Raw genomic sequence first — 72,089 nt, 5'->3', positions numbered from 1 at the left:
CACCGATAAGACTCTCTCATTTATCATTTTCTCTCTTTGCGATGAGAACAAGGTATTACCCATGATGTAGGAAGATCATACTTTCACCACACACTTGATTTGGCATCCTCAAAGATTGGTCGAAATATCTTTCTTTGGACCGTAATGTAGGACTTTGGACAAGGTTGGAAAGAAAGGGTGGCATGAAGGCTCAAAATAATTTAAGATGAAAGGGTTCAAAATTACAACTTTTGGAATCAGATCTTTTGGCCAAAATTAAAATTTCTGCTCCAGTTTCTTGGATTTTGAGGAATTTTTTTTTCTTCTTTTTTTTTGGATTTTTCTTCTTCTTCTTCTTTTTAGATTTTTGCTTTGATGGGACCGAACCTCAGAGTAAGGCTGACTACGTATCCTTAAAAGGAATCAGGTCGAATGTAGTTCCAACATAAAGTTGTTTTTTTTCTTTTTTTTCCCTTTTTTTTCCTTTTCCTTTTTTTCTTTTTTTTTCTTCTTTTTTTTCTGTTCTTTTTCTTCATTTTCTCTTTTCTTTACTTTTTATTCCTTTTCTCTTTCTCTTTCTTTTCTTATTCCTAACTTTACTTTTGATTCCAAAAGAGGGGTATGAAATAAAACAAATTAAGGCTCAAACGAGGTAGCAAAAGATAAAAGTGTTTGGGTAGCAAATTAAAATGTCTTCGTCATACCAAACTTTAAAAATGTCAGGTACAGGCATGCAATTGAAGGTAAGCAAAGAAATCATACATAGTATCTAGTGATGGCATCAACACAAACAGAAAGTGCTGACGGGCAATACCTTTGTCCCGATGAATGATCCTTGCCAATTAGAAGCAAACTTGACTCAACCTTATCTTGATGTGGAAGAATGCATTTCAACACTGACTGATCTACCTCAAACTGCTTGAGAGACATTTCCTTGTTGTATGCTCTTATCAACCTCTTGATTTCCCAGACTAACTGCCTTAGTTTTACTCCATTCAAGCTTCAGGTTATCTCAGAATGCGTGAATCTTTACTTGTTTTCTCAAATACATCCTTTTATCATATTCAAAACTGTGTCATTGCTTTGTGAGATTAAACTAACTTTCAAGACCAGGCTGAGAATTATGGTTGCATGTCATGTCACTAGAGTCAGCATGAAAAGAACGATAAAAGGAAAAGTGACCTATAACAAAAACTGACTAGAACTAACAGGAAACAGGAGTGAGGAGACTGCATTAGACAGACGGTGAAAAGGGTTTGAACAAAACAAGCAGAATACACATGGGTTACAACCCTGGAACAATCCTAGATAACACTAGACGAGTTACTACCATTAAAAGAACTTGGCAAAATAAGAAGCAGAAGAGTTTGAGCCACAAGACAATGTCCGGACTACAACCCTGAAATGACCCGAAAAACAGAAATGAAAACAAAACAAAACCACCAAAACTCCTCACTGGTTGGCCAAAAAAGGAGCATCTTTCCAATTACCAAACTCGACATCTTAGCCACTAGATTGCACATCAAAATTGTTGGGGCCTTCACCGATTTCAATATCATTAACGTCAGTCAGCAAGTTACCAAGAGGATTCTCATACTCCATGTCACCACATATCCCCCCCACAAAGTGTGCATCATCATGTGCATGTAAAGGATTCTGCGCGATATTCTGGGTGTCACTGTCCTGGACCACAATTATCCCTTCTTGAATCATTCTTTCTATCTCCCTTTTCAAAGCACGACAATCTTCAATGACATGTCCTTGGACATTAGAGTGGTACATGCACCGTACATTAGGATCAAAACCTTTTGCATATGGGTCCGGAGTATAGCCGAGGAGCGGCTCAATCAGGCCAGGCTGCTTTAGCTTTTCAAACAAGCTTGTGTAGGATTCTTCAATTGGCGTGAAACTATTTCTTTGCCTTTGTTACCCTCTATACCCCTGTTTCCTAGGGTTGTTGGGTGCTCAAAAATGTTGTGAAGGCGAAAGAGTATTATGCGGTGCTGGTGCTCGCCATAAGAAGTGACCTAGTGGTTGAACAAATGACTGGACGTTGTTCGGAGGATAATACTGAGGTGGATTATGTGGAGTTTGAGGATAGGTTTGGGGTCGGGGTTGAGGCTGAGTATATTGGTGAGGAGGACCCGTTGGGCCATGTCGCGATCCTGAGACAACCATGGCAACATCATTATGTTTCTTCTGATCCAGCAAGCTTCCTGTGTCGTTCTAAATTGCATGTGTTGTGGCTTTTAAGGCAGAATAGCTCATGATCTTGCTTGACTTTAGTCCCTCTTCCACAATTTCTCCCATCTTTACCACATCATTTAAAGGCTTACCGATGGCTGAGATCAAATGGCCGAGGTAAGTAGGCTCTAGGGCTTGAAGAAAGTATTCAAAAATCTTATCTTCTTCCATCGGAGGATTGACCCGTGTAGCTTGCTCCCTCTATCGGAACCCATATTCTCTAAAACTTTCACTAGGCTTCTTTTCTACCTTGGTTAGGGAATGGCGATCCGGGACAATGTCTATGTTGTACTGAAAATGCCGAGCAAAGGCCTGAGCCAAATGATCCCATATGTACCACCTACTGGCGTCATAGTGGGTGTACCATTCTAGAACAGCCCTACTCAGACTCTGGCTGAAGTATGCCATCAGTAATTCATCTTTTCCCCCGGTGCCTCTCATTTTACTCCAGTAACCTCTCAAATGAGCTACAGGATCCCCATGTTCGTCATCCAAGTCAAACTTGGGCATCTTGAACCCGACAGGCAGTTGAACATCAGGGAACAAACACATATCCTTATAAGCCACACTCACCTGGCTTCCTAACCCCTGCATATTTCTCCTCTTGCTCCACGTTCTTGGGTGGTTTCTCAGTTTCAACATGAGGCTCAAGGTGGGGAGTGTAGGGGTAAGGATCTGGGACTTTGAAGGTGGGTTACGGGGCATAGTATTGGGTATTTGGAGCTGGGAACGCGGTTGTTTTGGCTGGTGGAGCATGGAAAGTTTGGGATGAAGTGTCAGGGTAATTGTGGTAAGGGGTAATTCCCGGTGCATATTGAGGAGAAAGGTCAACGGTAGTGGGCATTTGGGTTTGGGACAGCGGTGGAATGGATGCATGGTTTTCTGTATAATTGGTAGGGAATGAAGGTGGAGGATGTCCCTTAATCTAGGCCTAATACATTTCTGCCATATGATTTTTCAACCTTCGGACCTCCTCTTTCAGTTTCGATTCCGACTCGACAATATCCCTCGGTGGGTCTACAACTCCTATGTCCACGTCTTTGCTAGCCATGTCTACCTTGCTCTTTGACCTTATTTTGTACAGATGACTCGTCAAAATGCCACAAACTAACCACCCTCTGTTATGATAATAATGAAAGTAACAAAGGGGAGCAAAACAAAGCCAACATGTTAGCATTTGGGCATTTATCAGATATAAATATCACATTGTATGCAATGCCCCTAGCAACAATTAATGGTTCTAGAATGGCTTCGAGTGTCACAAGGTCATTTGGCATCATCCCAATTTTGTTTATTTCAATTTTCTCTTTTTTTTTTCTAGTACTTCTTGGCTCGCTCATTTTCCTTCCTCTTTTTCTTTTTAATTGTCACTCTTTTCTTTCCTCTCATTTCTCACATCCCACAACTTTTTTCTCTTTTTTTTCTTTTTTTTTTAAATTTTAAAATAATGATTTGATCGAATCCTATGTAGGTTGCCTACGTTTCATGTTCCACATAAATCAGATCAAGCATAATTCTAGAAAAGTAGTGGACAAAATAAACTAAAAAAATATTTTTTTTTGGATTTTTCATTTATAACTATTTTTTTTTGTTTTCGAATACAAATGGGAAGTGCGATGACAAAAGACTTGACAAACTCTTACACCACCTAAAAGAATTAAAACTACTAGAGAGACAAGAAAGTAAAAGAAAATATGAAAACGAACTCAGAATATAAATAAGACCAAACCTGAATGAGAAAAATAAGACCAAATAGAGTTAGCGACTCAAAACACTATGTGATGCCACAACACCTCTTACGGGACACATGCAAGACACGATTGAGCTATTTGTGAAAATTAACCTATGTGGCCAAGAGTGGCTAGAACTGTAAACTCAACAAGATTGACCTCATAGACATGGAAAATAACTCACTAAGGCTTATATGGATTCAAACTCCCAATATCATGGCCCAAAATTAATTTGCGAAAATGGCCTATTTTGCAAAAATGACCGATAAGGCCAGAAGTGGCTAAAGATGCAAACTCAAAAGGACGGACTTTAAGGTAGTGGTATACTTAGTTGCGAACTCAGGATTCTGAGATATGGGTCAATGAACCACTTTTGCGGAAATGACCCCATTTTGCAAGAGTGACCGATGTGGCCAAAAGTGGCGAGACATGCAAATTCAATAGGAATGGACCTTAAAACTGAAAGGACACCTTATTGTAGACAAAAGACTCTAAGATATGAGATAACAAAATACTTTGAGAGAATATCCCTATTCTGCAAAAAACGGTCGATGTGGCTAAATGTGGCTAAACATACAAGATTTGGCTAAGACCCCGCGAAGCCAAAAACCTAAGACTTACTAGGCAGACCGGACCCTAGGTGGGCTGCCTACGTATCTCGTCCCGAAAGACGAGAATCAGGTATGCGTAGTTCGGGAAGATTGGATACAAGATACAATTTAAAAAGAACACTGATTTAAAGAAAATATATTTTTTGTCTTTTTTTTTGAAAAATGATGAAATATGTAAAATCTTTTTTGGATTTTCTTTTTCTCTTTTTTTTTTTTAATTTTTTGGAAAATGACGGGAAAGTGCAAAATCTTTTTGATTTTTTTTTTTCGTTTTCATTCATTTTTTTCTATCTTTTTCTTGAAAAAGTTGTGAAAGAAAATCATAACTGGGCCCTACTTACTTCATTTTTATACTTCACCCTCTTTTCTTTTTCATTTGCCCTCAACTATCATTGGTCCGTCAAATGACCCTTTTACCCTTAAAGAATGCAACTTGTAGCACACAAGGATGATTGAATATGTTTTTGGGCCATGGGCCCGTTTTGACATAATTTGGATAGGCCTCCTAAAAAGGGACACAGTACTTGGGACCGACCTCTACTAGGTCTAAATGACATGATGCAAATAAGAATAGCCTAAAGCTGACCTAAGCTTGGGGTTCACTAACAAGGCAATTCGGGGCGGCACGTGGTCGATGACGGCTGCTCTAGCTGTCCGCCCACTCCACGCTCCCACGCCATCCCCCTAAAGACAAGGATGACTCACAAAAAGGCCATGTACGCTCAAACGTACTCCGGAAGACTTATTGCAGAAAGAAGACCCATGGTTATACAAATGATGACAATTATAAAGTGGTAAACACATAAGGAAAAGCGATAAACAAATAACTAACAAAACAGGGAATAAGACAAACAAACCAAACAAACAAAGCAAATAAAAAAAAACACCTCAACCGAATATCCTAAAAGCCAACGAGATCAAGTATCAGCTCAAACCTGCAATTCCCCAGCAGAGTCGCCAGAGCTGTCACACCCTTTTTTTACAACCTCACTAACCCTCTTAAAATAAATAAAAAGATTATTAAAGCTAAAAGGGTTTTCCAATTATAAAGTGACCCAAATTTGTGTTCAAAAGGACTTTTTAGAGTCGCCACCTGACATTGGTTACGGTGTGCCTGGTCACCGTTTTTTAAAAATAATTTTTCCTTTTAAAATACTTTAGACTCCAAAACTAAGCCTGCACCAGAGATTCGGATAAGGGAGTTCATTTGACTCGGGGAGAAGGTGTTAGGCACTCCCCAAGTTCCGTAACTAGTACGGTTGCGCACTTGATCAAATCGGCTTTTAAAATATTCAAATTGAGGTAAAACTAAACACAGAAAAGAAAAATAAACACACAAGAGGCTCGAGGTTGTTCCCATCTAATTAAAAAAAATAAAAATAAAATAAGAATAAAAGTACTACGAGTTCGCTTTCGGCCTCCAATTACAGAATACTACGGGGCATTCCCAAGAATAAAATATATACAAATCCTTCGGGGCATTTTCCGGATAAATTAAATTAAGGGAACGACCTCTTGCCTCAAATAAAAGAGAAAAAGAAAACCTAAAGTTTGCCTACCCGAGTATGGTCGACCTAAATATGATGCTAGCGATCCAGATTAAATAAATAATAAAAAAAAACTATCCCATGGACATTCATTCTTAAATCCAACTTTCTTTAATCCGAGCCTAACTCCGATGGCATAATACTTGTTTCACAATCTGAGCCACCAATCAATCATTAACTAGTTAATTTAACTTTTCGTTACAAAAATGTTAACCTTGAAGCCTTACAGTATCTCTTAATAAAGAATTGCAACGGTAATTATAAATTCATCTTAGCCATTACACATTTAAACACATATTAAACTTAAACAACAAGAACAAAAGAGAGCAAACCAATACCAGACGTTATTAAAACAGAGCAATAAGAAATGTATCAAATACTAAGCATGATATAGAGCAAAATCACACAATAAACATTCAGGAAGCAAAGTAAGAATCAGACCTTTATTCAAGCTTTCCTATTAAAAATTTCCTCCGAGCAGTACACACAAGAGATGCCAACAGCAAAACAGAACTACAACTACTGAAATCGGATCGAATAAATCGCAATAGAAACTCGAACAAGACCCAGCGGAACCTCCTCGACCCCTCCGTTCCCTCTATTTCTTGTCCTTCTCTTAATTTTCTCTTTGGATTTTTGTTCGTTCCCTGTCTTTTGTCGTCCGTTCACTCACTCTATTTTCTGTTTTTTAGTTTGTGTGTGTGTCTATTTTGTATTTTCTAGAGAATGAAGATTTATGTAGAAAGGGAAAGGTATTAGGTTCATGGAGATGTAGTTAGAGGGAAAGACGACAGTGTGGTGGTTAATGAAATTTAAGAAATTAGAGGTCCAAAAATGGGGTGCGGCTGTCCCGTTTTTCTTATCTCTGATGCGGCTGGCCTTCTCTTTTTGGTCTCTTAAGAGATTAGGGTCCTCTAGGTTAGTTAAGTGTGTGTGCTACTGGTTTTTGTTAGAGATTAGGTGAGTAGATGAGAATTCTTGGGTGATGAGAAAATGGTATTGTCGATGCTGGAGAAGAAAGAAGAAGGTTACGTTTTTTTCCTAATTTTTCCCCAGTTCCTATGTCTCCCCCTGACTTACTGTGTTTTTGTGTATCCCTTCTATCTCTATGCAAAATACTCCCCCTCTTTTCGTGTGAATGATGGATATATATCTTTATTTCTATCTGAAGTGCTTGGGCAAGAAGAAAGAAAAATGTGTGAAGAAAGTGTGTGGTCCCCTCCTTGATAATTATCTGCAGGTGTAAAGTATATGGATGACTAGAAATATTCTTTGTGCCAACTGCCAAAATGTGGGTGTAAGTGGAGTGAGGTCAAAACAAAAGAGTGCATGTGGATTAAAAATAAAATCAAAATCATAATAAAAGAAAATAAGTGCAAAGTGTGTAGAACGTGATTGTAGGAATATAAGGAAAAACAAATGCACAGTGAATAATTTGTGGGCAAAGCTTATCTGAATGTGCAATGTAATATGAATTGATGAGGTTGAAGGAAGTGGTCCCAAGTTGAGTGGCCACATGAAAGAGATAAGGATTTTTGTCTTTTCTTTTACCTTTTTTTTTTCAATTGTTCAATTAAAAAAAGTACAAAGATATTTTAGCTAAACAAATCTGTCCGTGCACTTTTCGAAAATGATGGAAATATAGTCTAGTGCCGCGAAGGCGATAATGTCTTACGATCTTACGATCTTCGCGGAGACAGATACGGAAACCCTCCGCAGATGGGTGGAAAATATAAGCTGGACCTTTATATCCTAAAGCTACTCATTAGGGAATACCGACCAAATTAGTCTGTCTCCCGCTTTCTTTCATAACAGAGTCGTTATTTCCGGCTGTGCACTCAGGTGATTCATGCCATGTCGGATGAGCAAGATATGCGGAAGATGGGGGGGCTTGCCTCCTCGTTCCCTTTTACTTATGCCATGATGCTCATGAGCAGCTTATCTCTAATTGGATTTCCTTTTCTAACTGGATTTTATTCCAAAGTTGTGATCTTAGAGCTCGCTTACACTAAGTATACCATCAGTGGGAACTTTGCTTTCTGGTTGGGAAGTGACTCTGTCCTTTTCACTTCTTATTACTCCTTTCGTTCACTTTTTCTAACATTTCTAGTACCAACTAATTCATTTGGGCGAGACATCTTACGATATTATGATGCGCCCATTCCTATGGCCATTCCTTTAATACTTCTGGCTCTGAGGAGTCTCTTTGTAGGATACTTGGCCAAAGTGTGACCTGGCAAATACTACAACTAACTATAATTGTCGAAAATTATTTTACGAAACAAAACTTTCTTAGATTGGATAAAACCAAGGAGATGATATTCTTTTTCTTTTTTTCTTTTGGGAAAGAAATGGTCAAGAAATAAGAAATAAGAAAAAAATGCTAAATTTCCATGAAATAATTAAGAAAACACATGTGACTATTTTTGTAATTTTTAATTTTATTAAAAGTAAGATAAACTAAAATAACTAGACAAAATATCAGTTAGTTAAAATAAATAAAAATAAATAAACAAAAATATTTTTGTAGTTTTTGTTTTCAAGAGAAAATAAAGCAAAAGTACAAAAAATAGGCAAAGTAACAATATTATAACTAAAAGAAATATTTAGCATTAAAAGGTGTAGAAGTCCCAGGGAGGATAAAAAATTACATGTCTGCTTTATAACTTTAATAACACGCCTATATACAACTTGTGCATTCTATTAAAATATACTATTCCTTTTTAATACGGAAAAATTTGTTCTAATTTCAACAGTAACTTTGAAAAGAGAGTAGGTAGGAGTAATATGTTAGACTTGGTCAAATTATAGTAAGCGTGTAACGGTAGTTAATGAGTATGTTGGATTCGGTCAAATCGTATATACTGAACGGGTAAAAAACTTTCACACTTATGAAAGATAAAACCGAAATTCATGGTAGACCTCGAATTCTATCCATTTTTGGTAGACCCAAAAGTCATAATTAATATAGTGATGAGCATGAAGTTGAAGAAAAGAATTTCAAACATTAAAGAAATTCCTGTCAGATATTCATATTATTTGTGCCATTGAATATACACAATGGGCAAATGCATTAGCTTCACAGCATCAAGAGATCGTTTTTACAGATATTTTTTCTCCTTCTCTGGGCTTCGTTCTGTAACAACAGATCTAGAAGATGGCACCACTATGCATTGTTGGATACCTAAAGTTCATGAACCAACAAAACCTAACCTCTTTCTTGTGCATGGATTTGGTGCCAATGCAATGTGGCAATATAGTGATCTCCTAAGACATTTTACTCCCCATTTCAATGTCTACCTTCCTGATCTCGTCTTTTTTGGTGCCTCGGCCACGACACGGCCGGAGAGGACAGAGAGTTTTCAGGTAAGCGTGGCAAATGGATGGGTTAGGTCAAATTAATTAACAAGCCATGATTAGTGATAGAATAAGAAATTTTCCTAAGGATGTTCAAGATATAATATTTATGTATAAAAAATAATATTTCATCTGCATATACAATACGAGTTTTTGTGCAAGGTGTTCAATTAACCACCTTTCGCTGGCTGTTGCTTCGCCAACTTTTGTCATGTTCCAACCGGCTCAAAGTTTGCTTGGGTCAAATAAGACGATTAAATCAACCCGCCCAACATGATCCAACCTTTCCTCCTTTTTATTTTGTTTATTTTAAATGAAAGTTAACATATTTTTCTTAAATTATCAGCATAAGCTTTTTAAAATTAACATATATAATTCCCGATCTCTAAATTTGGTTTGCATTTTCACCGGTCGAGTTACACCATTATTTTGACCCGTCTTGTCATTTATGGTTCAACTTAGCTTGTTGGATCAAGTCAACCAACAAGTCATGACCCAACCCATTTAATTACTAAAAAAAGGTTGTATTTTCTTTCAGGCAAGATGCGTGAAGAAGTTGATGGAGGTGCATGGTGTGCATAGAACAAGCCTAGTGGGGATAAGCTATGGAGGGTTTGTTGGTTATAGCGTTGCAGCTCAATATCCAGAGGCAGTGGAGAGATTGGTGTTGTGTTGTGCTGGCGTATGCTTAGAGGAAAAGGATATGAAAGATGGCTTGTTTCAGGTGTCTGATTTGGAAGAAGCTGCTAGCATTTTATTGCCACAGACACCTGAGAAGCTAAGGGAATTGATGCGTTTCTCCTTCTTCAAACCTGTCAAAGTCATGCCCTCCTACTTCCTTTCTGATTTTATTGATGTAAGTCTTTCTCTATTTATACAATTATATTACCCATGTTTCTCTATTTAAATCATATTTATCTACTTAATTTCCACAGGTGATGTGCACCGATTATGTGAATGAGAAAAGAGAACTCATCCAAAATATACTTAAAGATAGGCGACTTTCCGACCTTCCTAAGATTTCCCAGGTTTGTATTTTCCTAAATTTTTATTTATTTATAATTCTCTTGTTTCATATTACTATCATAATTTTTAATATCACTGTGTTTTTTCTTCTTATTCCCAACACAGTCCACATTAATTATTTGGGGAGAACAGGACAGGATATTCCCTTTAGAACTGGGTTACAGACTGCAGAGGTAACAACAATTTCAAAATATTCTAACTTTTGAAAACTTCGTCTTCTGATGATCAAATACAAAATGATAGGCATATTGAAGGGAATGCTGACTTAGTAGTTATCAGAAATGCGGGACATGCAGTCAACTTGGAGAAACCAAAGGAGTTTGCTAAACACTTGAAGGCATTTCTTGTAGATAATCGCTAACCATATAATTCGGACAACAATTCTACGGCTTGTGGCGGATTCAGAATTAAGACGCTGTGGACTTTGTATTATAAAATGTACATTTAACTCTACATTTGTACTTGTTTCTCGCACATATATGTATAATTCAACCCTTGAAATATTGGGTTCCGCGAACCCATTGTTGAATCCGCCATTATCTGGTTGAATAATCATCAGAAGTTTTAAAAGGAGAAATAGAAAAGAAAAAGACCGATGTAACAGTAAAACTTGGGATTGATGTACATTATAGAATTGAACTGTACATTTGTGCCATACAATTCTCTTAACATTGTAGTTTCACCTGGTGTCAGCCAGAACTCCAATCATTGTTTTTTTTTTCCTTTTAATTTTAAGTTTAACTTTGATCACATTCTATTGATTGTCTTTTTCTAGAAGCAGGCATGAAGCTTGCAAATTACCAAAACAAGAGAAGGCCGATCCGTTCTATGAAGTGCTTCAGAACATAGAAACCTAGAAAAGAAAGAGACAAGGAACAAATTAAACAGTGATGTCACCTGATAACCTCATTTTGAACCTCTAAAAATCCTGTAACAGCACCCCACCAATGTATAAAACTACCAAAACTTGATACTCTATCAGTAACATGGAAGCGGTTCATTTTGATTGGCATTCTGTTCCTGAATTTACAAGAGCTATATTCAATATAACTCAGTCTGAATTGAGGTAAACTACTACTAATATATATTATCTTATCTGCATCAACCAAAACTACTAGCTCCAAATTCAAACTGATCTAGCCGATTCGATGGAGGTGATTAGAGATCCTGCAGCAGTGGATAAATTCTTCCAACCAACCAATTTCACCCCAAAGTCACGTGTTAACATTTGTATCCTGCTCATATCCCCTTCTAATTTGCTTAGCTCCAGTACTAGCCTTCGAGCAATCAGGCTATATAAATATAAAAGTTTCTCTCCTTGCAATGCAACTCGTACTAAGCAATTAGACTCCAGGTCAGTTGATATGGGATCATACAACACAGAGAAACTACCAAATTTAAGGTCTGGAGTCTCGAAGAACTTATCTACAACAATAATGTTTTCTTGACTGAAATTATTTGATTTCTCAGCTGGAGATATTGACTTTCTATCCGCAACTCTCAGTATGTGAGCAGCCTCTCTCATTCCACTGAGAAAAGCCCCGTGCATTGTTGCAGGATACTGTTTATTAGTTGCTTCACCTGCAAAGAAAAGCCGGTCGCCAACACTCTCAGAGAGGATATCATAATCATCCCCTGAGGCTCCAATTGCAACATAGGAATAAGAACCACAACAGAACTGATCCTGTCCCCAACGCGTACAAACTGCTTGAAGTGGATCGGGAACAGCAATTCCTTTCGGACTGAATATTCCCTTCAGAATTTCAAGAACCCTCCCAACAGATTCAAGAGGAGACATCTTTTCAAATTTTACTGCTGCTTCTCCAGCTACAAGAGCAATAAGAAGGGGTCCACCTGAAACCGAAGAATAACTATAGAACAGAAAAAACTCCCCCCTCATATTCGGGTCCTCATTCAAGTGTCCAAAAGTATCAATCTCTCCACCCCAAAAGTCGTAGGGAAACAGAATTGCAACCTTATTCAACAATCCAAATCCTAATCTCTCAATCGCATTTTTCTTGCGCTGAGGAAGGTCGGGTACAAACTCAATGTTGCCCCTCTTCAGCACTCCCAATGGAACCGTGCAGAGAACCATATCCCCACGATATTCCTGCCCACCAGCATACACTAAAACCCCATCAGTACCATATCTTACACTTTCCACTGTCCTATCGTAAAAAATAGGAATGTCCTCTGCCAGAGCCCGAATTAACCTCTCATTTCCTCCAGGGATGAAACAATGATCACCCCCCATTTCATAAGGATCATCCTGGTCCCAAAACGCCATCGACAGATTGGACATCAACGAAGCATTAGCATACTCCAAATTGGCCAAATGCCAATCCAGAAGCATTTGCTCTTGGGGATCCTCAGCCACTCTATACACATGCCTAAACGTCTCCAACGCAGTACCTAACGAAACATCCACGCTCTTAACCTCATCCAACATTGCCTGCCTAAGTTTACACACCCTATCTAACAACTTATTAAACGAAGCTTCAACTTTAGAATCAATATCCGAATTCACAGTTCTACCATTAGGCAAATACAAAGGGCAAATATCTCTCACCTTATGAAGCGGAATGCCTAGCTGCCTCGCCAGAACACCCAACGGATTACCATTTATTCCAGTTAACACACTCCCACCTAAATCAGCAGCAGCAACAACCCCATTTTGTCCCCCACTCATCTTCTTACTCCTCACTCTGCCACCAGGTCTACCCCTTCCTTCAAGAACCACAACTTTAAACCCCAACGAAATCAACTGCCTCGCAGCAACTAAACCCGATAACCCTGCCCCAATAACGATTACATTCCCTTTCGGCACCCCTTCTGGTGTCTTAAATTTCAGTTCTTTTATAGCTGGAGCTACACCATAATTGATATACCCATGTTGTAGTAAAAAAGTGTAAGCAGAATGCACGAGATTTTTGTGTTCAGCTCGTATGGACTCCAAAGCATGATCTTTTGTGAGCCAAACAGTAACATTGGACCGCCAACGTGCGAGAATGTGGTTACGTACGACGATGTAATTAGATTGTTCAACACCCCCAATTTCGGAAACTACATTAGCTTCAATTTCTTCCTCTGTAAGGGAATCAACAGGGAACCCAACGGAGATAGCAATTAGGGCTTCAAGGTCGACTTCTTTAGCGAGATCGGAAATCCTTCGCCGGCGATTTTGATTCTTATTAAGGTCGTCACCGGTGGCTAATTCCGTCTCGGAGTATGAATATGCAGTGGAGGGTTTAGGGTTAGGGCGGAGAACACGGAGGCCGGAGACGGCGGCCGCAGAAACTGAGGTGGGAATCATGTCCGTGAAGAAACGTTTTCTACGGCGTCGTTTTTTGACTTGGGGTGGAGTGTTTCCGGTGGGCGGTGGTGGTAATTCGGAGGGGGGTATTTCCTGTTCGGAAGGTTCTGGAAGGTCGTCAGGTTGATAGTCTGAAACTGCAGGTTCGGGTGTCGTTTGAGGAGGGGAAGAATTGTCATTGTCATTTTGGGGGTTGTCTTGCCGGAGAATGTCGCCGGAGTTGATGTGGGGGGGTGTTTCCGGCGGATGTCCGGCGGAAGTTTCCATTGGGGAATAGAGAAAGCTGAGCTAAGCGTCGATGCAATGTGTTATTGCCTATTGGGAACCAAAATTGCACGCCAATGCGACCCAGTGCTAAAGGGTTACGAAAGGCTGGAACGTAACGTGAGTTAAAGTTTGGGGTGTTTATGGGTAAAACGAAAGCAAATTAACCCAAAAATGGATCAAACTGGCTTAAAAGTTAAAACGGAAATGGGTTACAGTTGCCCTTAACCTACTGAAAATGGCTCAAAATTTATCCTCCTTTCACCTATTGGACCATTAACGTCTTTAACGTTAATTTTGGGTAATTTTGGGGAATTTGCATCTATACTCGTTTTTTGGGTCACGTTTTAACTTATACTCGCTTTGCAAGAAAATTTGCAAGTGTACCCACTTTTCGCATAAAATTCAAGTATACGGGCCTGAAGTAGCAAAGACAATCACGCAAATTTCAACATTCTAGTAGACATGCCTAGAGTTGTTTGTAATTGCTAAACTTAAGCATTTTACTAGCTGAAGTTTTGTTCCCTATTTGCTGAACTTCATCATGTTTTAGCTTAAGTTTTTGCCTGAAGTAGCAAAGGCAATCACGCAAACTTCAGCATTCTAATAGACGAGCCTGAAGTAGCAAAAATTGCTGGACCAAGTGTTGGGTGAAGTTTTTGTTTGTAATTGCTGAACTTAAGCATTCTACTAGCTAAAGTTCTGTTCTCTATTTGCTGAACTTCAACATGTTTTAACTGAAGTTTTGTTCTATATTTGCGGAACTTCAGCATGTTTTAGCTGAAGCTTTGTTATGTTTGTGATGAACTTCAGGGCTAGAATTTGTTTTGTATTGAAAATTGAATTTCTCATCTTTCTACTGATACAGTTCATAAAAATCCTTCTGATCTTTCTAGTTGGTTACAAAGCATGTTATTTGAGCTCAGCAATACTTCAGTTCCCTCTAATTTCGACATGATTGGTAGTATTGGAGAAACAGATTTATGTGTATCCCCAGATGGTGGTGCATCTTCTAGTAGTATTACTATCAATGAGCAAAACGGAATTATTTCCGATGACGATTTGAGATGCAACAACAAGGCTAGTTGTACTTGTAGATTCACAAGAAACTGGTGTTCGCCTTGTGCACACATTAATAGCGTGTGCTGAAGCAATAAATCTTCAATCAATAATACTTACATAGAGTCTCATGTGTTTGAGAGAGAGAAGAAGAAGAAGAAGAAGAAGAAGAAGAAGAAGAAGAAGAGGAAAAGAAAGGAGGAAGAAAAGAGCACAACGGGTAGCAGGAAGAAGAAGGCGTCTGAAGTTGTAAAAATTAGGGTATATGTTAAATAATTTTAAAAATATGGGTATAGGTTAAATGGGAACGACCAAATAGGGCGCCCCATGCAATCTTTACTTAATTTTCAGGAAAAAATATAGAGTAATTTTTCTCAAATACCCATTAAACTTAAAATAATTATCCTTTTTCATCCATTTGAAAATTATTTATAACATCTACCTACCCAATTAAACTAATTACCCCTACCTATTCACCCAACCTAACTTTTTTTTACCCATTTGGCTTAGCTTAACTTGATTTGGCTTGGCTTTGTTTGGCTTTATTTGGCTTAGCTTGGCTTGACTTCACTTGATTTGATTTGGCTTGAATTGACTTGGTTTATAGTAGCTTAGTTTAACTTTATTTGTTGGTATTAAAAAATGGTAGGGGAAAATAAAGTGGGTAGGGGCTGGTAAATACTTTTCACCCTATGGGTATTTGCTAAAAAAACCCAACCCAATATAAGTAACCCGACACATTTAAACTAACCCGAAATTCAAACCCTCTCGAGAAATAATTCATGTTTCCCACACACAAATCATTTTCTCTCTTTGAAAAAATAACACTCGTAAGGTGATGGAGACTTTTCATGGCATTCAATGGGTTCAAGGGTCTCATTCTTTGCTAACGAGGTTCTATGTCCCCACAAACTTCCACCTTTTTCCTTTATCATCTTCGATCTTGAATCACCAGAATTTTTTCGTAGACCACCATTTTTCTGCATTCATTTCTTCACCCAAATAGTGTGGGGGTATTCGACCAACTTGGATTAAGAACACATATATTAATCTGTTAAGATCGAAATAATTAGGTGTCATGCGGAAGCTAACAAAGCAAACCTTGAATGACGATAGATTAGATAACAAAAAAAATATACCAAAAGATATACAAAAATTTAACGTAGTTCGGTCAATTGACCTATGTCCACAAGCGGAGATGAGCAATCCACTATATAAAAGAGAGTACAAAATATCGAGAGAACAATCTCACAAAGAGGCACACTGATATTCGACTTAAAGTATGTATATTTATATGCATATTGCCTCATATTTTACTCATGTTTCGTAAATTTCGGATGTGTAATGTAATAATTTATGCTAATTTGTGGTATTTTTATGGGCAGGAGTCATCCGGGGGCAATGTGGGACGAAGGTGTACGATTTGAAGCAACAATAGAATAAAGTGAAAAATTTAGACAGTGTAGGGCCCATGGTAGCATGGGGCGCTACCTATGGCGCAGTTTCCAGAAGTGCCAAAATTCCTAGCGCCCCACGCTACCATTGGCGCTGAGGGACGGTAAGTTGTCCTACTTCACCTGGGATAATGTTATTTCGACCCAAAACGCCTCTAACTCGTATAAAAGCAAGTCTAAATCTATTTTGGAGGGGGGACGACACTTTGAGATGACGCACGGAATACTCGGGAGCAAGGATTTTCAGTTTTTCTTCATCTTCTCTTCCTTTAACTTTATAGTTTATTAGTTCTAGAGTTATGGAGTGCTATATGAAAGTTGTAGTTTGAAGCTTGAATTGTTCTTGTTATTTTATCATATTGGTTTATATATTCAATCTTGCGCTTAATTATTTGATTGCTTGATCATCAATTGATTCCTATCTACGAATCTAGGATTGAACTCGGGAGAGGAAATTCTAGATTGTATATAAGATTGAGTAGAGCGAAATTTTGAACCTAAATTATCCGGAATGGATTTGCGGTTAAGATATAGATATACTTAATTGCCTTGCTTGTTTATTATACAGGAATTATTAATGCGTTCTTGTTAATCCTAATTCCATAGGAATATAGGTGTTAGGTTAGCTTGGATAGGCGAGTATTTGTCACGACCCAAAATCCACTAGTCGTGATGGCACCTAACCCAACCTTCTAGGTAAGCCAACTAATAATTATCCAATTTCAATAATGCTAATATGTCAATTAAACAAAGTAAATTATCGGGATTTATTACATTTCCCAAGGATTGGTAGTACAAATCATGAGCTTCTAAGAATATAGTTTATAAAGTTGTAATGAAGAAAATACATCTTCTGTTTGAAAAGTACATAAATAGAATTTTATAATCTAAGGCTACCGTGAACAAGAGGCAACTACAGCAGGAACGCAGGTACGCCTTCAAATCTAACAACCATCGAACACAGCAACATCAATATCTGGTATCTGCACGCAATGTGCAGGAAGTGCAGTATGGTACAACCGACCCCATGTACTTAAAAAGTAACAAATCTAACCTCAGATTGAAAGTAGTGACGAGCTGGAACATAGGTCGGGTCCAACACCAATAACCAACAGTAGTTTATACAACGTAGAGCATATAAACAAAGAAATAATCTCAAAGATAAAAATGTTCACCTTTTACACAATTTTCCGAAAATAGTTCCGCTTTTCATGGATATCATGAAAACCAAATCCTTTATTGAAATTACCGAAATTTTTTGAGATAGTTTGAAAACTGTAATTTTCTTGAAAAATCCTTTCCACAATAAAAAATATTGCATTTCCTTTCCAAATAACAAGTGTGAAATACCACTTTATGCTCACATATCAATGTGTGAGAAAAAAAGTCATGAATGATGTGATACCGTACAACATGAGGAAATGCATCTATATGCATGTATGACAATGCCATGTATTTCAGAGATGAATCATGTACTCACACTCTTAGAGTACTCAACCTCACTGTATCACACTTTTCACTCATCATACTCAACCACTCAGTACTGTATATGGCCCATACGACCCAAAGAAATTCATCCCGGAACATATACAACACTGACTATAAGTCACTCAGTACTAAGGAAAAAAGGCAATCCAACCCTGTGGAAAAATACATCTCCAGGTATCAAGTACTTCGGACAAATCCATGTCTAGGGAAATTCATCCCCCAATAATATATAAATGCTCAACCACTCGGTACTATATATGGCCCATGCGGCACAAGGAAATCCATCCCGGAACATACACAACACTGACTATAAGTCACCCAGTACCGAGGAAAAAGGGCAATCCAACCCTGTGGAGAAATCCATCTCCAGATATCAAATACTTCGGACAAATTCATGTCTAGGGAAATCCATCCCTTAATAATATCATCCGTGCTTACTGGGGGTATGTAGATGTCACAACCCCGGTTCACCCTCCATGAACCAACGTGACAACACCTAGTCTCTACGACTAGGTAGGCCTAACAATGCGAAAAATAAATAAAATTTGCGGAAGAAATAATTAAAAACCGAAATAGTAAAATAAAACAGTGTTTAAAATGCCGCTCGGCATACACAATAACAACTCTCGAAAATAATATCTTTTCCCAAAACCCAGAATCTCATGATCACAAGATTTTAAATGTCTACAAGCATTTAACTCCAGAATATTTAACAAAGAAACGAAAGTAGAGAAGGGCTAATACAAAAAGGGAGAGTAGAAAGAGACTCTTCGGTTTACAGACGCAACAGATATACCTCGGAGTCTCTACAAGCGCCTCGTCTCAAGCGTGATAAGTCTAAGTGGAAGTACCTGGATTTGCACATGAAAAACATGCGCAGAAAGGGCATGAGTACACCACATCGGTACTCAGTAAGTGCCAAGCCTAACCTCGGTCGGGTAGTGACGAGGAAGGTCAGGGTCCTACTAAGATTAAATGAAACATAAGATATAATAGAATAAGATAAAACAGTACAGTTGAAAGCTAACAGTAAGAATTAATACAGGATAATAAAGATAACAACAATTGAAACAAGGAGAAAAAAACAATCACAAGGAATACCACTCTTCACAAAGATAATAACCAGGGATCTCTCAGTATCCCGAGGATCTCTTAGTATCCTCAATATATGCCAGGGATCTATTGGTATCCCTAGGATCTCTTGGTATCCTCAATATATGTTAGGGATCTCTTGGTATCCCGATGATCTCTTGGCATCCTCAATATACGTGCTGGGGATCTCTCGGTATCCCGCATTTCCGTTCAAATCCAAAATATGTACAAGGGATATCCCGGGATGCCGTCCCGTAGTCCCAAAGTAAAACACATAGAAATAACACAAGAATACTCAATTAAACTCAATTTCATACCAAGGTAAAACAAGTAATTCTAACCCAGCATGCTTCACATAATACAAATAAGGCAGTTTAAGCAAATAAAGCAATTAAGTCAATTAGACATGCTTCTCTAAGCTAACAGCAGGTTTAAATTTCAAGTAGTATAAGCATGAAAGAAAGAAAAAAATACAATTAAAGCTACTTTAGTGAAAACAAGATTTTCAACAATTAGCACAAGTACGCACTCGTCACCTCACGTACAAGACATTTCATTTATCACAATACCAATCCTAAGGGGAATGTCCCCCACACAAGGTTAGGCAGGACACTTACCTCGAACCGGCTCAAAATCAACCCGAAATCACATTCTTTCCACGAGTACTCGACTCCAAATGGCCCAAATCTTTTCAATTCAATTGCATAATGTAAATAACACTTCAAGTAACTGATTCTACAAACAAATTCTAAGCTAATACGCGAAATTAGGTAAAATGAACAAAATACCCCTTGGGCCCACGTCTCGGAATCGGGTAAGATTTACATTTGCAGAATCCTCATACCCTCACGAGTCTATATATATCAAGAACACTGAAATCGGAGTTCAGTTGACCCCTAAAATACCCATTTTAAGGTCTCTAAATCTCAAGCCCTAATTACCCATTTTGCATTGATTATTTCCTAATTGTTTACCACTAATTAGACCTTTAATCACATATAAACGAGTTATGAAGTCAAGAATATTACCTCCAAGTGATTCTCCTTTGGTTTCCTCAAAAATCTCCCTCAAAAGCTTCAATCCCGTTCAAAAATAGTGAAAAAATAAAAAGGGTTGCGGATTGGCTATTTAAATACTGCCCAGTTATTCCTTCTTCGTGAACACATAGGACCCTCTCGTTCGCAAAGTACAACTTCGCTTGGGTCCAGCTTCCTCTATCGCGAACGCGATTCCCAGGTCGCGAATGCGATACAACATCTCCTCCAGCTTCGTGAACACGGGAGAACCTTCACGAATGCGAATCATTAAAGTTTCCCCAGCCCCAGCTCCTCTTCGCGAATGCGATACCCTACTCGTGAACGCGAAGAAGGAAACCAGAACTGGGTTGCTGCAATTTTTCTGCAATTCTAACAAGTTCCAAAATGACCCGTTGAGCATCCGAAACACACCCGAGGCCCCTAGGACCTCAACCAAACATGCCAACTATTAGCGGAAACGTAAAAGAAAGAACACAAGATTTAACGTGGTTCATATCAAAATAATCCTACGTCCACCAGAGAACAATCGCCTTTTTAATATTAACAAAGGAAGGGGAGAGTTCCCAATTACACTTGAGAGAATTTCTCTCTTAACTCTCTACTTACTACAATGTGTTGTATTATTTTTGGGATGGTTTCTACAAATGAAGGAGTGCATCTATTTATAGAGGTAAAGACCTCCTCTTGATGTCATTGGTGACATCAAACTACCTCCTCTTGATGTCATGGGTGACATCAAAGGAGGAAGCTTCCTCCTAGCATCCACACCAACTCTTTCCACCAACTCTTCCAATTGGCATGCCATTGTTGACTAAACATAAACCAACACCTTCAATCTCCACCTTGGTTTGCGTTTCGAGCGTGCGTGTGAACAACTCTGGCCAAAACTTCTAAGCTTACTGGGCAACCCCGTTGTAAGAAACAAGAAGAATCAAACCATTGTTGAACATACCACCTCCACCTAACAACTGTTCTCTTCGGAGTTGCATCAGTTGATGCACACCCCCGCCAAGTCCTTGCAGTGTGCAAACTTAGCGAGTGGGACTATCTTGGTCAACATATCTGCAGCATTATCGTCTGTGATAACCTTCACGACCTTGATAGTTCCCTCTTCAACAACATCTCGAATAAAATGAAATCTGACATCAATGTGTTTAGTGCGCTCATGAAATCTCTGATTTTTCATTAGATGAATAGCACTCTGACTATCACATCTAAGAGTTGATTCCAGCTGAACCAAACTCAATTCCGCTACTAAACTTTTCAACCAGATAGCTTCCTTTACCGCCTCCGCTGCTGCCATGTATTCTGCTTCTGTCGTAGACAAAGCGACAATCGACTGCAGAGTCGACTTCTAACTAACGGCACTGCCAACGAGGGTAAAGATGTATCCAGTTGTGGACCTTCTTCTGTCAAGATCTCCTGCATAGTCAGAATCTACATAACCGAGAATTGAAATACCTCCACCACTTTTTCGAAAGGTCAGACCAACACCAGAAGCTCCTTTGAGATATCTCAATATCCACTTGACAGCTTCCCAATGCCTCTTTCCTGGGCTGGACATGTATCTACTTACCACACTTACAGATTGAGCAATATCTGGACGTGTGCATACCATAGCATACATAATGCTACCAACTGCACTGGCATAAGGAATCTTTGACATATGCTCCACCTCATCCTCGGACTGAGGCATTTGTAACTCTGAAAGTTTAAAATGAGGAGCTAATGGTGTACTTACAGGCTTGCACGTATGCATATTGAATCTCTTGAGAACCCTTTCAATATACCTCTTCTGAGAAAGATGTACAACACCGTCTTCTCTTGAAATCTCCATACCAAGGATTTTCTTTGCAGCTCCTAAATCCTTCATGTCAAATTCCTTACTCAACAGTTTCTTCAAAGCATTTATCTCTGTAATGTTGTTAGCAGCAATAAGCATATCATCAACATACAACAGTAAATAAATCATTGAGTTACCAGACATCTTCTTGTGATACACACAGCTATCAAATGCACTCCTTGAGAATTCATGTGTAGTCATGAATGCATCAAACCTCTTGTACCACTGTCTAGGGGATTGCTTCAAACCATACAAAGACTTCTTTAGTTGGCATACGTGATCTTCTTTTCCCTCAGCTAGGAAACCTTCAGGCTGATCCATATAGATTGTCTCTTCTAGATCACCGTGTAAGAAAGCAGTTTTGACATCAAGCTGTTGAAGCTCCAAGTCAAATTGGGCAACCAATGCTAGTAGCACGCGAATTGAGCTATGCTTCACGACTGGAGAGAAAATCTCATTGTAGTCAATTCCCTCCTTCTGACTGAATCCTTTTGCAACCAATCTCGCCTTGAACCTAGCATCTTCCACTTCAGGAATTCCCTCTTTCTTTTGGTAAACCCACTTGCATCCAATTGTCCTCTTCCCTTTTTTTCTTTTCACTAAGACCCATGTCTGATTCTTGTGAAGAGACTCCATCTCTTCAGTCATGGCTAACCGCCATTGTACATCATCCTTGCAAGAAGTTGCTTCAATATATGAGGAGGGCTCCAGATCCTTAATCTCTTCTTGTGCAACTACGAACACATATGCAATCAACTTTGCTTGATCTATAAGGCGTTCCGGTTCTTGTGTCTGCCTCTTCTCCCTCCCCTTTACAATTGTGTATGGTTCATTGACAGCAAGTTCTTCAAGGTCTACATCTTCTGACTCATCTTTAACCTGAGTCTCTTGATCCTTTTCCTTGGCAAGCTCCACCGGAAGCTCCACCTGCTCGTCGTTCTTGTTTCCTGAAAACTCCACGGAAACTTTACGGGGATCAAGTATAGAGGATTCATCAAAGGTGACATCTCTACTAACTATAAATTTGAGTAAAGACAAACACCAAAGTTTGTACCCTTTTACTCCATCCACATACCCTACGAATATGGCCTTCTTAGCCCTTGGTTCAAGCTTTCCTTCATTAACGTGATAATAAGCTGGACACCCAAATACTCGTAAGTATGAATAGTTAGAGGGTTCACCTGACCATACCTCATTCGGAGTCTTAAAGTCAATTGCCGATGCTGGAGATCGATTGACAATATGAGCAGCAGTGTGAACTGCTTCAGCCCAAAATACTTTGGACATTTTGGCTTGTAGGAGCATACAACGAGCCTTTTCAAGAAGAGTTCTGTTCATTCTCTCGGCAACTCCATTCTGCTGTGGGGTATGCCTGACAGTCCTATGTCTTGAGATCCCATGAACCTTGCAGAATTCATTAAACTCTTCATTGCAAAACTCCAAGCCATTGTCTGTGCGAAGATACTTGATTTTCCGCTCCATTTGATTTTCAACCAAAATCTTCCACTCTTTAAATGCTTCAAAAGCATCACTTTTTGCCTTCAAAAAATGCACCCAAACCTTTCGTGAGAAATCATCAATAAAAGTGAGAAGATACCTCTTTTTGCCCTTCGATGGAAGTTTAGAGGGACCCCATAAATCTGAATGGATGTAGTCTAGCACTCCTCTTGTCTTGTGTTTGCCAGTGCTGAAGCTGACCTTCTTCTGCTTCCCTAGAACGCAGTGCTCACAGAAGTCAAGCGTGCTGATCTTCTCACCTTCCAAAAGTTTACGATTGCTCAACATCTCCAGTCCACGTGCGCTCATATGACCCAGTCTCATGTGCCATAGTCTTGCCTTGTCATCATTAGATAACTGCACTGTAGATGCATTTGCAGAGCCAACAATGGTGCTTCCGGCCAATGTGTAAAGGCCGTTCTCCAGCTTGCCTTTCAGCATGACTAAAGAACCTTTAGTCACCTTTATAGTTCCTGCTTCGCTCATGTACCTGTAGCCTTGTTCATCCAGAGTACTCAGGGAGATCAAATTCTTCTTCAGATCAGGAACATGACGGACTTGTGTAATAGTCCTCACGACTCCATCATGGCAGCGAACCCGAACTGAGCCAATGCCAACTATTGCACAAGTTGCATTATTGCCCATTACTACGGTTCCTCCACTTTTCTCATAGCTGCTAAACCAGTCTTTTCGGAACGTCATATGCAGAGTGCAAGCAGAGTCTAACACCCATTTGTTTCCATAACTACTATTATTATTACACGATGTTGTTAGTACATAATCATTATCAAAATCATGTACCTGTTCAACTGTGGATGCACTCGCCTTTTCCTTGGACTTTGACATTGGGCAGTCTCGTTCAAAGTGACCCTTCTTGCCACAACCCCAACACTCTGTATTCTTCTTGTTCACACGAGACTTTGATCTGTGCTTTGATTTGCTCTTTCCCTATTGGCTAGTCCAGCCTCTCACAAAGAGCCCACTTGCCTGGTCATCTCTATCTCCTTCAATGTGCCTCCGCACATCACTAGAGTTAAGTGTCTGCCGCACTTGCTCAAGCTTGATAGGCTCCTTGCTATACATCATTGAATTCTCAATATCACGATATCCTGAAGTCAATGAAAATAGCAAAGCACATGCAAGCGTCTCCTCCTCCTTTTTAATTCCTGCAATCTGTAAGTCCATGACAAGTTTATTGAACGCATCTAAATGATCTTGTAACGAAGTACCTGACCCCATCTTAAATGTGTGAAGACGCCGTTGTAACAACATCCTTGTTGTCACTGATCGGTCTTGGTATAGCCCTTCTAGCTTTTCCCATAACTGTTTGGCCGTCTCTTCGGTACCCGTACTCACTTCACAAAGCACGTTAGGTGCAAGGGATAGTTGGATTGCACTCAATGCATCCCCTTCAATCTTCTCCTTGTCGGGAGCTGATATATCCTTAGGATACTTTCCGTCAATAGCATGGATTGAACCTTCCCTCCGCAGTAACGCCATCATCTGGATCTTCCAGATATTGAAGTTGTTGCGTCCACTGAATCTATCAATTTCAAACTTCATGGAACTCATCTTTGCTTGTTCTTCCTCCTTGGATCGTTAAAGAATCATGTTGCTCTGATACCAATTGTTAGCGGAAACGTAAAAGAAAGAACACAAGATTTAACGTGGTTCAGATCAAAATAATCCTACGTCCACCAGAGAACAGTTGCCTTTTTAATATTAACAAAGGAAGGGGAGAGTTCCCAATTACACTTGAGAGAATTTCTCTCTTAACTCTCTACTCACTACAATGTGTTGTATTATTTTTGGGATGGTTTCTACAAATGAAGGAGTGCATCTATTTATAGAGGTAAAGACCTCCTCTTGATGTCATTGGTGACATCAAACTACCTCCTCTTGATGTCATGGGTGACATCAAAGGAGGAAGCTTCCTCCTAGCATCCACACCAACTCTTTCCACCAACTCTTCCAATTGGCATGCCATTGTTGACTAAACATAAACCAACACCTTCACCAACCAATCCTAAAACATCATTCAAACTTGTTCCAATCTTCGGAATACTCAAAACACAAATTTAGCATCGGATTCAAGCCTAAGAACTTCAAAAACTCTCAAATTATGCTTTCGATCAAAAAGTCTATCAAACCTCGTCCGAAAGACCTAAAATTTTGCACTCACGTCACATTCAACACTACGGAGCTACTCCAACTTCAAAAATTCCATTCCGATCCTCGGATCAAAATCTCACTATCGAACCAGAAACTTCAAAAATTCAACTTTCGGCATTTCAAGCCTAAATTAGCTATGGGCCTCCAAAACACAATCCGAACACGCTCCTAAACCCAAAATCACCCAACGGAGCTAGCGGAACCATCGGAATTCCATTCCAAGGCCGTCTTAACACTATTCCGACTACAACCCAAATTCTATAACCTAAACTCTCATTTAGGGACTAAGTGTCCCAAAACTCTCTGAAACTCCAAATAAACCCTCCCGGCAACTCACAGTAGCAAAAATAAACATGGGAAAAGCAGTTAATAGGGGTTCGGGGCATAAATTCTTAGAACGACCGGCCGGGTCGTTACATCCTCCCACACTTAAACATTCGTTCGTCCTCGAACGAGCATAGAGACATACCTAAAGTAGTGAAAAGATGAGGGTAACAGCTGCACATATCCTGCTCAATCTCCTAGGTCACTTCCTCGATTGGCTGACCCCGCCATTAAACCTTTACTAATGCAATGTTCTTTGACCTCAACTTTCGAACTTGCCTGTCCAATATCGCCACTAGCTCCTCAACATAAGATAGATCCTTGTCCAACTGGACTGAACTGAAATCCAACACGTGCGACAGATCACCGTGATACCTCTGGAGCATCGAAATATGAAATATCGGATGAACTCCTGCCAAGATGGGAGGTAAGGCGAGCTCATAAGCAACTTCCTCAACACGCCTAAATATCTCAAAATGACCAATAAACCTCGACTCAACTTCACTTTCTTCCCGAATCTCATAACACCCTTCATAGATGATACCCGAAGCAGGACCCGCTCTCCAACCATATAGGAAACATCACGAACTTTCCGGTCCGCGTAACTCTCCTGTCTGGATTGGGCTGTACAAAGTCTATCCTGAATCACCTTAACCTTCTCCAAAGCATCCTCAACCAAGTTTGTGCCCAATAATCTAGCCTCACCCAGCTAAAATCATCCCACCGGGGATCTACACAGCCTACCATATAAAGCCTCATACAATGCCATCTGAATGCTGGACTGATAGTTGTTGTTGTAGGCAAACTCCTCCAATGGCAAGAACTGATCCCAAGACCCTCCAAGCTCAATCACACATGCACAGAGCATATCCTCAAGAATCTGAATAGTGCGCTCGGACTATCTGTCCGTCTGAGGGTGAAATATTGTACTCAACTCCACCTGTGTACCCAACTAATGCTGAACGACCCTCCAGAACCGTGATGTGAACTGAGTACCTCTATCCAAAATGATGGAAACTGGAATACCATGCAGATGAACAATCTCCTGGATATAAATCTCTGCCAACCGCTATGAAGAATAAGCAGTACACACAGGAATGAAATGCGCGAACTTGGTCAGCCGATCCACAATCACCCAAATGGCATCGAACTTCCTCAAAGTCCGTGGGAGCCCAACTACAAAGTCCATGGTGATCCGCTCCCACTTCCACTCCGGAATCTCTATCTGCTAAAGCAACCCACCCGGTCTCTGGTGCTCATACTTCACCTGCTCACAATTGAGGCACCAAGCTACAAATCCAACTATATCTTTCTTCATCCGCCTCCACCAATAGTGCTGTCTCAAATCCTGATACATCTTCGCGGCACCTAGATGAATAGAATATCGCAAACTATGGGCCTCCTCTAGAATCAACTCCCAAAGCCCATCAATATTGGGTACACAAATCCGACCCTGCATCCTCAATACCCCGTCATTACCAATAGTCACATCTCTGGCATCACCATGTTGAACCTTGTCCTTGAGGACAAGCAAATGAGGCTCATCATAATGATGCTCCCTGTTTCGATCAAATAAAGAAGACCGAGAAACCACGCAAGCTAGAACCCGACTGGGCTCCGAAAGATCCAATCTCACAAACTGGCTAGCTAAGGCCTGAACATCCTCTCATACTCTCACACTAGTTCATCAATACTCTAATACTCTCAAAAGCTCTCTATTCTCTTCTGTTACTTGCAATTCTCACTAATCTAGCCGGCTGTAAGCCAAGGCTGGCTATTTGCACCATCTCTGCTCTATACTCTGTATTCTCTCCTTAAATGGTATGTCCTGATTCGATTCAAATTCTAAAACTATGTGTTTCTTTGTTGGTTCAGTTCATTAGTTGTGACTTACAATCCTGTTTATTGTTTTATTATCATGTTGCCCAATATGTAACCAGTATGCCTAGACTACACTGCCTAACTACTGTCTCACTTAGCATATTGAAGTCTGTTATGTTAGAGGTTATGACTAGCTTATTTGCCCACAAGGATCTGTTTATTGTTTAGCATATCCAATCCTGTTTTGAGATAACTGCATGAATCCTATTTGTTCACTAGTATGTCCAAGCTACATTATTTGTTTACTATCTCACCCAGCATGTCTAAATTCTGCTTGTTCTATATGTGATTAGTATTTCTAAACTTTGAATGATTCATGAAGTGCTTGTCTAGTTTGTTCATCTGAGTCTTACCTACTCTACTTTACTAATGAGATCCTATTAAGATATCTAGCCCTTCAAAGTACTCTAGTTGTGTGTATTGGTCATGTCTAAGACCTATGTGTTCTCAACATGTCTTTGTTGTAATCTTTGTAACTAACTTGTCAATTCCACAACTTCTTGAGAAATTTGTGTATCTGTTTGATTATACACTAGGTTGTATTCTATGTGTCCCCCAACCCCCCTCTCTCCATATATGGAACCTGTTTGCCCCAAAATGCTTCTGAAATTATTTGTTCTGTGACTTGCATTTCTGATTTCAAAAAATATTTTTCATACTTTTCTCAAACTGTTTACCACCCTAACTAGTACTGGTTTCAGAAAATCTTTTCACTCCTAATGCGCTCTTTCTATTGTTTACCAAAACTCTTTCAAATCATGTCAATCACTCTCACTTATTCTTAGGCTATTATGTTCTGCCCCTCTGGTATGTGTACTACTTACAGGTCCTTGAGATCTCTCTGAACTCTGGAATATCAGGGCTGTCACTTCCACACTACACATAATCAGTCTTTGTTTGAGGAAAGTCTGGGTGTGAGCACTGCTCGGGATCCTTGAGATCCTTAGGGAACTCTGACACACCTGGACTTGAGATCCTTAGGGAACTCTGACACACCTGGACACAAAATTGGGCTATGGAATCTTGGGCATTTGAGACTAGTGAAGGCTTTACACCAGGATTTTCTTTGGGCCTATTTCAGGCTCCCTATAGCTTAATGTATATTTATATTTATGTAATATATTCAATCCTTGGTCTGTAATAATTATTGTAAACAAATATTAGGATGACTAGTGAAAAGGGAGAGTAGTTGTATACTGTGGAAAAAATTGCGTAGATAGTGTGCCTATAGGGTGCATTTCGATTCAAAAGTATTTTGTTAGATGACATGCCTATTGGGTTCATTTGGTTCAAATGTGTTTGTTAGATAATATGCCTATAGGAGTTGCTTTGGTTCAAATAAATTCTGCTTGCTTTTACATAATTAAAAGTCATGCCTATAGGGTCTAAAATCAGCTTAATTGTAGAAATCATGCTTATAGGATCTAAAATCAGTTTTAGTTAGATCTAAAATCAGTTTAATTAGAAATCATGCATGTAGGTTCTGAATCAGTTTAATTAACTAACCCACTCATCTCTCCAATGTTGTGTTAATTAACATCACTAGAAAGCACGCCTATAAGATCCAAATTGCCCATTTAAAAATTGTTTACTGTTTTACTGCATCAATGATTAGATACCATGCTCATAGGAAATCACTATTACACGCATAGGCAAGGCGATTAAAAATCCTGCAAACTATAAAACTACGCTCTATTATTTGTGACTGCTCATATTCAACAGGTTTAAAATCAGTAGGCAAACTGAATATGTCTTTGACACTTTGGTCCTAACTCAATACTGCATATTCTCTGCTCACCTAGATATCATGTTCTAGAGTTTCTCTTAAATGTCTGAAAACTGTTGTTTGAGACGTGCACTTACTTATTCTGTTTGTAGGGGTAAAACATGAGCCTTTAATTGTTATCTCTTTAAGTTGAGTCCTAATTGTTTTTGTTGTCGCCTAGATTTTTCTCCTTTAAGTACCTTAGGATGGTCTAGAACTACCTAAATTAGAGGTCCTAAATACCTCCAGGTCCACAAGGAAGGGACGGGTAGTGCACACATATGATATCTTAAGGTTGCTAGAATGCTTTAGGCTATGACTAAGGGGAGGAAATTGGATAGTAAAGGATATGATGATTGCGCGCTAATGTCACGTGTAACCCCTCATTGATGAGTGATTACCGGGCATTGCATGGGTATGATCATGTAGTCTAACCAACCTAGGACTCCTCTTTCCCAATTCCTATGTGTTTAAATTTATGAACTTTCTTATATATATATGTATATATAAGCAAGTTGTTCAAACCTTCCCCTTGCTTCCATTACGTGAATCATACATGTGTGTTAGAATGTGAAAATATGCCTTAATTTGCGAATATGTGTTGAAATTATTTACTTGTAAAATGACTAATTCACATAGTTTAAGTTCGGCCGGGACCCACCGTTGTGGACCGCGAGGGGTGCCTAACACCTTCCCCTCAAGATTATTTCGAACCCTTACCCTAATCTCTGGTAATGCAAACTAGCTATATGAGTTAACCACTCTAGGTTCCCTAACGCACCTTAATCCGTTAAGTGGCGACTCTTCAAATACCTAATTCCCAAAAGGAAATGAATTGTTCCCCCATGAATGTCGAAACCCGGACTTCCCCATCAAAAAAGGGAAAAAGGGATGCGACATTGCATGCATGTGATTTCTTTGTGAGAGTGAGAGATTTTCTTTGATGGATGTGAGTCCTTAAATTATATTTGATCATGAGATTCAAATGTGTGAATTCAACTTACTCTCTTGTTCTTGTTATGAGGGAACACGATTTCACGAAGAATAGGTATCGTTATTAGACTGCTCTGTGATGTTGGGTGTTCAAGCCATGAGTGCATTGTAATATTGAGTCGGTTTTTTAGGCTAGGATTGTTATAAGCACGTTGTCTTTGTTGTAAATATTTTTGAAGAATGACATAAGTAAAGGGAAGTGTAAGTGATTGCATATGCTACAGTTTAATTGTTGCTCAACCATGGTCATTGGTAAAGTTTATGTTGTAAAAAAAATTGAATTGCTCCTCCATGGTTGATGTGTACATTGTTAGGGTGTAGTTTATAGTTCCATTGCTCGAGGGAGAGCAAAAGTCTAAGTGTGGGGTGTTGATATTCAGTTTAAAATATGTATATTTATATGCATATTACCTTGCATTTTACTCATGTTTTGTAGATTTTGGATGTGTAATGTAATAATTTATGCTAATTCGTGATAATTTTATGGGTAGGAATCATCAGGAGGCAATGTGGGACGAATGTGCACGGTTTGAAGCAAAAAGGGAACAAAGTGAAAAATTTGGACAGTGTATCACCCAGGGTAGCATGGGGCGCTACCTGTGGCGCAGTTTCCAGAAGTGCCAAAATTCCCAGTGCCAGGGCTAGCGTCCCACGCTACCCTGGGCACTGGGTGACGGGAAGTTGTCCTACTTCGCCGAGACAAGGTAATTTTAACCCAAGACGCTCCCAACTCGTATAAAATCAAGTTTAAACCTATTTTGGAGGGGGGCACCACTTTGAGAGGAAAATACACGCACGGAACATTCAGGAGCAAGGATTCTCAGTTTTTCTTTATCTTCTCTTCCTTTAACTTTATAGTTTATTAGTTCTAGAGTCGTGGGGTGCTACATGAATGTTGTAGTTTGAAGCTTGAATTATTCTTATTATTTTATCATATTGGTTTATTTATTCAATCTTGTGCTTAATTAATTGATTGCTTGATCACCAATTTAAATACTATCTGCGTATCTAGGATTGAACTCGGGAGAGGGAATTCTAGATTGCATATAAGATTGAGTAGAGCGATATCTTGAACCTGAACTACGAAAAACAGATTTGCGGTTAGGATTGGGATATACCTAATCGCCTTACTTGGTTATTATACGGGAATTATTAATGCGTTCTTGTTAATCCTAATTCTATAGGAATATAGGCGTTAGGTTAGCTTGAATAGGCAAGTAGTCCTTCGGGAGAATACTACGAGTAATATTAACCATGTTAATCAATAAACAAGATAAATTAATTAGACAATTTAAGTGAAAAACTCAACGGGATTGTTAGCTAACCCTTGGCTCTAGAATATCAGCTCCCATTGAATTTGTGTCTAATTTCGACAACTTGTTTCCTTTAATCTCTTAGTTTGTTACTCTAGATTAGTTTTAGTTAAATATTCATACTTTAGAAAATTGCTTGAATAGATTAATTGTTTGGGTTTAATTTAGTTCATAGTTAATCACAAGTCTCCGTGTGTATGATATCTGGACTTACAATCATATATTACTTGTAGACCACATATACTTACGTGTGCATTTGGGAGCAACACATGTGTGACGGTGTACAAAATAACGACAGAACAACCTCACAAAGAGGCACACACAAGTGACAGCATAACACTTGTCTCATAAATTCTCCCCATAAATAAGACTCTCGAACCCCTTATGGATACATTGTAAATACTAGTTGTAGCTCATTACACTCCTTTTCTCATGCTTCTATTAACATCTTCCTTTCCTTACTGTCGTCTTAATTCCTTACTTGCACAACAACATATTGTAGCTGCCAAAAAAAAAAATTGCAGTAGGGTATCTTTCACTAAAAAATGAAACCAAAAATTTGCACCAAGTCTAGAGGTGATGGCTGGGTGAAGAAGTCCCAGCGACTCCACTTGAAAGTTCCCTAAAGGTTCGGTCCGAAGACAACACAGGAGAAGTGGAGGCTCAGGATATCTTTTTTGTGATAATAAAAAATGGGCTCCTTATACAAATAGCCGATAAGATTTATTGTTTTCTTTTTTTAATTGGTATATATTTACTGTTTATTTTTTCTAATTAGTATAAATATATAGATTATATATGAATGAACATACTATACATGAATTATACATTCCAAATCCTTTACTAAAGCGACACGTCACAATAATCATCTACACTTTCAATGTTTCTTATATTATTAGGGAACATCGATAAAGGTTCCTAAAGTAGGTGAAAATAGGAGTTCATTACTTAGATGGTCACTCAATTATCCGTAATTATCTACTAAAGTCATTTTTCTTTCGTTTGAAACGGCAAAGTCACTTATCTATGCCTATAACACTCAGAAAGTCACTCAACTACATTTCTCAAACTTTTGATCGCCAAATACTTATTTTACCCTCTAAATTATCACTTTTTATCTTCTTTTTATTTTCTTTTAGCTTTTTAAATATTATAATTTTTTATCCTTTTAATTTATATTATGGAGTTACCTTAGAATAAATAAACTTTTATTTATAAATTTAAAAAATAAAAATACTATTTAAGCTAATGCTGGAATAATAAAATATTGAGCATAGTAGAAAATTAATTAAAACAATTTATTCGTTATAATAATTTTGATATTAACAACAAAAACTCAAAAATTTATTTACACAATTGAGAATAAAATAAAATAAAAATTTTAAAAAATATATTCCATGCACGTACTATAGAAAATAATTATTTAAAATAAAGATATTTTTATAATATACATTATGTATTTTTGAAAATTATGCTCAATTATGTTATTATTTCGAAATTATATATGCTAGAAAAATATTTTTTTATTTTATTTTATTTGTAAATAAAATTTATTTGTTTTATAGATAAGTCTATAATGTTGATTAAAAAAAAAGAAAAAATCATAATACTAAAAGAAGTAAAAAAAAGAAGAAGAAAATAAAAGTCAATAATTTAGAGGGTAAAATAGGTATTTGACAATCAAAAGTTTGAGAAATTTGGTTGAGTGACTTTCTAAGTGCTACATGCATAGTTAAGTGACTTTTTTGTTACAAACGAAAGTTCGATGACTTTACAAGATAATTTCGAATAGTTGAGTGACCATTTAAGTAATGGACTCGTCGTGAAAATGGTTGATCTAAATATTTCATCTGGTACTCTGCCATAGACTAAGACAATACAAGACACGACGAGGGAAAAAAAGGTGTGCCTTTTCTGAGTAACATGAGAGGTGATCAATTGGTTAAAATGCAAGTGGAGATTCTGAAATGTTGAGTAGTAAAAAGAGAGAACTGATTGATGAACGGGCCAATTTAAACAAGGCTAAGCAGTAGGAGACGCGCGGAATCCTATTTTATTGGCATTCCCTCCCGATCACCAGGGTTCGTACGTCTTTGTTAATTTTGTGTTACGTTCTATACCTACTCTGAGCAAATTGCTGGGAAGAAAGGATGGTGATCCAATATTTATACTAGATTTTGAGCATCTATTTTTCTGTTCTCATCTTCTAGTTCACAGATATTTCCTGCATCTGAAATGTAAATGGATATTCTTTTTTGACAACTTCCCTTTTCATGCTCTTGATTTTTCCTCCCTCTTTTATACCTGATATATAAGCTATTAGCAAAATGGAAAAATAAAATTGTCATTACTTCTATTGTGTTTTCTTTCCTTCTTTGCGTCTGATTTGAAACCAAAAAGCACCTCGATCATTGACGCTGGATAAACTAGTTGATCATGTTGTGAAAACCAACGGGAAGCAATATCAACAGCACACAAGAAAGATCTGATCTTGACGTTGTTAAGATCTTCCAAAATGATTAATGGGGTGAGAGAGGCTCGAACTCTCGACCTCAGAATTACTCAGAAGCTATGAGACCTACGCGCTAGCCAACTGCGCCACCACCCCAGTTGATATAAAGTCTTCAAGAAAAGAATCATATCAGCTGAAACATTCAGTTCTTCACGCTTTTAACAACAAACAAAGAGATGGCGTTCTTTATATTCCTGGATATTATGTAACAATGGTTGATCCCACACAACGTTTAAAGAAGTAAAGGAAGATTGTTAACGTAAGCTAAATTTATGGAAGTACCAAAAATCCCTTGTTACAAATAAAAGTGATGAGAGTTCCACACGTCTCCTCATAGTTAAAAGGGTGAGCTTTTATATTCGACTGATTCCGAAATCCGAATAAGTTATGCATTAAAGGTAAATTTAAGAAATTGATGCAATTAAAAGTATGCATTTGTAAATTATTTAAGTTTACTAAACTGCTAATATAATTAGGAATACGCGCATTAAAAAAATCCAGTTGGTCGATAATTTCTTCTTATTTTCAGGTTAGACAATTGTGATGTCGCTTACTCAATGACAAATTTTATTATTTGCCATCATAATATCAAACGCATTCAACCTCCATCAAATAGGCCTCCCTTCGCCAGATTGGTTGCAACCCAAAACCCTATAGACCAGAAAATGAGCTCCAAAAAACACAATAATGGTCCAAAACTTCCAGAGAAAAGATATGTACAAGGATTTCTCTCTCCCAAACCCCCACCCCCACCCCCCCGGTAGAATGCAAACAATATAGGAGACTTGAAACATGCATATTTTTCTTGAATTCTAAGGACGCAACATCAACAGGATTCATGATCACAATATTTGCCACAAAGCCCAGTTGAAAATGGATTTCAGGATAAATAAGATTCTGAAAGGCAATTTGCCATACAGGGGATAAGAAGCTACTGCTTTTAATGAAATATCCCACCATCCAGAGATATGTATATGTCTGTCTCAGAGGAAATGCTGTCTCAGAAGTAGGGGCTGTAACGCATTGGCGCCCTAGCCCTTGGAACCTTTCTGCAGCATAAATAATAAAATAATGTCACAAATTTAATAAATATTGGGAGTGTTCAGCAAACACAAGTTATTGTAAAAGTATAAAACGATTACTGTTACCCGTATCCATAAGGAGGGAAAAAATACGGAGCAGCCATAAATGGTGTCCGGCCTCGAAATCCCATGGGAGGATTGGGCCGCCTAGCACGATACAGCTTCATACCAGGTACGTTAGTCCTCTTTGCTGATACCTATACAACATTTGCAATCACAATTGAGAAAGGGTAGGAAGCCGGAAATGAAATGAACTTATATTTTTAAATGTATCAACCGGATAAACAAAGTGGGTTTAGGGGACTAACTGGCTGACCTTAAGTTGGCGGCCATGAAGTTCAGATTCATTCAGAAGAAGAGCTTCTTGGACAGCTTCCGTTTCAAGAAACTCAACGTAAGCATACCCTTTAGGTTGCCCAAACTTGTTAGTTCGGATTGTAACTCTATTTACAGTCCCACATGCCTGAAAATGCTGCTGCACTTCCTCTGGAGTGCATGAATAATCCACCTATAAAAACAAGTTTAGCCTCTCAAACTCATTACCGCAGATGAACACACAAGAGATACTCTCAGACTGGACCAAAGGTCAAACTGGCTGTAGAAAAGTCCAAATGAAAGTAACCACCTGGTTGACATGCTTAGTAAATTAAACCAACAAAAAGTTGCAACCTCACCATCACCCACTCAAAGAAAAGAAACCAAACAGAATAGTGGTAAATCATCATATTGTTTGACCTCACCAAAAGAAATATTTAACTGCAAATTGCAATAACTACAGTAAGAGCAACTATGGTTGGAGATTCCTTCCCCAACTGTCATTATTATTACCAGGAGCAGGTTCATCAAAATTACATGTGCATTCCAGACCAGATATTTACTTAAACTGCTGAATATCAGTCAAATAATCACAAAGGTTTTTCAACCATTTCTATATTCTAATTGGATCTCACAAAAATAGGAGTACTAATTCACAGAAAGCCAACTAGATTTATCCCCAAAAAAATTGATTGACAGCCAAGTACATTATTGATTATTAATGATTACAGTCCTTCAAAATCAAATTATAATGCATGGAATATAAATAGGAGCGTAATCTGATGTCTCAATTGGTAATAAGTGAGATATGATCTTTGCTTAAAGCTACAGTTGTTCTTTACCACTACATAGGTTTCTGTTACGCTCCCATTAAACCAATTTGATTCAATCCATTGGAAATGAAAAATAATGAAAAAAGAACCCACAAGTAGCTTCAAAATTACTAAATCAAGAACTGAACAGAATAAAAAATAGAGCTAGAGAAAGAAAAACAACAAAGCCACCGTTAAGAGTATTACAACATGGAAAAGTATCATCTCCACAAGCTAATTCTAACTTGTTGAACTTCCCAGAATAGTTAAATCATACTGGTATTATGATTTTAATGGAACCAAGACACTAGTAAGTCAAGCTCTGAAGAAATATCAAATGCCTCTCAAGCTAGATCTAGTACGCGTCAAGACCACTATCACCTCCAGTTCTTCCATACGTAGTTCAAGGACATCTAACTATGTTTATTTTTTCAATCTCTATCTTTTTCTTGCCATCCTTTCTTTTAGTAAAAACAAAGTTTATCCAAACAAAATTGATGACTGCAACACCTACAAACTAAACCAAACTAAATCTATAGCAACACTAGTTTCCCACACATCCACCAACTTTTTCACTTTCAACCTTTACATATCAGTTCATACAATTCCTGATCTCCAATGGTTATATTTTTGTTAAGCTATTGATTGTTAAAAGGTACTTTATCAAGGTAAGACTTATAACCTAATAGAAACAATTGTTCATGAATTAGAAACATGAGAAAAGAAGTTTGAGTAGAAACATGCTCATTACACTCCTTTTCTCATGCTTCTATTAACATCTTCCTTTCCTTACTGTCGTCTTAATTCCTTTCAGTCTCTACAACTGTGAGTTAATTTCTCCCTAGATTTCTGCTCCTTTTTCACCCTAGAATTCTGGTCTTGCGATCATTGGTATTGATTCTGCTTTCTTATCTATAGTTTGTAGCATAACAAATACATCCCGAGTCAATCTTTGTGATTCATTTCAATGCTAAATAGTCAATAAGTTGTAGCTATATTCACACTTCTCTATAGCCATCAAGAGCCAGATGCTCACATGTTCCTTGATTATGATTCTACTTTTGATAATAATTTTTTACATCCGATATCCCCTTCAGATTTCTCAAATAGCTCTATGCAAGCGAAATACATTGGCAAATACGAAAGATTGATTAATAAGACAGTTTTCCAACTATGACAGATATCACGAAAGTAAGAGTAGTAGTCCCACTTCTGCATAACTGGTCTCCTATGATTCCATACACCACTTAATTTGGGCCAGAAAAGCTATATTTAAATGAAAACAATAGCAGACATCCATTCTAAGGAAAAAAGAAAGCAAAAGAAAGTATAGATCTTAAATAAAAAAATTAAAGCAGGAGGATAAAATCCAAAGTATAATCGCATTTGAATTTTGTGCTTCAGGAATCAACGAAGTGATGTTTTCCAATTAAACTCAAAAATACTAATTTCCACATATGTCCAAGAAGAATTCAAGATGCAACATCAATTGATATGAAACACACAAAAAATCAGATGTAAATAATAAACAGTTGCAATGCAGAAGAGGCTTAAGATGATATTTAACTAAAGAATCATATATTTTAGTAAGCAGAAGTCTCACATTTCCAACAAAAACAGACCGAGAATCCACTTCTTCCCTGTTTGCCTGATTTGCAGCAGCAGCAGGGTCTGTCTTCAATTAAGGTGAAAAACTAAATAAAAATGCAACAAAAAGGAGAAACAGAGATCGTGACTACTTATGCTTTCTTCACTGTTAGAGATAAGCATCTGACAAATATAAATGTAAACAGCATTCATAAACCAACCATTGCACATCCTCGAGACCATCCAAACAAAGTGAGATGAAGCTCTCTTTTGAAATTTAGGTTCAAAGTTCAATATGTAAAGGAAGAGAGTAACATTTTAAAATTGTTTAATTCAAAGTTAAAAGGGTTAAAGATAGTTTTGAAAGAGAGGCACAAGTTACATCATTGAAGCTTTAGAAAGAAACAAGATATTACTTGCACCCACACTGTCATCATAATTAAACATCTTAAAAGGTAACGAGGTGCAAACAAATATTGATTAGTACTGATTATTGACAAAAATAACACCATGAATAATATTAGTAGAGTCTTTGAGCCGAGAGTCTCCCGAAAATAGCCTCTCGGGTAAGGTCCCTCCCCAGACCCCACTTGTGGAATTATTACTGGGTTGTTGTTGTTGTTGTTGTTGTTTGTCGTTGATAATATTAATAGAACCTTCCTTACGCAACAGAACAAAAAGCAAGATAATTGAACACCATCTATATCAGCATATCTAACCTAAGGTTGTAGTTTTGTTAGTTTTAACAAACAAAAAGCTAGTTTGCCACTTATGCCCCCAATAGGACATACCAACTTCAAGTAAACAGACAAGATAGCATCAACATAGATTTTATTGCTACTCCACCCTTTGCTATAATGGACTAATATTTTAAAAGGCTTTTATCTAACGTGCTGGTCTGGCTAGCTAAAGACTATCCTTTCCGGTTCATTATTTATTTGCAAAACAGAAATTCCAGGCGCTACAGGCAGCTAACTCATCATATTACGTAAAAAAGCTTCAAATTATATTTTACCCACCCTGTTTTAATTCCCAACAGGACTTAAGTTCATAACAACTAGTACATAATAAGATCAATCTAGCTACCTCTTCCACAAGTACATATAAACCAAAATCATCTTATACACATAAAAGAATTGTCTACTTGAAAAATGAAAATACTAGCATAAAGCATCTATTTTATCAATCAAGAAACAAATTTTTTCCATAATATTTCAAAGAGAGAGGGAGACCTTGCTTGGACACCCTCCACCCAAGTATTTACATGTATATCACACACCCACCTTCCAATAGGATCTATAAAGTAATAAGAACCATGTAATAAGATCAGTTTAGCTACCTCTTCCACAAATAAATATAATTAAAAAACCATTCTACAGGCCCATAATTGTCCACTAGAAAAATCACACACGAATAATCAATATATGTATCGAGAATTTCAGTAATAAATCAAATTCACACACAGAGCAAAAGAGAGAGAGGGAGACCTTGAACAGAACCCATTTCTTTCTCGACTTTGGCCTGCATTTCACGGAGAGCAGCCGCTTCATCTTCCATTTCTTTCAATCTCTTCTTCATGTCATCCAATTCCTGCTTACACACATCATTACTATTATTTTTATTATTATTCATATAAGTGCGAATATCATGAATTAGGGTTTCAGGAAACAAGAAAAACAACAGATGAACTGAAGAATTGAACAAAACCGAAGGAACAAAAGCCCGAATACAGACGAACCACCACGGCGCCGTTTTCTGACGCAGCCATCTCCACGTCGTCCTCCATTGCCGGTCCTCTCTCCCGCTCTTTTTAACAGTGCCAAACAGGCAGCGACCTCTTTCTCTCAATAAAATTAATTTGACAGGTCGAAATTAAGAAAAGACACCCAAATAACATGTACTCCGTACTAGTAATAGTAGAAATTCTTTATTTTTATTTTATTTAGTTGTGTATATGAATATAGAATTGAAGGAATATGAATGTAATAAGACTGAACAAAATTTAATTTGAATTTCAAGTTTTAATAGAATTTTTTTATTGACGAGCTAGAGCAATTGTACCAATTAAAACAACTAAAAGGATTATTGAAAATCTCAATCCTTCTGCCTAGTTAGAAGGGGGGTTCGGGTGTGCTTCTTCTTCCTGCCGGTTCAGGAGTTTAGGCCCAAGCGGTAGTAATTTGAGAGGCTCGTTACAGAGTAGACCCACTTTGTTGAAACAAAAAAATCAAAAAGAAGACCCACTTTAAATCAATAAAATATCCAATATTTTAAAATATTGTATCTGATGCCTTATTCATAACTTCAGATACTATCTTAATAAAAAAATTACACTTTTAACTAGGGGTGGGCATTTTTTTTATAAACCTAAAACCAAATTAAATAAATTTTTTATAAAATAGAAAATTTTGAATTGATTTTTTATTTGGTTTCGAATTTAAAAAAAAATCGAGATCACAAATAATTCAAGCAAAAAGGTCCAAACCTATTTGATGTGTTATTGAAAAATGAGGAGGAATACATTTGTTACGGAGAAGCAATCCTCAAAGATCAATCATAAGATTAGCAACTTAGAAAGTCCTCACTTTCCCAAAGCATCACTAGCACGCCGTTTTTCAGGAAAACCTTAAAAAAATAAAATAAGGGAGCTATTGTTTCAGTGTTTTTTCGTTTTTACTGACTAGTCTCGTTGTATTAAGTTATAGGATATAACTTACTATAGGTAATTAGTTAACATTTCATTCTTCATTTTTACTACTTAATATTTTAGTTGCAAGCTTTCATCAAAAGTTTCAACTACAGAATTCCTGTCACTCACCATGCACCAACTTCTACTTCTTGAATTAGTTGCAAAGGTTATGGTAGTAGTGCATTCAAATAAATCATTTCTGTTTCTCTAAGATTGAGATGTGAAATGGAGAACTAATTTTCTTTAATTGATGAGCATGCCTGGATTCACTTCGTTGCCGGGGCCATGGATTTATTTATTTTTGTTTGATTATTTTGTGATGCATACTTTCTTATATTACTTGCGTTGGAGCCCAAAATTAATATTAATAAAATTTATATATACAAACAAACACAATAGTATACTAAAACTTGTTCTCTCGTGATTGAAGTACTCCACATACCTTTTCAATAGGTCAAATACACATATAACCCCTTAAACTTGAATTTTTCATTTAAACACTTACACACTTAATTTAAGTTAAAATATACCTATTAGACACAAATTGCTCACATGGCACCTTGTGTGTATTACACTTATGTTGAGCGCGTGAAAAGACTCCACATATTCTTACCTTCATCTGCTTCTCTCTCTCTCTTCTAAGAGTGTCAAAAGGGCTAGGTTGACCCATTTCCGGATCGGTCCGGACTGGTTGTTAGGGGGGCGGGTGGGCTGGGTTAGGGGTTGGTCCGTTCACCTAAATAGATCCGGTTAACCGGACTGGTCAAACTCGGACAACTAAAATTCTTATTGAACCGGTTAATTGGCCCGGATCGGACCGGTTTAACGGCCAGATTTCTGGAAAAAAAATTTAAACGTTTTAGACCGTTGGCAACGGTCAGCTGGCTTTTAGCCATCGCCCAACGACTGGATTGCACAAATAGCCCTTTTTTGGGCAATTTTTTTTAAAAAAATAACACTTTTTGTAATTACTAGTTTAGCCCTTTGAAAACTTATAAGTACACTCCCCCCTCTTCTTCATTTCTTTACTCATCTGTCATTTCTCAAAGTCATATTTTCAATTATCATTCTCTCATTCTTCACCTAAAGTGCAATCAACTATTTGGCTCTCATTTTTTTTGAAATTTAATTTATCGTATTATTTATTATTTGAAGTTTGAACAATTGAACTTCAAACTTTGACCAATGACATCGTGGTAATATTGGAGTTGTGAAATCATCAGGTGTTCAATTTACTGTCGAATTTGGTGCACTCCCTCCAACTCTTTCACTTTTTTACTATTTTATTTGCATATTTAATTTTTGCTAGTAGTTAAATTTTTACAATATATTTAATGCTGCAAAAAGAGTTTGTAGTAAGGTTACTAATTGGGGTAATCGGGAAAATAGAAAAAGAGGTACTACTTCAACATCTGGTAGTAATTTAAATGACTATACACATGTTACTGAAATAGCCTGATAATAATATAGATTATGAATAATTACAGGAAGATTTCAATATAGAAGATAATGAATTAGAAATTGAAGATGAGACATCACTTACACCTAGTAGTGCTGGAGTTGGTAGCAGAGGTGGCGGTCGTAGTGCTAGTAGTAGATCGCCTGTGGCGACTACAAATCGGAGAAAAAAATAAGGTTTGAAATTTTTTTGACGAAATAGTAGGTACTGATAGAGTTAAATACATACTTTGTAATGATGATTTTAAACATAATACTGGAGGACAATTAGGGGGGACTGAGACACTTAGTAGACATATAAGAATTGAGCATCCTATAGAATGTGCCTCTGATTTAGATCAAAATCAAGCAACTCTAAACCCTACTACTGGAGGACTTATGAAATATGATAAAATGAAGGATCATGAGGAGTTAGCAAAAATGATTGCTTTGGGTTGTCTACCTTTTTTTTTGTTGCTTCTTCATCATATCTTATTATGTATATTCAAAGGATTTATAATCCTTTATTTAAAGGTATCCCTAGAAGTACTTGTAGATATGATATCTTTAGATTTCATGGACAATATCAAACATACATACGTTATTTGTTTGACCACATCCCTTGTAAAGTTTCTCTAACTTCTGATATTGGCCATGCTGTTAATGGAAATAATTATTTGACAATTACATGTCATTGGATAGATGATAATTATTGTATGTAAAAACATATTATCGCTTTTAAATATGATGAAGATCAGAGTCATACTGATGTGTTTATAAGTACTACTATATGCGAAGTTGTTGAATTTTATAATCTTAAGAAAAAAGTATTATGTATGTCTTTTGATAATGCTTCTAACAATAATGCCGCAATTTCAATATTAAAACTGCATTTGCAACCAACACTTGACGAAAAATTTCATATTAGGTGTGCATGTCATGTTTATAATTTAATTGTTAAAAGTGGCCTTGATTTATTTCAACTGAGATTATTCATGTTAAAAGAGAAGTTGGTGTTATTCAAGGAAATAATAGACAATCAAGAATTAGGGAATTTAAGAATAAATGTACCAAGCATAACCTTAAGCCCAGATTCATGCCAGACGAAATTGTTACTAGATGGAATTATACATACTTATTTTTAAAATGTTGCTACAAATATAGATTGCCAATAACTGAAGTTGGTAATGCGCATACTGATCCAAACCATATATTAACAACTACTACTTGAGAGGCCATTAATGATGTTAAATTTTTACATAAATTTTATACAACTACTGTTGAGTTTTCTCGAGCATATTACCCTACTGTTACTATGGCTTTAGTACGTATAGCTGAAATTTCTTTTCTAATATGTGAATTTAAAAAGAAAGAAAAATATAAAGATGCTGTTGAAAAAATGTAAGCAAAATTCAAAAAATATTTCTTTTCAATTCCTCCGATTTACTTAATTGGTGTTGTTTTAAATCCTTCTATTAAGATGTCTGATTGTCACCAATTAATCAATGCTTTATATACTTATATGGAGATTAGACCAACTGAAACCTCAGATATATATGTTTGTATGAACAAGCTAAATGATTATTTACAACAATTATATAATTATTATGCAAATATATTTAATGATGCTACTCTTAATGTAGGCAATGTTAATCCCACTATGCATTGTACCACTTCTACTACTATGAATGATGATGAAGGCCTTGAAAGTTTTAATATTTTTTCTATATTTTATAACACTCAAACCAGTAGAGTCCCACCTTGTTGCCCACCATAGTTCGATAATACCCTTTAAATAATGTTTTAGGTTCAACCATAAGTTATTGAACCAGTTCTTTTAATTAGCTCTGCAACCAAATTCAGTCAAGCTTTGTGCCTATGGAATTGTCGAATAATTAATCTTTTTCTTGGTGTTCCGCATTTTGCCTTCAAGAACAATTTTGTCTCAGTTTGATGCGTTTTTCTACAATAATTTTAGCGGTGAATCAGCAATATGTCAAAACAACACCTTTTTTGTGAAATAGGGTGATGGACTTGTGGTGGAAAATGAAGAAAATGATGAAGGGTTGTTGTGATTATAGCGATTAATAATGGCTGGAAAATGAAGAAAATGGTGGGCTGTGGTGGTGGGTCTCGTTGTGAGTGAAACGAAGAAGACAAGGCAGAGGGTAAGAAACAATTTCCCAATATGGAGAACAACTTATGTATTAATTTCCATATGTCATCTTGTATTTCGTTTATTTTCCATGTCACAGCGTGTGTGAATCACGCATTGTATTTTGGTGAGAGATTGTTAGTTTTGTGTCTAATAGGAATAATTTGGTTGGAGTTGAAGTGTTCGATAGGTATTATCCATGGTTCAGGTGTCTAAATAAAAAATGTTGACAAGTTTAACGAGCTGCATAGGTATTTGACCTTTTTCAATATAGTCCTAAGATACACATCTCACATTTGTATCCATCATCAAAGAAAAGAGAACTCGTGAAGTCTTGATCGACCGTTTGAAAACTTTTGAAAGATATACTGACTCTGATGGGGCTAAAGCAAAGTGTAAGCATTGTAGTAAAAGTTATTATACAACCCATAATGACAACCGTATCTCAAGCACTATTTCACAATACCCTGCCCCGAAGGCAAATTGAATAAGGCCACAACATCGGCGAACCATAACACGTTCAACAAGGACGATGAAACCATATCACAATTGAGAACTCTACCACGCTAAAAAATACCAAGCCTTGCTACTCCATCAACCCAAATCTGAATATTCCTAGTCTGATTGTCTTTCCTCCCCGGAAATAGAATACTGAATCTATGAATCATGCACGGTGTAACACCTCCTTTCAGGTCATTCACTACCTCGACGCCTAAACAAGCATCCTACCATTACACAAACACTATGCGATAGCAACGCATGAATTGTCATAACAATCAATGCCAAATCTCAAAACCTTAGGTAATACTAATGTTGAGCTGAAAGGACAGGACGGCCTTCCGAAAGGCGACGGTAATAGCCCAATCAAATACGTAGGTAGAAACATCATGTACCATATCTGTAGTATCATGACAATTCCTCGATTTCCAATCCATAACAAGCGCTTCACATCGTATAAGATTGAATAGGAAAGAAATAAAGGTACATGCCTCAAAAGGATCAATTCAAACGATGATGAATCAAGAAGGAAAGTGCTCCTAACAGCCCTGTAACCTCTCGAATATAAGTATAGACGTCTCCGTACCGATTCACCAGACTCTACTAGACTTGCTCATGACTCGTGAGACCTAAGTGAACCTAGTGCTCTGATACCATGTTGTCACGATCCAAAATCCATTAAAGGTCGTGATGGCGCCAGACACCACTGTCGGCAAGCCAACACTAAACAATTATTTTAATTCTCTTTTTAATATTTTTAAAATCATAAATTTCCTTCAATTTAACTAGTAAAAGATGAACTTTACAAATAATAATGACGGTTTCCAATTTCAATACTGAATATCCCCTAATCATCCCAAAATTCGGTGTCACAAGTGCATGAGCATTTACTAGGAAGTAAAACAAAATACAATAACTGTCCGAAATACAAAATTTGGACAGAAAAGAAAATATAAGAACTCTGAAGGAGACTCTGCTTGCTGCAGATCGTCTCATAAGATGCATCTCACCTAACTCCCCGTATCAACCAGGCTGCTGCGCCCACAAGGCCACTAGTCATACATGTGCTTGTACAACAAGTGTAGTATGAGTACAAAAATAACTTGTACCCAATAAGTATCCAATCTAACCTCGAAGAAGTAGTAACGAAGGGTTGACTTCAACACTTACTAAGGGCCAACAATATGATAATACGAAATTCCAATTAAGCATGATATACAACAATAAGACTCAAAACAAGAAATAACTGAACAAGTCTTCACCATATTCAAGAGCTTAAACCACTTCCTTCATTTAAAACATATCATCACACCAAACAATGAATTTATACCAATTTAAAAAAAACGACTTCCAGTTCTATTATCACACACAAATACCACCGAGGACGTTCAACCCGATTCAACATAAATGTAAACTGTACACTGCCGAGGGTCGAACAACGCAAACCATAAATGCATCTATTAACCTGTCGAGGTGATCGACTCGCTCTCTCTAGAATAGTAGAATGAATTATCCCGCTCGTAGATCATACTTGCAATGTGGTCAAATATAAATTTAAGAAATACCCCGCTCGCGGATCATACTTGCGACGCAGTTACACATAGATTTCTTAAGTTATTATAGTATTCTTCCATTCTTTTCAAAATATGAAGTTCAAATGAAAACATTTAAGATCCCAATTTTTCATCAATTTCAACTCCTTTCAAAACATTTAATAAGCAAACTCAATCCCGCTCCCTCTCCAGGCAAACAATAAATATAAATCAATAACAATATCAACAAGGCATGATGTAAGCCTAGAACTACCCGGACATAGGCATAACTAGTAGCTACATACGGACTCTCATCACCTCATGCGTATGTAGCCCCCCACAAATAGAAGCAGATAATAATTTAGTTCACCTATGAGGTTAATTCCCTCTTACAAGATTAGAAATGAGACTTACCTCGTCTTAAAAAACCCCACTTTCCGGTCACTATTTCGCTCTAAAGCCCCAACTTGGTGCCATTCAATCCGAAACTAGTCAATCAACGTGCAAATTAATTAAAAATATACTCAAATGCTTGAAATTTAACAATTTATAAAAATTCTCAACTCCGCTCGAAAACTGAAGGAAAATGTTTGGCAGAATTGGGTGTTTCTATGGCTCATTAAGCGGCTGCATAATCACTCTGCGGGCCGCAGAATGGCCGCAGAGTGAGGTAGTCTTTTGGGACATTTTTATGTCATTTTCGCGGCCCATTATGCAACTGTAAAACTATTTTGCAGGCCGCACTCTGATCGCATATTTAGCTTGGAAATTTTTCGAAGGGAGATTCTGCGGACCGCAGACTGGTCGGAGAGTAAAGCAGAAAATGCTTGTTCCTGAGGGCCATTATGCGACCCATTTTGCGGACCACATAAACATTATATGGTCGCATATGCGACCGCAGATCCTGTTCCGGAGCCTCATTTTTGGGTTTTATAACCGACCCTACTTTGTTAAAATAAATGCAAGGGACCATTTTTTTTAGCAAAACCTAATACTTTTAGAGTGAGAGAGAGTGCCTTAGATTGGGAAAGTGATCTTCATCAAATTACCCTTCGATTCTTGCTTAAGTCTTTGAAGATTATCAAGGAAAACACACCAAGTCTTTATCCTAGAGGCAAGAATCTATACCCTAGCCCTCAATTCCGAAATTTAACTAAAAATAGGTAATTAGCAAGTTAATTCTTGGGTAGGGGAGTTGTTCATCTTGCATGCATGTGTTACCAAAGAGTGTAGGAAGATTGTGAGCTAAAAATGGTAAAGAATGGGTTGTGGGATGATGAAGTCTTTCATAAAAAGGACCTTAAAACCTTGATGCACACCTAGTGGTTGATAAAATGCTCAAATGATCTAGAATCATGATCACCTCCCTAATTTTGGTTCAACTTGTTATATTTCTAAAATAGATTGAAGTTTCTAAGAAATTTCAGAATATTTTAGAGTTAAGGAAGCTCAATTGGGGTATGTTGGCTAAACCCCCTCTTCTTAGAATTGAATCCCACAGTGTTCATGCAATTGGTGTAAGTCCCAAATTGATCATTATAGAATTGGCCATTCCGAATATGCTTGGGTTGTAGGATATATGTTCAATATGTGTTTTAGATGCTTCATCATGCTATCTTATCATTTGAGGGTGTGTTCAAAATATGGAATATGTGTTAAAAATGTTAAGACTTCAAGTCAAGTTCGAATGAAGGTTGTTATGCCAAATTGTATGAAAAGTTCCTATGTTTCTAAAATTTTCAAATTGCTCATATGTGTATTTAATATCTTGAATGAAAAGCCTTATTGTTGTTGATGATGATAATGGTGTTGGAATGTGAAAAAAGAACTTGAATTATTAACTACGGCCAAGTGCCAAGTATGATGTTACAATTATGGCCAATTATGCCGAATGAATTGAAAAGATGTGAAATATGTATGAAGTGAGATGATTGATAGAAAATGGTAATGTCTCGGGGGAGACGAACTAGCCGACCGGGCCGTGATCGGACACCATGCCTCACACATGATGGTGGTTGTATTGGAAATTGTAACTGAAATTGTGATTATAGTGGATGTTTCAAATGAGACGACCTAGCCGATCGGGTCATGATCGGACTCCGTGTAAGAATACAATGGTATTGTGATTGATGGTATATCGGTATTAAAGATCTCCCAACCTAAGATCATGGAAATTTACTTGAAAACTTATGTGATTCTTAACTTGATGTTTTGGTATTATTCAGGGCTTCCATTGATTTCATGATTGTTCCTCCTTGTATTGTTATTCATTCAATTGAGATGGTGTTTAGTTATACATATTAGTACTATTCGACGGTACTAACGTCCCTTTTACGGGGGGCACTGCATCTTTAAATGGATGCAGGTGGTTCCATATCAGGCAATGTTGATCAGTGATAGTGGTACACCCTCCTCCCAGCAGACTTGGTGAGCCCCACTTTATCCCGGGGTCATGTATTGTATCTTTTGTTCATATTATAATCACATGTTGAGGTATAGCCGACACCTTGTTGCCGACACTATCATAATACTCTTTTGTATCTTCTAGAAGCTCCATAGACACAGTGTGGGTTGTACATGGGTGCTAGAAAAGTCAAACAAGTTATGTTGTGTTTTGATCATTTGTTCCACTTCAAACTATAAGAATCTGTGTATTTTGAGACTTTAAAATGAAGTAACTAATGAAATGATTTAGTATTGTATACATGATCTCCCTACTGTCTAATTAGTGAAAATATGTCTTCTCTTGATCTTGGGCGAGTTGGGTAGAAATAAATCTAATAGGATTGCTCGCCCAGGTCCACTCAGTTGAGCACCGATCGCGCTCCCAGTGTTTGGGGCAATGACAAAGGGGAATCCAAGGGTATGCGACGCCCATACAACACTACCTTGAATCCGCTCGATCAGTAAACGAACTTACTCCCTAGGTGCGATGCTGCTAATATCCGAATCTAAACAAAAATATATAGAAATATAGTATGAGTATGAAATAATATATACTCAATAAGTATCAAGACTAACCTCGGTGAAGTAGTGATGAGGTTCAATGATGTTATACTCACTAATCAAAGAACCTGTGCAATATACCTAATAGCTTGTAATAAGAATATAACCGGATGCAATATCATCAACTCAACAAAAATAGGAGTTATCAACTCAACACAGGTAAATCAGTCCTGACAATTAAATTATCAGTCAATAATAGAGGGATAAAGTAGCATTTATTATTCATATAAAAACATGTAAAAATGCATAAAGGATTCACTTGCATGGCTAAGCTTTCACCATTCGTAATGATACAATCGGTCATTTTGAGTTTCCGCACTTTCTTTAGGAGTTTAAGACCTTGAGTAAATTCACATTATGCATTATGACTTGTGCGTATAGTTGGTTTTGATTTTCAAGAGGTTCGGACTTGATTTGGAAGAATAAATTTCAATTTGGAAGCTTTAAATTGGAAGAGTTGACCTAGGTTTGACTTCTGAGGAAATGACCTCAGATCGAGATTTGATAGTATCACTAGGTTCGTGTGGTGATTTTGGATTTGGGCAAATGTTCAGATTTGAATTTGGATATTCCTAGAAGGTTTTGGCTCTATTTATCGAAAGTTGGCAATTTGAAGAATTGGGGAGTTCATAGATTTGACCGGGAGTTGACTTCGATGTTATCAGACTCCTATTAGAGTTTTGAGACCTTTTATAGGTTTAGTTAGTTAATTGAAAATTGTGTGCAAAGTTTGGTTGTGATCTAGAATGTTTAAGAGTGATCTAGACACTTGAGCTGCTTACTAGCTAAGTTTAAGAATTTGAGTTGACAACGGTCAAATAGTGGACTTAACATGCTTGGATTCATGATTTAAAAGTTCAACAGGTTTGTATGATAATTTTAGACGTATCCGCAAGTTTTGGTTGGACTCCGATGAGTTTTGAATGGGTTTGGGTTGTATTGCACTCGTATTTGATGTTTCAATGTCATTTATTCAAGCATAAATGGTATCAAATTAAACAAATGAGCTCTAAATTGTGTTTTTATTGAACTATTAGATCCTTATTGTGATTTCAGAACTATAGCAACAAGAATCATCGAATTCTGATGTCGTATGAGAGAGTTATGCCTTTTTTTGTGTTTGGAAAGATTGCTAGTGCAGGTGCAATGCAGAAGCGGAAAAAGGGCCGCAGAAGCGATATTACAAAAGCGGATTTTGGGCCACAGAAGCGACTCGTAGGCCCTTAGGACTTGCAGAAGTAGATTTTGGGCTGCAAACACGAAAAGTACTGCTACAAAAGTTCCACACTTAGCCCATTTGGTATTTTCAACATATTTGGAGTTCTAGAGCTCGAATTTTGTCACGACCCCAATCTCCCATCATAAAATATCATGATGATACCTAGTCTCTAAGACAAGGTAAGTCTAGCATGCATGGAGAAATAGCGAAATAATAATAGAACTTCAAATTTAAACCGTCTAGGTATCATAATAGAACTCGATAATACCGCTGACAATAACTCACAATATTTGGTGAGACTGAGTCACAAGCTCTACACAAATATACTGTAAAATCCCTAATACATAGTAGTAGAAAAACAAGGACAAAAGGTGGCTCCGAGGCCTGCGAACGCTGGGCAGGTATCCCTTGAGGTCTCTAAATTGAATGCTCTATTCACTGGTGCCTAGCCTAGGTCGAGGTACTTGGATCTGCATAAAAATGTGCAGAAGAGCAGTATGAGTACACCACAATAATATCCAGTAAGTATGAAGCCTAACCTCGGTAGAATAGTGACGAGGTCAGATCAAGACACCTACTAGGATAAGAAAAAGAAGATGAACAAGTATAGTACAATCTAATAATGGAAATGACGAAAATGAGGCAATAAAGAAATACAACAAGATAAACTACTACTGAATTTGAAGAAATAAAGGCAACAAGGAAGGAACACATAATAAGAACATCAAGAAAATAATGTGGAAAAATACAAGTGAGGTAAATTAGAGATAACAACAAGAATCACAACCGAGGTACTGTCTCGTAATCTCATTTCACAGTTACAAGCATAATCCGTCCTTATATCACCGCGAGAGCCTTACATTTAATTTTGAATTTTTCCCGAAATAGCTACCCGCATTATTATCCCACCTTATCGCACCACGTGACTTCATGTAGTTCCCCTACTAGCAACACGTGTATCAAGCCCACCTTATCTCATCACATGTATACCAACCCCTAGCTTTATACCACCACATGCGTATCATTATCACAACATATTACAACTCACATCTCAAGTGCTCAAATTCCACAACTTGCCAAAAGAATCAACAATGTCAATGTTTTCACAACAAATAGCCCATGGCTCAACTACAATATGCACAAGAATCTCAAAAATAACAAAATGAATGTAAATTGTTCAACAAGAAAGGTATCTCAATAATTAACAACTTCACCTCAATGTGATGCCGACTTTCACAACTTCAACATCAAAAACTTAGCGAGAAGATACTTCACGAAATAACAATGTTCAAATACGAGTAATTCAACAATAGGATATGTAACAAGTCAATAAGGAATGCAATAACTTCAACTAAGCATATACGAGCAAAATGACAAGTAAGAGGTAAAAGAAATGTTAATTATGTCAAATAAAGCATGTAGGGATAGATTAACATGTAAGAGTTGATTAATAATGAGAGATATCACATGTAGTGGCAATTTGATTAAAGACATGGAAAAAGTCTAATTAACCTAAACAAGTCAAACACCACATATAACCCATGTACCCACTCGTCACCTTGTGTACAAGGCTTTTACATAACACAAATAGCATAATCAATCCCAATTCATAAGGAGTTACCTCACACAAAGTTAGGCTAGATACTTATCTCAAACAAGCTAACTCAATCCAACCTTTTCTGCGAATATCCAACTTCAGACAACTCGAATCTAACCAAAATAACTTTATACCATAAATACAAACCATAGGAAACTATTTCGGATAATAAAGTTTTAATCTATAAAGAAAATAAAAAAGTCAACCACGACATCGTCCTTCCAGTCAAAATCATCGTTGCTGTCACTTCTACGATTTTCTCGGTATTCATCCTTCACTATTTTCGACCAGTCCGACATGTTTACCGACAAGAAAGCCACTGCCCTTACTAAAATACTGGTTCGAACACTTTTTGATACAGTCTGCTTCTGAGAATTTAATTCATTCTTATTTAACAATACAATATTAGCAAAATTTACTTTCTTCATCCATAATCAACATTGATGCCATCTTCTCCACCTAGAACCACCGTCTTCTTGAGCTAAAAAGACAAATGTTTTCACATATTCCCTTGCGGTTGCATCATATTTTCCATCCATCCCACCCCCATTGTCTTCGCAGTTCCCTTATTCTATCGTCTTTGCAGCCCAAGAACCAATTGTATTCCAAAAGCGGTCAAATAAAGATCTTATATCAAATAATAAATTGAATTTTTCTTCTCTCTCTGCATCTGCTTTTCAGTTTAATTTCTCTTTTACTTTTATGTTTCTTGAGAATCAAGTCAGGGTTCTTGGAATTACATTATTGATTTTTTGGCAAAATTTGTTCTTTCTTCTGGAGATTTATCGATTTTCCAATGAGCTTTCTGACGAGGTGTATGGAAGATTTTCAAAGCGTATATATGGAACATTTGGGTGTAGTGGTTAAACAAATCAAAACTGAATACAGATCCAAAAAATATATGATTGATTCTAGGTCCGCCAATTTCAAACGACGACACCGTTCCTCCATCTCGTCGCAATCCATCACGGCCAAATTTTCGTTAACTTTAAGGGCTCCAATCCAGGTTCTATTGTTCCTCTCTTGTCTTGATATTTTAATAGTTTGATATTATAGCATAATTATATCTCATTACCTGCCTATTTTGTTCTTGAATCTTTAGTTAGTATTTGCCCTAGCATTGTTAAATTAATTGTATTGGTGATAGCTTTGCACTATAGTTTTGCACATTTTCTTTGTGATCTTTAGTTGTAGATTATAGCCCCTTTAGCCCTTGTACTATATTTCTTCATCTGTTTTTCTAATCTTTAGTTGTAGATTATAGTTCCTATCAGTTCCTTTATTTTATTTCTTCACTTGTTTTGAGACTTTTAGTGGTATATTATATTTCGGTAATTCATTTTATTTTTATCGCTTATTTTCGGGATAGTGCTAGCATATTGACTCATATATTATAGTGGCTTTGGTGAACAACAGTAGGGCAAGATCTTGTCCTCGGGGCTGTCAGCTAAGGGACCTACTAGGCTGAGAGTGGGGTCTTGGAATATAGGAACTTTGACTGGAACATTTGTAGCAATAGCGAAGATTCTCGAGAAAAGGAAGATTAATATAGCTTGTGTACAATAGACTAAGTGGGTAGGATATAAGGCATGGGATGTGGGCAATTTCAAACTTTGGTACTCTGGGAGGGTGGGGCAGAAACGGGGTAGGTATCTTGGTTGATAAGGACCTCTGTCAACTAGTGGTGGAGGTTAGGAGGGTGAATGACAAGCTGATGACTACTAAGCTAGTTGTTAGAGGTTTGACTTTGAACATAATTAGTGCACCCCAAGAAGGCTTGGATGAGAAAGTCAAGAGGCATTTCTGGGAGAATTTAGATGAGATGGTGCATGGTATCCCACATATCGAGAAACTTTTCATAGAGGGAGATTTAAATGGCCATATTGGAGTGACATCTGGGAGGATTGATGATGTGAATGGTGGCTTTGGTTTTGGAGATAGAAATGGAGGAGGAGCGTCTCTGTTGGACTTTGTTAGAGCATTTGATTTGGTGATAGCAAACTCAATTTACCGAAGAAGAGGGAGCACTTGGTCACCTTCCGGAGTTCGTTGGCCGAGACTCGAATTGAATATTTACTCTACAAGAAGTTTGGTAGAGGTCTTTGCACGAATTGCAAGGTCATCCCGAGTGAGAACCTCTCGACCCTTCATAGGCTCCTGGTCATGGACCTTGTGATCACGAGAAAGAGGAGGAAGAAGGAGATGTATAGCCAACATAGGATAAAGTGAGGAGCCTTAACCGAAGCTAAAGTGGAGGAGTTGGGGGTTAAACTGGTGACTATGAGGGCTTGGAGGAGTAGTGGGGGCGCAAGCGTTATGTGGACCACGACAATGTATTAGGGAAGCCGCGAGAGAGGTATTAGGGGTCTCAAAGGGTTACTCTGGTGGTCACAAGGGAGACTGGTGGTGGAATGGAGAGGTGCAAGGAAAAGTGGAAACCAAGAAAGCAGTGTATCTAAAGCTAGTGAAAAGTGTAGATGAGGAGGAGAAGAGGGTGAATAGGGAGCATTATAAGTTAACTAAGAAAGAGGCAAAGCTAGCAGTTATGGCGGTCAAAACTGCAGCTTTTAGTCGTTTATATGAGGAACTCGAGGGTCGAGTTGGGGATAAGAGGTTGTTCAGGTTAGCCAAGGTATGTGAAAAGGAAGGCGCGTGACTTGGATCAAGTTAAGTGCATCAAGGATGAAGAAGGTAGAGTTTTGTTGGATGAATGGCTTATCTGTCAGAGATGGCAGGCCTACTTCTATAGTCTCTTGAACGAGGAGGGGGACAAGAGAATTATACTGGGTGATTTAAAACTCTTCGGGAGTTGCTGTGACTTTGGGTATTGTAGGCGGATTAGAGTTGATGAAGTTGAGGGGGCTATGTGTAAGATGACCAGAGGCAAAACGACCAGGCTAGATGAAATCTTGGTGGAGTTTTGGAAGAGTGTGGGAAAGCTAGGGTTGGAGTGACTCACTAGGTTATTTAATGTCATCTTTAGAACGAAGAAGATGCCCGAAGAGTGGAGGTGGAGCACGATAGTTCTTGTATACAAGAACAAGGGTGATATCCAAAATTGCAATAACTATCGGGGTATCAAGTTGCTTAGCCATACTATGAAATTCTGGGAGAGAGTGGTAGAGCTAAGGGTGAGAAGGGGTGTGTCTATTCCCAAGAAACTATTTGGGTTTATGCTGGGGCGTTCGACTACAAAAGCCATCCACCTTGTTTGGAGATTGATGGAGCAGTATAGGGAGAGAAAGAAGGACTTGTATATGGTGTTCATTGACTTAGAACAGGCGTACGATAAAGTTCTAAGGGAGGTTTTGTGGCGATGTTTGGAGGCTAGAAATGTACTTGTTTCCTATGTTAGGTTAATTAAGGACATGTATGATGGAGTAATGACCCGAGTGAGGACGGTGGGAGGGGACTCAAACCATTTTCCGGTTATGATGGGTGTGAGCACGTGATTTTTATTTACGCGACAATCACTCCAAAAGAAATAAAAATAATAGCAAATGGTCTTGCTGTACAATTTTGGATTTTTACGCGACACTTTGTTAATTGTTTGTGATTTTTGCCCATTTTTATTTTTATTGAAAACAAAATACAAAAATGTGTCGTGTGTAGTTGAACCGTAATTGGTTTTAAAAGGAAAATCGTAAAAAATATGCGTCTTTTATTCTATTTTTTGTTGTCATTAAGTGATTTTATTTTAATTAAATGTCAATGTGAGTGATAATTGTTGTTTTGAGTATTAATTAATATTGGTATGATTTTATTAGGAATTTTATTTTTTAAGTTGTAAGAAGGAAAACATTGGATTTAGGCCATAATTTCAAATGAAATCAGGCCCAAACTCATACAAATGACCCAGTCCAACCAGGCCTTCTGCGAGATGCCCCAAACGACGCCGTATATGCGTCATCCTTTTGAGCCGTTGATTGATTCAGGGGAACGGCCCAGATCAGACCAATCCTTTACCCAAACGACGCCGTATAAGGCCGTCTAATCTCAGCCGTTCAAGCCGGGCTGATCTAACAGCCCTCGTTCCATCTCTTTTACCCGTTATCAGACCCGACCCAATGAAACCCAGCCTGATCCACCCCAATATGAAAGCAAATGACATCGTTTCACTTAAACCTCCAGATCCAGGCCGTTGATCTCGATTGATCTAACGGATGAGATCAGGCCATCCACCCCATATATAAGCTTTCCACCCGTACCCCACCCCCTATCCAAATACCCCTCCTTCGTCCTCATCCCTTCCAACAGACCCAACCTCGGAACCCTAGAGCCGCCCCCCTTTCCCCTCACCAAAAACCCGGCGGCATGGACGCCGGTGACCCCCACCTTAACACCCTAGGACCACCTTGACACCCTGAACATAGATCTGCAAACCATTGATCTCGAACCTTCCCCCATCGTCTCGAATCTTCATTTGAAGATTCGAGCAGAACCTCGACTTACACCGATGTACCCCAGCTTCACACCAGACAGTCCCCAAACCTCCCTCGTGACCAAACCATGCTTGGTTTGGTCCGGATCTAACCATGGAAACCCAAATCCCAAATCTACCATCTATGAACTCCAGAAACCCTGAGCCTGGTCTGTGTCCGTTTGAGCTAAAGTGATTAGGGTCTAATGGACCTTAATCGAAGTGTTCTCAGCTGAGAACACTTCGATTAAAGTCCGTTCAACCCTAAGAAGGGTATGTTCAAACACGAGCTGATTTTCTGATTTTTCTTTCAAGGACTTTAAGGTAAGTTTATTTTTCTTTTCTTTATTCAGTTCATGTGTTTGTTAAAGGTCTGTTTGTATGGCCAAACGTCTTGTTTTAATTTGTGTTTTGAATTTTACCAACTGTTTTTTCCCACCTTGCCCGGACCTCTGTATTTGGTCAAATGTTTCCTCATTCACTGATAATGTGTGTGTATGTAAACTGCATATTCAACTGAATTGAAATTGTAATCAATTCCCAAGTTAATCTCTGTTTTTGACAGTGCAATCTGAACCCTTGGTGCAACACTGTTTGATTCCAATCCTTGGCTTTGATTGTATATGTTATAATTAGTATAGTCGATTCGATATGTGTCGTCAAATAGTTTCAACTGTTTGAATGATAACAATTTGATCTGTTTCATTGCTGAACATTGTTTAAATCAAATTGGGAATCGAGTATAGCTACTTATAGTTGTTAATTTGAATTAGAAATATAAAGGATTTGGTTTGTTTAGTTGCAGTCTGAATTGGTGGCATGTGCATTTGTGCACAACATGTGCATAAAGGCCCTTTTGAAATGAAAAATAACTTGACAGCATGTGCTGTCAGGGCATAGTCAGGCTGCCCACACCCTGATTTAGTTCAGAAATAATAAACCATATCTAACTAAAGGCTGGCAGGGGAATATCATGGGAAGGGTTATATTTAAATAGTTGAGTGGAAACTGGAAAGGGGACAGACCACATGGAGGGGGGTTTCTGATGGCTTTACAGGCTGTTCAAAATGGCCTGAGTTTAGGATAAAAGGGAAGAACTTCCATTAGTAAGGGGACTGAATTTGGAAAAGAAAAGGGCAGACATATTTTTAGACTGAACTCAGATTTTTTGAGACTTGATTGTTAGATAGATACAGACACATACACAAGAGACAAAAACACACAGGAAAATCAGAAACTGTTTCTTCCTATTTGTTGTTTGGGCTTCATTTGTTTTCAGCCTTTTTAATCAATTCTGATTCTTTGAAGTTCCAATTGAGTTTATTGGTTGAGTGTTTTCATTGGTTTATTATTGGTTTTGGTCTGCCTGGAGTTCTGATTCTACTCCATCGTGTGCTGCTGTCATTTGGCTACTTTTTCTATCGGCTATAGTTGCATTCTTGCACTCAAGCCTGTTCTGCTGTTTGTTCTGTTTGCTGCTGTTACTTTGTCTTGCTGCTGCTATTCTGTTCCTCCTGCTGCTGATTTTTCCTATCTTCCTCCTCTTCTCCTTTGCATTCTCAGCATTCCAGGTACACATTTCGAGCCTCACATTGGTGTAGCTGATTGTAACAATGAAATGCATGAATTGAAAGATCTGGAGGAATTATAATCATCCGCTGTTTTACTTACAGCCTTTTCATAAATGTTGTTGAGTTGTGCAAAGTTCAGTTTGTAATTCAATAGAGAAGTACATTAGTAAGTTTGTATTTGATTGAAGTTTATGTTGATCTAAATATGCGATTCGTTTAATGGTATAGTATATAGGATGTAACCATAATTCATGGAATATGCAACCATTAGTATGATTTGTCAAATCAAACTCGTTTTTCAGCATGTTTTGAATATATAGGGTGGACGGTTCCTTTTAATCTCGCCAAAATACAGTACAGCTTTTTAGACCCTCGAGTCGCAATTTCATTAGGCATGTTTAAGATGAGTTTTTTTAGGTAGCATCCTTTAATAAGGAATTCTATTAATCTTGTTAATTTAGATTTAGCTTAAGAAGTGTTCGGAGTAAGCGTAGTATTTCATCAATCTCGTATGTATTTCCTTTTATCAAAGTTAAAAGCATGTTCCATGAGATACCGCGTTCTTCACCTTGTAATCAGAAAATTAATAAGAAGTCAGGATTAGCTATGTCCAAACCAGCAAAATTCGGCATCATCCTTTTCTTTAAAGATAAATGTAGTAAAGACGTAGTCATTGTAGGGTACCCTTCTAAAATAATGAGACGAGCCTCGCCGAATAAAAAGGCAAATTGCGGGGCCCTCAATAATTGGTCATAATAAATACTTAGAATTTGGGATGGACTGTTTAGTGAATTCCACTGCCTTCCCCAAAGATAATAACGCGTTAGACTTTTTAGGCGCGACTTAATTAAATTACATTCTTAAATTCGGGTGCGCATTTATGTGACCCAAATTCAAATCTCAACGGAGTCGAAATGTGTTAACAACTACGGGTGCATTGATTGTGACGTGGTTCGAGATGCATTTTCACGACGTTGCAATTCTATAAAAATAAATGATAATAATAAAAGCGGTTTAAACTTAATAAAAGCACGTAAGTCATAACATGTATTTAAATCAGATATTTAGCCATTATAACAATTTAAGCGACCGTGCTAGAACCACGGGATTCGAGGGTGCCTAACACCTTCCCTCGGGTCAACAGAATTCCTTACTTAGAATTTCTGGTTCGCAGACTTCATTTGGAAAAGTCAAAAATTTCCTCGATTTGGGATTCAAGATAAACCGGTGACTTGGGACACCAAAAGCCAAACCTTTCCCAAGTGGCGACTCTGAATTAAATAAATAATCCCATTTCGAATATTGTCACTTAAATTGGAAAAACTCCCTCGCGCATTTAACCCTTCGGGGCGGGCGCGCAAAAAGGAGGTGTGACAGCTCTGGCGACTCCGCTGGGGACAAAGTAACCCAGAACCATTGGTTCAGGGTTCAAGAATTCGAGCTTAGAATAATTGTTATATTTGGCTTTATTATCTGATCTTTATTACATGTTTTTGCATAACGTGCTAAATGTTGTCTTTTACCGCTTTGATATTATCTGAACTGTATATAAACTGTGCCGAAACCCTTCTCTTCTTACCTCCGGGGAGAAGCTCGCTGGTCGAGACTCCCTATTCTGTTAGTGTCGATACCTGAAATAAGAAAGAGGTCGGACAAGTTACAAAGCCGGACGATCTCGCGGGTCCCCGGTACGTAGCCCCCTCCTCGACTCGAGTTGTCCGCTCGGGTACACAGTCTAGAACAAATACCCAGGTTATAAACCTAGTATAACAAAACTTCATGCCGGATCCCTAGTAGGAACGCTTATTTGCATCATGTTGCATTTGACTTAGGGGGCTCAACACAGGGGTTGGGTCCGTCTAGGACAGGCAACCTGAAATGAAAAGACCATCCTGCTGCATCCTATTTGTTTTGCGCATTTATTTGCTTCAGTTCCGCATGCTGACCGGTTTCTAAAAAGGAAAAAATAGTAGCGTAGGGAGATAATTACTTATTTTTGGAAAAATAAAACCAATGTCCAAGTAGTGTCAAAACCTCGCCGGAGTTTTTCTAAAAAAAATAAATAATAAAAACGAAATTTGTCTTCTAGTTTGATTTATAAAAAAAAACATATAAATTTTTTCTTTTTAATCACTTTCAAAATAAAAAAAGGGTATTTATTTAAAAGTAAAAAGAAAAAAATGGAAAATTCATAATTCAAAAAAAATGTTGTTTCTTTCGTAGTACCTCTTTTATAAATTCAGACTAATAGTCCAAATATTTCCTTAAAAAAAATCTATGATAATTTTTAATTTTTGAGTCTAATAAAGGTTTTTTTTTAATAATCACCCTAAATAAATGTGCAGGATGAGCACAATGCAAAATGAACACTTTTCGATAATGACTAAAATCCCTGTCAAGTTGCGGCTATGGTGTAATGATCTAGGTGTTGAAGGACAAGACGGGGTCAAGAAATATCTGAAAGGTCTCACGGGTTTACTGGAAATCCTGCCTCGAGGGGATATCATAAGAGCTTTGGTCACCTACTGGGACCCGACGCACAATGTTTTCCATTTCTCCGATTTTGAACTCACCCCAACTCTGGAAGAAATGGCTAGGTACATTGAAAATGCTGAACTTCCATTAAAGCATAAATACCTGGTCGCCCCATGGGTCCTCACAGTGCATCGGTTTTTAGATTCACTAAAGATACCCAGGACGGTCCACAACCCGGATTTGGCTGCCGGGTTTTGTACTCCATGCTTCATATATGATAGGTACGGTCATGAAGGAGGATTCAACAATCCAATCAACAAGCTATGCAGCAAAGGTATTCGTCAGAAGTGGGACAAGCACAGACGGGTAGCTTTCATGATGATGTTCCTATGTCTTCTAGTATATCCGAGGAAAGACAGAAACATTGATCTGAATATATCCGGGGTCGTCAGCACTTTACTCACGCAAAATGACAGTACTCTCGCGCCAATGGTGGTATCTGATATCTTTCGAGCTCTTACAGCTTGCAAAGCTGGGGGAAATTTCTTCGAAGGTTGCAACTTGCTGCTACAAATGTGGATGACTGAGCATCTCTGCCATCGTTCCGAGATTTTGGGCCATGGTTCCCCAGAAAAGACTTGCATAGAAGAATTTTACACGAGAACCAAAGAGATCGGTTTGCCCAAAGGAGTCATGGCATGGACCTCGTTCTTTCAAGCTCTTACTGCCAGCCAAATACAGTGGACACTGTGATGGTTGCCTGTTGATGAGGTCATACATATGCCAGCAACTAGAACTCATTTCTTACTGATGGGACTTAAGAGCATTCAACCTTATGCGCCTTGCCGAGTTTTGAGACAGCTCAGAAGATGCCAGACAGTACCACATGAGGAAGATATTAGCACTCAAACAATTGAGATAAGTCCTGAAGGACAGTTTCCAGAAGCAAAAATTCGCCAGATTTGGAGTGAGTGTCAATATTTGAAATCTGATACTTGCGTGCGGGATCGGGCCAAAAGTGAGGCGGCGCCGGGTTACCTTACATGGTACAGAAGGGAACTCGAGCATGAAAGGCCGGCTAAGAGACCCCACATCCTGAAATTCGCCGAGTCATCGAAAAGGCAATGGGATTGGTTGGCAAAAGAAAAAGGCTATCATACCGAAATCAGCAGGTTGAAGCAACAGGTGGAAAGCTTGAAATATGAGCACAACATGCAGGTCGCTACCGATCTGGGGGAACCAAACAGGTTGACTCAGGAAAACGAGATGCTCAGGGCCCAGATCAAACGGATGAGGATGGACGTTGATAAACAACCAAGGAATCGATCGGACGAGCTGTTGATAAAGAGGCTAAAAAGTGAAGTCAGGAAATAGCAAGAGGGATTAGAGAAATCTAAAAACGTCATAGCAGAGCTCAAAGCACAGTGGGATACAAGAGCAGATAAGCATCGCCGATACTTGAATCAATTGAAAGGCGACCACGAGAAAACTGTTGCTAAAATAAAGAGAGAGATGGCTACACTTGAGATCAAAGCAGCTAATCAGACCAAGGATTTCCAAATTGAGAGTAGATACTGGTACGACTTGTTAGCCCAGATGAAGTTAGAAGTACGGCGACTGAAGAATCAGCATATACAGGATGCTCAGGTATTCAAGATGTGTAGCGATCAGATAAAACGCCTACTCATAGAGAAGAAGCAAACCAGAGATAGGATCAAGGTTGCCCATGCCATCACCAGACGATGTCTACGATGTGAGAACATGACCAGCGTTACCGTCCTCTCGGCAGTGATGAGTTATGTCAAGCAGACCATGCATGAGCTGGAGCAGCTTGAGAGGGATCTCACACCTAGGACCGCGGCGAGGCCGAATGATGCCCCGCGGGCACCAATGTTCAAAACCATAATGTACTCATAAGTCAAGCATCTTCTGCCTGTTTTTCCCATCAGATTTTTTAGTCTATTTGAGTCTAGGTTTATTTTCAAAGTTTGCTCTTTCTTTTGCAAAATGTAGTTTGTAATAGACCGTTTCAACAATAAAAAGGTTGCTTCTTTTACGCTCATTTGTGTTTTTGAACTACGTAATGATCTGATTCACGTGACATCGTGATACGTAGGCAATCCTCATCGGATCCGGTCGCGGTTTAACCAAAGAGAAAAATTGAAAAAGGGGGGGGGGAAATAATAAAAAAGCCTAAAAGAATGCCGGAATGATGCATGCTTTCGTCGCAAACATGTAGGAATCCATTGAACTGTATAGGTGCATCATGCCCCAACGTGAGATTGCTTATCTGTTATTTGATTCGAATTAACCGTTCGTTTGTCATTGAGTTCCTCCCAGGTTTTTGGAAAAGGTGGTTGGTTTGGTGAAAGTCTGGCATCGCACCCGTATTTCACGAGATCGAAAAGGAGTGTTCAATTACCTATTGTTAAGACAGGAGGCAGTGCTCACACTTACTTCACAAGGTCAAAAGGAAGTGTAGAAATGTCTTCAGAGATTCCGTTGCCAACAATCCCTGTTTCCGAGGAAAGTTCTATCTCGGCCGTCCCCACGCCCGAATCCGCAACTGCGGAGGAAAATAGAATCTTGCGGCTTCGCATGCTCGAAATGCTTGATGACTGGAATAATGGAAAAGAGCCACCAAGCATCGTCCCTGGATTCCCTGAGTTATTCTCCAGGACAAGCGGGACTTCTAATGTCCCCATAAGTTATCCTGCTACCCTATTCGGATACACAGCCATTTTAGCCTTCTCTGCTGGATCGCCCTCTGAGTCTCATCCTCGGGTGTCAACGACGGATGTAAACACCAATATCTTTACTGCACCACCTTGCCCGATCACGGCACAACCTGCTGCATACAAGCCGACTTTTGACTCGTCCTCATTTACATTCCAAGCCCCATCTTTCTCGATGAAACCAACTAGGTTCGCTACCAGCACTAATCCTCCACAGCCTCAGTGCGAGCTTGCACCTGGGCAGGATCAGAACCCCAGAATTGCGGAACAAAATGAGATGGCTAAAAGAATGAGAAGCCTTGAACAGAGTTTGAAGAATATGCAAGGTTTAAGCGGACAGAAAAGCGTCTCTTACGCCGACCTATGCATGTTCCCTCACGTACACCTACCAGTGGGTTTCAAGACCCCAAAGTTTGAGAAGTACGACGGGCACGGTGACCCCATTGCTCACCTAAAGAAATATTGCAACCAATTAAGGGGAGCCGGCGGAAAAGAAGGAATTGCTAATGGCATATTTCGGGGAAAGTCTGATAGGAATAGCCTCGGAATGGTACATGGACCAGGACATGTCCCGATGGCATGTCTGGGATGATCTCGCTAGAGATTTTGTGAGACAATTCCAGTATAACATCGACATCGCACCAGACCGAAATTCTCTGTCGAACTTGAAGAAGAAACCTTCAGAAAGCTTCAGAGAGTATGCTATTAAGTGGCGCGAGCAGGCGTCGAGGGTGAAGCCTCCCATGGATGGAGTGGAAATGGTCACTACCTTTCTCCAGGCTCAAGAGTCTGACTATTTCCAAAACATGATGTCAGCCATGGGAAAGCAGTTCGCATGAGCGATTAAGATTGGAGAGATGGTGGAGAATGGTCTGAAAACGGGTAGGATTTTGAGTCAAGCAGCCATAAGGGCGACTTCCCAAGCCGTCCAAAGCGGGTCCAGAGGAATGGCAAGAGGGAAGAAAAAGGAATAAACGGCCATGGCAGCCTCAGGAACAAGGGAATATCGTAATCCCCGACCCCGTTTTCCGGAAAGAACCCCACAACACTACTACCCCCACTCAAATCTGGCATATTCTCATCAACCCTATATGGTCATGAATTCCCAGCCTTATGTCCATCCACCGCAACAAGCCAACCGAGGCCAAGCTCCACCTCCCAGAAATTAGCCTCCTTACCGCAACCACTATAACCCACAACCTCCGCAGAATAACTTCCGCCCTCAGGAGCCACCTAGAAGGCGGACTTTCATGCCCATCGGTGAACCATACTCTACTTTGTTCCCGAAGCTAGTCCAGTTGGGCTTCCTGCAACCAGTCCCTCAAACAAGGCAAAACCCGACGTCACCTTCTTACAAAGCTGGAGTGAGATGCGCCTATCATTCATGGGCTGAGGGGCACGATACAAATGACTGCTGGTCATTGAAAAGAGTGGTCGAGAATTTAATAGAGCAAGGGAAAATAGTGCTAAGGGACGAGGAGGTCCCAAATGTGACTAACAATCCATTACCTGCTCATAATAACGGGCCGCTGATCGGGATAATTTGCGAAGACAAAGAATTTGACCCTGCTTTGAAAGCTATAATCGCCATTGTCGACGCAGGGAAAAAGCCTGAAACAGCCCAGAAACCAGAAAAAGGGGAAAGACCAATACTGCAAAGTGCGAGCCCGAAAAGAAGGTGGAGAAGAAAGCGGTACCGGTAAAGGATGAAGTTCTTTACATCCCACGAGGTCGAGCAGAGAAGCCGTAGAGCTTCGAGGTCAAAAAGGAAAAACCTATGTACGTACCAAAAGGGGCCTATGTGGTCCGGGGGACGATTCAACCACCTCGGCTGAATGAGGTTATCGGACGCATGCCACAAAAGCCGATGACAAACCCGTCCACAGTACCGTGGAACTATCAGAGGACGTTGGTAACATACAAAGGTAAAGAAGTCACGGGGGAACTTCCAGAAAGTACTCTCATTGGAAGGTATTCAAACACCCAAGAGCTGAACAACGCCACACGAAGACGCTTCCCACCAAAGAAGCCTGTAAGCGTTGAAGAAGCAGAAGTTTTCTTCCAACAAATGAAAATGCCAGACTACGAAGTGGTAGACCAACTACGCCAATGCCCCGAGCAAATGTCCATGCTATCGCTATTGATGAGGTCGGCCGCGCACCAAAAGATCTTGCTCAAGACTTTGAATGAAGCATACATACCAGTTGAAACCTCAGTTGAACAACTGGAACGGATGGCGGAGAGGTTCTTCGCCATTAACCAGATCTCTTTCAGCAAGAATGACTTACCTCCAGAGGGAGAAGCTCACAACAAAGCCCTGCATCTAACAGTTAAATGCGAAGACTACTATGTCAAGAGGGTGATGTTGGACGGAGGTTCAGGTGTTGACATTTGCCCGCTCTCCACGCTACAAAGAATGAAAATTCGGACCGGAAGAATCCGACCCAATAATATCTGCGTAAGGGCTTTCGACGGTATCAAGAGAGATACCATGGGGGAAATAGACCTGTTGTTGGTCATAGGACCAGTCGAGTTTGAAGTAACCTTCCAGGTGCTCGACATGGATACATCCTACAATTTTCTCCTCGGCAGACCTTGGATCCATGCGGCAGGAGCTGTGCCTTCCACTCTTCACCAGATGGTGAAGTTTGAGTACGAAGACCGAGAGATCGTGGTCTATGGAGAAGACGAGCATGCTATTTATCGGGACCCATCCATCCCATATCTTGAACCAAGAGAAGGGAGCGAACATACGGTCTATCAAGCTTTCGAGATTGTACTAGTAGAGCAGCATGAAGAGGGAATACCTTGCCCCCAGCCTTTCTTGTCTAACGCCTCGGTTATGGTGGCCAAAGAGATGATCCGGCACGGATTTAGGCCAGGGAAAGGGCTTGGACGAACCCTGCAGGGAATAACAGAACCCATCACCTTGCCGACCACCAAGAAACCTTTTGGACTAGGTTTCAAACCCACTCCAGGAGATGAAGAGTGGGCAAAGAAAAGGAAAAATGAGGGTTGGAAATTACCTCGGCCAGTGCCGGACTTATATGAAACTTTCATAAGGCCAAGGTACACCGAAGAAGAAGACGATGAGATCTTCACGGCTGAGGAAATCGAGGAGATATGTTGGGCAATGAGAGAAATGCTCTACGAGACTCACATGGTTCAACCAGGTGAAGCCACAAGCACTGCTGAGATGCTGTACGTAGGACCGAACGCAAAACTTCGAAACTGGGAGGCCACGCCGTTCCCGACTAGACGGAAGTCCGGGTAGACCTGTCCTGCCACCTTTCCTGTGTCACAAGTTATCTCCAGGACATAACTTGAATGTTTTCTTCCTTTCAATTGTTGTTTTGAATTCCTAAGTTGTAAACATTGTTGTCTTCCAACTTCCCAAAGAAAATAAAAAAAATCATCATTGCTTTCCCATTTTTTCTTTTGTTCTGATTTTTGTTATTTTTCCTTTTATCTTTCCTTTCAGTTATAATAATGCGGCTTTAAATATGGCATGCTTGCGGACTTCACGCCCAGATCACAACGAGCTATTTAATTGTGAATTAATGAACCCAGAACCAAAATATGATGAAGAAGAAGCTTTTAGGGAAATAAACCGAGAGTTGGAACATTTTGAGAATAAACCTAAGCCAAATCTGAATGACACTGAACCGGTTAATTTTGGAACTCCTGAAGAAATCCGGGAGACCAAAATAAGCATTCACACGGACAAGAAAATGCGAGACGCGATAATTCAACTTCTTTTTGAATTTAAAGATGTGTTTGCTTGGTCATACGATGACATGCCGGGATTAGGTGTCGATCTAGTGGTTCATAAATTGCCAATTCACCCTGATTGTCCTCCAGTTCAACAAAAGCAACGAAAGTTCAAAACTGAGATCAGTGACAAGATTAAAGAGGAAATCACCAAACAACTGAAAACGGGAGTGATTCGGGTAGTCCAGTATACAACATGGTTGGCAAATGTGGTTCCAGTACCGAAAAAGGACGGGAAAACTCGGGTATGTGTAGATTACCGAGATTTGAATAGAGCAAGTCCCAAAGATAATTTCCCACTGCCCAACATCCACATCCTCGTTGATAATTGCGCCAAACACGAGATACAGTCTTTCGTAGATTGTTACGCTGGATATCATCAGGTATTGATGGATGAAGAAGACGTCGAGAAAACTGCTTTCACCACGCCTTGGGGCACCTACTGTTATTGGGTCATGCCATTTCGTCTGAAGAATGCTGGGGCTACTTACATGAGGGCCATGACCGCCATTTTTCATGACATGATGCATCAAGAAATAGAGGTGTACGTGGACGACGTTATAGTCAAGTCCAGGACGCAGGATAATCACATCCAAGACTTGAGAAAGTTCTTTGAGAGACTGAGGAAGTATGACTTGAAGCTGAACCCAGCCAAATGTGCTTTCGGAGTTCCGTCGGGCAAACTTTTGGGCTTCATCGTAAGAAGGAGAGGTATCAAACTAGATCCAACTAAGATAAAATCTATCAGAGATCTACCTCCCCCAAGAACGAAGAAGGACGTGATGAGTTTGTTGGGCAAATTAAACTACATCAGTCGATTTATTGCCCAGCTGACAAGCACGTGTGAGCCCATATTCAAGCTGTTAAGGAAAGATGCGGCGATCAAATGGACGGATGAGTGTCAAGAAGCCTTTGATAAAGTCAAAGAATACCTTTCGAATCCCCTAGTTTTGGTCCCGCCAGAGCCAGGAAGACCACTGTTCTTGTATCTGACAGTCTTGGAGAACTCTTTCGGTTGCGTCCTCGGGCAACATGACATAACCGGAAAGAAGGAGCAAGCAATCTACTACTTGAGCAAGAAATTCACCGGCTATGAGGCCAAGTACACTCTGCTGGAAAGAACCTGTTGCGCTCTGACATGGGTTGCTCAAAAGCTGAGACATTATCTTCAAGCTCACACTACCTTCCTCATAAGCAAGTTGGATCCTTTGAAGTATATATTTCAGAAACCAATGCCTACTGGAAGACTGGCTAAGTGGCAAATCTTGCTTACTGAATTCGACATAGTCTATGTTACTCGCACGACAATGAAAGCCCAGGCGCTAGCAGATCACTTGGCCGAAAATCCGGTCGATGAGGAATACCAGCCATTGAGTACCTACTTTCTAGATGAAGAAGTAAACACCGTAGAAGTGGTCTCGGAGGACGCTCATGTTTGGAAGATGTTCTTTGATGGAGCAGTGAATGCCAAAGGTGTAGGGATAAGGGCGATTTTGATTTCGCCTTCTGGTCAGCATTATCCCGCCACAGCTAGATTGCGTTTCTTTTGCACAAACAATACAGCTGAGTATGAAGCCTGCATTATGGGCATGCATATGGCGATCGATCAGGATGTCGAAGACTTACTAATTATGGGAGATTCTGACCTGATTATCCGGCAAGCCCAAAGTGAATGGGAAACTCAGGATGTCAAACTTATCCCTTACCGACAGCACGTGGAGGACCTCAGCAAGCGCTTTACATCAATAGAGTTCAGGTATATCCCGAGGTGTCACAATGAACTGGCAGATGCACTTGCTACTTTGGCTTCAATGCTACCCTACCCGGGCAACGCCCACGTCGATCCTTTGGAAATCCAAATCAAGGAAAGACACGGTTACTGCAGTGTAATCGAGGCGGGATCAAATACGCAGCCTTGGTACCATGACATCAAGAAATTCCTGAAGACACAAGAATACCCCGAGCACGCTACTGGAGATCAAAAAAGGACCATTAGGCGACATGCAAGTGGTTTCTTTCTGAGCGGCGAATTGTTGTATAAGAGGACCCCGGACCTCAATCTCCTAAGATGTGTCGATATCGAGGAAGCGAGAAAGATCATGCACGAAGTACACGCAGGTGTGTGCGGACCTCACATGAACGGGTATGTCTTAGCGAAGAAAATCCTTCGAGCAGGTTATTACTGGATGACCATGGAAAAGGACTGCTTTAGCTTCGTTCGGAAGTGTCATCAGTGTCAGGTGCACGGTGATTTGATTCATGCACCTCCCACGGAACTGCATCCCATGTCTGCACCTTGGCCATTTGTCGCCTGGGGCATGGACGTCATTGGACCAATCGAGCCAAAGGCTTCAAATGGACACAGATTTATACTGGTTGCCATCGACTACTTCACAAAATGGGTAGAGGCTGTCACTCTCAAGTCGGTCACTAAAAAAGCTGTAGTGGATTTTGTACACTCAAATCTTATCTGTCGTTTCGGTATTCCTGCGACTATCATTACAGATAACGCAGCAAACTTGAACAGTCACTTGATGGGAGATGTATGCGAGCAATTCAAAATAACGCATAGGAATTCTACTCCTTATCGGCCAAAGGCCAATGGCGCTGTAGAAGCGGCAAACAAAAACATCAAGAAGATTTTGAGGAAAACGATCCAGAGTTCCCGACAGTGGCATGAGCAGTTACCATTTGCATTGTTGGGGTATTGCACTACGGTACGCACATCAGTAGGAGCAACTCCTTATCTTTTGGTTTATGGGACCGAGGCTGTGATACCAGCGGAAGTAGAAATCCCTTCGCTTCGAACCATTGTTGAAGCAGAAATCGAGGACAGCGAATGGGTTAAGACTCGATTGGAGTAGTTGACTTTGATTGATGAAAAACAAATGACCACGGTTTGTCACGGACAATTGTACCAACGAAGAATGGCATGCGCTTACAACAAGAAAGTCTGACCCAGGAATTTCGAAGTAGGACAACTGGTACTGAGGCGTATTCTGCCACATCACCAGGAAGCAAAAGGGAAATTTGCCCCAAACTGGAAAGGCCCATACATCATCAGGAAGATATTGCCAAGAGGAGCTTTGTACCTGGGTGATATTGAAGGAAATGACCCCGAAACAGCGGTAAATGCAGACGCAGTCAAAAGATACTATGTTTGAGTGACGCCCCAGCAGTCCTGACATATTTGAAATGCTGAAGGTTTTATTCCCACTATCAACTCTCTCTACAAGCCTTTGAGCCGGTTACAAAAAAAAGAGAAAAAAAAAGAAGAAAAAAAAAAGAAAAAAACAAAACATTGATCGAGGCCTGAACTACGTTTGACTTGATTCCGAAAGGATACGTAGGCAGCCTCTCCCTGAGGTTCAGTCACACCAACAATAAAATCCCATTTACCCTGAAATTGAAACCGGGGCACGTCAAGCGGTTTAGAAGTTAGTATCATCTACCTCTCTTTACCAAGCACAACCCTTCAGATCAATTACCGAAGGTAGAGGGAAGCCAAAAGCGTCACAAATGAAGACCGGTACACTGTAAATTGAGAGAATTAAAATGAGAGAGTCTCGTCGGTGAAAACCTCCGGGCACCGCGAGGCGACGGGAGTAGAGAAACCAAATGAGAGAGCTTGTGTAGTAAAAACTCGTAAAGAGTGCTATCAAGCGACAGCAAGGAGAGAAACGACAAAGGTCAGCTAGCGAAAACCCGCAAGGGGCGCTGTTGGCCGAAAGAACGACTCTACCCAAGGAGATCTCGGCAAAGTTCCACCGGTTTGAAACACAAACCCATTTTGGTTCGGGAGGAAATGCAAGTTCATTGAAGGTCAGGCGTCCAGTCCAAAGAGCATGTCATGTCCATTTAAAGTCAGCATTATTTTCCTCAGATAAGTCTTTTCGTCCTGAAAAGGGACACTTCTTTTCTGAAGTTTGCTTTCTCCTTTCTTTGTTTTTCTTCAAATCCCTTTAATTTTTAACCCTAAATCTCCAGATATACCGGAAAGGACAGGTGGAAGGTTTGGTTTCACGGAATGCCGTTTCGCAAAGGAAATGCCCCGTTTCGTTGGTACGATTGTCCAAACCCGATGGATCATGATGTTTGATTGCATTTAAAAAAAAAAAAAAAAATTCCCCAGCAAGTATGCCTTGTACAAATCCCCCACAGAACTTCCCTTTGTACAAATCCCCACAGAGCCTCCCTTTGTAAATATTCCCCAGCGAGCTTTCCCAATAAATCCTGGCAAGTCCGCTTTGCAACAAATCCCCAGCAAGTCCGCCTTGTACAAATCCCCCACAAAACTTCCCTTTGTACAAATCCCCACAGAGCCTCCCTTTGTAAAAATTCCCCAGCAAGCTTTCCCAACAAATCCCGGCAAGTCCGCTTTGCAACAAATCCCCGACAAGTCCGCCTTGTACAAATCCCCACAGAATATCTCCAATAAAATCCCCGTTGAGAATTTTCAAGCAAAACGGGACACAAAAAAAAAGAGAGCCTTACGAGACAAATCATCACAGAATCTGGAAATACAAGCCTGAGCAGTCTAAAGGGTTTCGCCATTTGAATCCAATCAATGGCAGGACTTCGCAACAGAAATAAGGACGCAACAAAGCAACTGGAACGATCAAGGTCACCGAACCAACCGCCATTTCCGAACTAACAATTGTTCTTTGTCTGAAAAGTTGAAACAGGT

The 72,089-nt window shown here is 39.0% G+C and overlaps 5 protein-coding genes and 1 non-coding gene across 6 annotated transcripts; 2 read left to right on the top strand and 4 right to left on the bottom strand.

Moving 5' to 3' along the window:
- The first annotated feature begins 9,093 nt into the window (after positions 1–9,093).
- On the top strand, positions 9,094–10,990 carry LOC104225867 (uncharacterized). Its single transcript, XM_009777747.2, has 5 exons — positions 9,094–9,477; positions 10,007–10,324; positions 10,404–10,496; positions 10,600–10,667; positions 10,738–10,990. The coding sequence occupies exons 1-5, from the start codon at positions 9,172–9,174 to the stop codon at positions 10,853–10,855; spliced, it is 903 nt and encodes a 300-aa protein (XP_009776049.1). The 5' UTR covers positions 9,094–9,171; the 3' UTR covers positions 10,856–10,990.
- A 102-nt stretch (positions 10,991–11,092) lies between these two features.
- On the bottom strand, positions 11,093–14,212 carry LOC104225868 (lysine-specific histone demethylase 1 homolog 1). The gene has a single exon (XM_009777748.2). It carries the CDS (start codon positions 14,072–14,074, stop codon positions 11,621–11,623), a length of 2,454 nt encoding a protein of 817 aa, XP_009776050.1. The 5' UTR covers positions 14,075–14,212; the 3' UTR covers positions 11,093–11,620.
- Positions 14,213–23,282: 9,070 nt separating this feature from the next.
- LOC138874203 (uncharacterized mitochondrial protein AtMg00300-like) lies at positions 23,283–24,216 on the bottom strand. The gene is made up of 2 exons (XM_070152751.1): positions 23,642–24,216; positions 23,283–23,561 (listed from the first exon to the last, which is right to left on the bottom strand). The coding sequence occupies exons 1-2, from the start codon at positions 24,184–24,186 to the stop codon at positions 23,555–23,557; spliced, it is 552 nt and encodes a 183-aa protein (XP_070008852.1). The 5' UTR covers positions 24,187–24,216; the 3' UTR covers positions 23,283–23,554.
- A 10,296-nt stretch (positions 24,217–34,512) lies between these two features.
- TRNAM-CAU (transfer RNA methionine (anticodon CAU)) lies at positions 34,513–34,597 on the bottom strand. Its single transcript is given in 2 exon segments — positions 34,513–34,548; positions 34,560–34,597. It is a non-coding gene; the product is annotated as a tRNA-Met (tRNA).
- Positions 34,598–35,278: 681 nt separating this feature from the next.
- On the bottom strand, positions 35,279–40,181 carry LOC104225869 (polyadenylate-binding protein 2-like). Its single transcript, XM_009777750.2, has 6 exons — positions 40,036–40,181; positions 39,785–39,887; positions 38,314–38,381; positions 35,900–36,091; positions 35,650–35,780; positions 35,279–35,550 (listed from the first exon to the last, which is right to left on the bottom strand). The coding sequence occupies exons 1-6, from the start codon at positions 40,081–40,083 to the stop codon at positions 35,502–35,504; spliced, it is 591 nt and encodes a 196-aa protein (XP_009776052.1). The 5' UTR covers positions 40,084–40,181; the 3' UTR covers positions 35,279–35,501.
- Positions 40,182–54,024: 13,843 nt separating this feature from the next.
- LOC138873420 (uncharacterized) lies at positions 54,025–55,384 on the top strand. Its single transcript, XM_070151890.1, has 3 exons — positions 54,025–54,461; positions 54,771–55,062; positions 55,157–55,384. The coding sequence occupies exons 1-3, from the start codon at positions 54,025–54,027 to the stop codon at positions 55,382–55,384; spliced, it is 957 nt and encodes a 318-aa protein (XP_070007991.1).
- The last annotated feature ends 16,705 nt before the right edge of the window (positions 55,385–72,089 follow it).

The sequence above is a fragment of the Nicotiana sylvestris genome, chromosome 7, assembly GCF_000393655.2.
Source record: "Nicotiana sylvestris chromosome 7, ASM39365v2, whole genome shotgun sequence".
NCBI classification, from domain to species: Eukaryota; Viridiplantae; Streptophyta; class Magnoliopsida; order Solanales; family Solanaceae; genus Nicotiana; species Nicotiana sylvestris.
Note: the sequence above shows the minus strand (reverse complement) of the source record. Positions and strands in the feature narration are given on the sequence as shown.

Bases quoted from the DNA above. Each gene is read 5' to 3' on its own strand.
- LOC104225867 (XM_009777747.2), top strand. From the start codon at position 9,172: ATGGGCAAATGCATTAGCTTCACAGCATCAAGAGATCGTTTTTACAGA. The intron at 9,478-10,006 runs GTAAGCGTGGCA...ATTTTCTTTCAG, and splicing joins AGAGGACAGAGAGTTTTCAG to GCAAGATGCGTGAAGAAGTT. The intron at 10,497-10,599 runs GTTTGTATTTTC...TTCCCAACACAG, and splicing joins ACCTTCCTAAGATTTCCCAG to TCCACATTAATTATTTGGGG.
- LOC138874203 (XM_070152751.1), bottom strand. From the start codon at position 24,186: ATGGGCAATAATGCAACTTGTGCAATAGTTGGCATTGGCTCAGTTCGG.
- LOC104225868 (XM_009777748.2), bottom strand. From the start codon at position 14,074: ATGGAAACTTCCGCCGGACATCCGCCGGAAACACCCCCCCACATCAAC.
- LOC138873420 (XM_070151890.1), top strand. From the start codon at position 54,025: ATGTGGGCAATTTCAAACTTTGGTACTCTGGGAGGGTGGGGCAGAAAC. The intron at 54,462-54,770 runs GTCACCTTCCGG...ACAATGTATTAG, and splicing joins CGAAGAAGAGGGAGCACTTG to GGAAGCCGCGAGAGAGGTAT. The intron at 55,063-55,156 runs GTATGTGAAAAG...CTTATCTGTCAG, and splicing joins GGTTGTTCAGGTTAGCCAAG to AGATGGCAGGCCTACTTCTA.
- LOC104225869 (XM_009777750.2), bottom strand. From the start codon at position 40,083: ATGGAGGACGACGTGGAGATGGCTGCGTCAGAAAACGGCGCCGTGGTG. The intron at 36,092-38,313 runs GTGAGACTTCTG...TTGTTTTTATAG, and splicing joins GGTCTGTTTTTGTTGGAAAT to GTGGATTATTCATGCACTCC. The intron at 35,551-35,649 runs GTAACAGTAATC...TTTATGCTGCAG, and splicing joins TTCCCTCCTTATGGATACGG to AAAGGTTCCAAGGGCTAGGG.